Source organism: Mesoplodon mirus (assembly GCF_964341445.2).
Source record: "Mesoplodon mirus genome assembly, chromosome: 8".
In the NCBI taxonomy this organism is placed as follows: domain Eukaryota; kingdom Metazoa; phylum Chordata; class Mammalia; order Artiodactyla; family Ziphiidae; genus Mesoplodon; species Mesoplodon mirus.
In genome coordinates, this window is record NC_138984.1 from 85,503,406 (window position 1) to 85,575,494 (window position 72,089).

Here is a 72,089-nt window from a genome sequence, read left to right on the forward strand (position 1 = left end):
TACCTGGGGAGGCTCCGAGCTGGATGAGGACACTGAAGTGAATAGGAGATGGAGTCCTCTGGGGTCTGAGTGTTCCCCCCTCGTCTCTGCCTCCTTTGCTTTCACGACAATCCTGGCTCAGTAGAGAGCCAGCAAGGGCACGACCCAGAACGCGGTTTCGCTCAAGGAGGCATCGTGGGGTCGTAGAGCTGGAGGAACCGCGGGGAGAGCAATTGAGGCAAAGACACTGCTCTTGTCTTCTCGAAGATATGGTAGTGGAGGAGAAGAAAGGGAGGGAGAAGCGCTCAGCGAGGCAGAATTCTTCATAGAAATTCTCTCTTGCCTCGCCTTACCCGACACTCTGCCTATTTCAAAAAAATAGAGCGTGTTGAGAACGGTCTGGGTTACTCATAGGGCTCTTTCTTTCTTTTTCTTTCTTTCTCTTGCTTTCTTTCTCTTCCTTCCTTCCTTTCTTTCTTTTTTTTTTTTTTTCTGGGCGCAAACCCGTGATCTGGATTTATAATCGCCCTATAAAGCTCCAGAGGCGGTCAGGCACCTACAAGGAGCCCCACCGCTCTGCCGAGCTGCCCCCGCAAGCAGCGGCCTCGTGATTCCCCTGCTGAGCCGGTCCCCGCCTCCCCACACTGCCTCCGCCTCCCCCGAAGCCAAGAAGCCGCCTCTTCGGATTGCTCTCTTCTCTTCCTGGAGCTCCCGTGCGGGACGGTGCTAGCGAAACAGAGGCGGCAGCTGGAGGTGACGCCGGGCAGATTACGCCTGTGGCAGAGCCGGGCCGAGCCGGGAGGATTGCTGGGCGCTACGCAGAAGAGCGACCGGAGCGCCCGGCTTGCTGGCTCCCAACCTAGGTGGGTAAGCGCGCGGCCGCCTGTACCTTCCCAGTGCCCAGCCGCGACTGTTAGCTGGGTCCTCTTCACCCGCGGTTTCTTGACCAATCCCCACCCCAGTGTCTGCCATCTACCCTCCCGAGCCGAGTGCGTCCCACCCGCCCCAATCCTGGCTCTCCGTTCCTGCGCGGCGCAGAGACCTCAGCCTTCGCAATCATCCTATCCATCAGCGAGATTCATGCCCCGGGGACGCACAGAGTCTGAGGCTCGCGCAGAAGTGGAGCGAGAGCGATTTCCCCCTCCGCTACCCGGCTGCGAGCGCCGGTCTCACCAACGGGCTCCTGGCCAGCAGCAGCTGAAGGCGCGATTCAGAGCGGTAACCTGTTACTTCCCCAGAAGCCCCGGCCTCCCCGCTGCCTGCTCTGCTGTGCGAGTGCGCGCGCGGAGCTAGATGCGGAGTCCTATGCAGGGTGTGGAGGCCGTGGCCGGCGGGCGCTACTCTGCAGGCTCTTAGATGTACCCAGATTCGCCCGCACTCTCTGTCCCCTGGCCTTCGGAAGCCATCGCACCAGCGCCGAGCGCGGAGCAGGGGCGCCGCGCACCTATCTTTGTCTGCCGCCTCTCGCGCGCTGGGCGCAAGTTCGTTTCCCCGGTGACGTTCCCCTTTCTTGCCTCTCTCACCCTCTCCGGGTCTGTACAGCGAGAAATCCGGGGACCTCAGAGAGTTGGGTGGAGAGGAAATACAGAAACAAGGATGGTGCCCCGTTCTTGGCTTCGAGATGACTCAAAGCGGGTGGGGCGAGAGGGAGACAAGCGAGGTTCCGACTCGCTGCTTTCTCGCTGTCTGGACTACAAGGTGACTGTATTTCTACCCCAGCCAAGTCCGAGGGAGAACGTAAAGACATGGACCCTTCTTTCCCTCTCACCTTGTCTCACCAAAGTCCCCGGTCCCCGGAGCAGTTAGCCTCCTTCTTTCCAGGGAATCAGCCAGACACAACAAGGGGAACCAGACACCGAACCAGACGTGCCCGCCCCGTGCGCCCTCCTCCCCCCAACACCCGCCTGCCCGCCCGCCCGCCGGCTGCTGAGAGCCCAATAGTGCTTATCGCGGCTAGGCTGGAAAACCGCGCACTGAGCCTCCCTAGCCCTCCTAGCCCAGTCCCCCGCACCCGCAAGACCTGCACTGGCCTTGGGCTCCTCTAGTCTCAACGCTGCGCTCCAGGTCGCCCCGCCGCGCCGCCAGACTGGAGAGCCGCCCCGGGCTACGTTGCGGGCGCCCGAGTCCCCAGCTCGCGCGCACGTCTCTTCCTCCCCGCGTCCCCAGCCCGGCGCACCCCGACCCAGCCCGCTGGCTGCCGTTCCTCTAGCCTCTCTCTCCCGAGCCTGGACTTCAGCGGGAGCGTCCACGCCCCCGACCGCTCAATCGTCTCCCGCGCGCCGGACCCCTGAATCCCTCCCCGTACAGCTCTCGCTTCTCTTTGCAGCCTGTTCCTAAGCCCGGCCGGCCGAGGACCCCGGACAGCAGAGGACAGGGGACAACCGAGCAGATGGCGTCTTCGACCCCTTCTTCGTCCGCAACCTCCTCGAACGCGGGAGCGGACCCCAATACTACCAACCTGCGCCCCACAAGTAGGTCCTGCTCCAGTTTCCTATCAAATGGACTGCGGGGAAGATGGGGGCGCTGGGACGTGAGGAGGCTGCGCTGGCTGAAAGGGAAGGGGGAGCGCGGAGATGATGGAGGCTAGAAAGAAATGGGGCCCTGACCCAGGTCCCGACCAAAGGTCGTTCGACTGCCAGGGATGCTAGGCGATTCCAGGGCGCTAAGGCAGTGGGAACCACGCAGGGCCGGAGCGGCGACGAGAGGCTTCGCTGTGGGGGAAGGACGCGCGGCGAGAGTGTTGTTTTTGTTGTGTTGTGTGTGGTTTCTTTGCTAGGTGGGACGACGGGGGTCAGCGCAAGGGGCGGTGTGAGGAGCTGGGAGTCTCAACGGGAATAGAGAGTCTTCTGTCTTCGGCTTTCGTTGAGCCGAGATCTGACCCCTCCCCCCCTCCTTTACCCCTGCGTTGTGCTCGAAGTCTGTAATCAGCGGAAATTTCGACGTTAATTGCAGCTTTTAGAAAACTCGGGGTCCCTAATTGCTCCAAATTTGCGTCGAGCTATTGACGAGTGAGGAAGAAGCCAGGGGCGAGAAAAGAGCATAAAATGGTTTGAGATTAAGCCTCGACATTTTAGACAATTAATTACATTTCAGAGACAAAAAAAAAAAAAAAAGCGGGCAGCATCCTGAGTGACAAGAAGTGGGGAACCAGGAAGAGTCCAGAAGGTTTGCCAGGGCGGGAGGAGAGAGCAGCCCTCTCTTTTCTCCAGGGCAGGAGACCTGTCAGCAATGAACACCTCTCGAAGAGAGAGGAAGAAAAGGGGAACCAGATAGAAGCGGCTGGGGAGGTGTATGCTTCCCCAACCCTAGCTCCGTGCGACTCCTCAACCCATTTCCAGAATCTGTCTTTAATTCGGATTGATTTCCAGCACCTTTGTAGAGGTGTGGAGATGAGGGAATTGTTTTCCTTTTTCCACTTTGGATGGAAATGCGCTCCCTCCAAATCCATGAGCTCCAGATAGTAACGGCCCCAGAATTTCTATATAAAAGGGCTTAGGGATGGCATTGTGGTTAGAAGGAGGCTCATTGCTTCGCTTTTATAGCACTTTCTATAAGCTTGAGAAAACATCAGTTGTTCCCATCAACGAAGGTTGGCGCGGGGGGTGGGGGGTATCGGGTAAGCCCTCTATCCAACCCCTAGGTGCTGCCCTTGGCTTCCCGGCTGGAGGCCTTCTCTTAAATTCTTAGGCGGCGTTCCAGTTCCCTTTGCAGCTCCCTCTCCCCGCCCCCGAGGCAAGCTACAATTACCCACACAACAAAGAGGAGCTCAGGAGAGCCGCCAGCCTTGGTGGCGCGAGAGCCGGGCACTGGCTACCAGAGCTGGTCGGAACAGGCCAAGAGAAACGGGAGGCCTGCGCGCCTTTGTCTGTTGCTCTGGCCCCGATGGATTTCTTTTCCAGTTCTCTCCACATTTCCTGCCCCTTTCTTTGCTGTCTGGCAGGGGTGGGCGGCCGTTGTGTTCACCCACCCTCGAGTCCTGCACCCCTACTGCGCCCCTACTTCCCAGAGGCAGCCAGCAGCGGAGTTCATGTGCCCAACCGCGGGTCCCAGACCCAGCAGAGGAGCTGACCCGAGTTCGCTCATGGCCGGGCGCGCCCGGAATTTGCCAGGGCGGAGGGAAGATAGCCGAGAACTGGGCCCAGGAAGAGCATGCAGCACCTGTCCTGAGAACGCCGCCGCCGGCCCCGACAGCCCAGCCGCCGTCAGCATTCTAGGCTGTGTGCGCACGCCTGGCTCTCTACCCATCCTTGCCCTCCTTTGCAGACACATCCTCGCCCGCCCAGCTGGCTCTGCTTCTCTGCCCCGCCAGGGTCTCCTGGGAGGTGGCGTTGCTCAATTCGCACAACCTTACTCGACCTCTTGCTCCGGCGATGCCTCCTCCTTGTTCTCAGCCACTCGGTTTTCCCTACTCTGGCTACGTCAAAGGATCTCTCTCACTTCCTCTTCCCATCTCTCTTTCCCTTTCTTTCACTGCAATCCCCAACTCTAAAAGGCAGTGCCATGGGTCTGAACTCCAACGCCACAGCTGAGTGACCTTGGAAAACTCTCCTAGCCTCTCTGAGCTTCAGTGTTTTTATTTGTAAAGTGAGTCTTAGATTAACACTCCTCTTGCTTCATAGGGTTATGAGAATTAGGTGAGATGGCGTTTAAAATGAAAGCACTCTATCGGATGAAAATAGCTCTTTACCTGCCAGGCATTTTTATTCGGGTTTAGCTTTCGCACCGATTTACTACTGTCTGTTGCAGGAACTCCATCTGTGACACGCTCTCTCTTTGACGTCGGGCTAGTTCTTCTCCCCTCTGGGGCTCTGTTGTGCCTCGGGTTTAATGGATGTCACTCTCCTTATCGCAGCAAACACTCGCGCCCGGCTGAAGGCACCGGCCCGGATGGGGTGGGGGATGGGAGTGATTGGAGGCGCCTTGCTATGAGGAATCCGAGGGGAATTTCAGGCTAGGCCCACTACACCGGCTCGCATGCAGGCTCTGCAGGCACCCCCGTGCTTCCGGCTGGAAGTTGAACCCCGAGGGCAGGATAGACACTGAGGAGTTTGAGAACACGGCAGCGCCTGAATCCGCGATTCAGACCTGGAGAAAAAGTGTGATTCCCTTCGCCTTCGCCTGCTCCAGATCCGAGACGTCCGAGGGAAGGGTTAATGAGGGGCAGGTTGGGAAGAGGGGGCAGGGGATGAGACCCGAGGCACACTATTGTCTTGCCGACTCCCCGGTCCCACTGAAGAGCGGCCATGCCAGCCCGACCATCTAGTCAAATACTATTTTTCACTCAATTAATTCCTGAACTCTTCCGCGACCCCATTTCATGCCAGTTTATTTTAAGCTGCCACTCGGCTGGAGACCCGCCAAGAAATTATGAGACGTGTTGGTCCCAGATGTCTCTGTGTTCCCTTTCCCAACCGCTGTGGTCGCCCTTCGAGTCTGCGGGGCGGAGACCAAGGGACAGGGCCTGCGAGTGGGTGTTGGGCTACTCGAGGAGCCGGGCCTGGCCCTTTGCACCTGCGGTCAGCCCTGTCCCACTCCGACCCCGCCTCGGCGGCTACCTCATCGTGGTCGCTGGGAGGCCGGGCGGGGCGCTGGGTGCGTGGCCTCTCAGAGACACTGTTTTGTACCTGAGGTCGGAGCAGGAAGGGACTGTGGTGGGGTCTCGGGGGGCACGAGTCTCCCTGTCGGCCCAAAGATCTGGCTCTTAGCTCCTTTCGGGAAAGAGCTTTTTAATGAGGCACACTGGCGAAGACCTGCCCCTACCCTCCCCAGAAAACCTTTGCCCTCGACCGGGTGCTGGACTGTCCGAGCCTCACTGATCGCACGTCTCTTGGTTTCTAGCGTATGACACCTGGTGCGGCGTGGCCCATGGATGCACCAGAAAACTGGGGCTGAAGATCTGTGGTAAGTGAAAGGGCCGGCTGGGGCCCCAAAGGGGCTGCGAGGCGAGCGGGCTTTACGGGTTTGGGAGAGTGGGACGTACGCGGAAGGGAATCCTGGCTCTTGGGTCTGTTTTCTAGTGTCTAGAGCCCCTACGCCCGGCAGAGACGCTCCTCTACTGGCCTTGACCTTCCTCTGCCCTCTCCTGACGTGCCCCCGAGGGACCTTTTCCGATGGGGGGCCCTGGGCTACTTGAGACCTCGGGGCTCCCCTAGCTGGGCGCGAGCACAGCGCCTCCGCGCGACAGCCCCGCTCATCTTGCCCGGCGCTTTGGCTGTTCTGACCCATGCGCTCGGCCTACGCGACGCGAAGGCGGCATAAAAATGTCCGGGTTTACTGGAGAGCAGGCCCAAGGCAAGACATCCGCCTTAGACGGTAGCTGACGCATCGTATTCCTTCCCTCTCCACCATCGCGCGTTCAAAGTGGCTTCCTTGGCTGGATATTTTTGCCCGAGATGTCAAAACGGATTCAGATTTCGTTCTTTAAGGCCTTGGAGGCCAAGAGAAAGGATTGCCTGCAGCCCTCGGTGGCCTGCCTGGAGGAGGTGCGGGCGGTGCAAGCTAGAGGGTTTGCGGAGCTTGCCCTTGAAGGAGAGGAGGGAAGGGAAAGGGGGCAGAGGGGGCGTGGGGCTGCAAGACGGAAAGGGGGTATCGGGCACGATTTGCTAGAGAGGAAGGAAAATAGATCTGGGAGCTGGACGGAAGAACTGCTCTCCGGAGACGTAAGGATCTAAAATGAAAACGCCCAAGGGGTGTAATTTTTTTTTTTTTAAGGAAAAAGGGAGATTTGTTCGAAGGGACACAGCTGAGTGGCTCCGGCTGAACAATGAGAACTTGCTTTCCTTGCTACATTTCACCGTCTAAAATTTCTAGCCTTATCGGGCCAGAAAATACGGACGTCCTCGGTCAGGGGGTGGAGAGGCGGGGTAAGATTAACGAGGGGCTTATTAAAAGGCCATCCGTCAGCTGCTGCGCGCTGGAGATAGTGGCGGCGCAGGCGTAGGCACGCACGCTCAGCCCCGGGAGCGCCCGAGAGTGGGCCGGCGAGCCGGTGGTCTCCGGGCCTGATCTTCCCAGCTGCCCTGCATTCCGGGGCCCCAGGGAGGCGAGAGTTTGTGGCCGGAGCGAGAGGAGTTACTTAGCAGCTTTTGGGAGACACCCTCCCTTCCCCGCCTTGCGGCGCGGCGTCCTCCCTGCGTTTCTGGGGCTCTGTCCCCTGATACCAGAAGCAGCTTTACGGTGAGGAAGGGTTGCTCGACTCCAGGACCTAGCCGTTTTACAGGGAAAGCCCAGCCCTGCGGCGGGGAGGCCCCGGCGTTTGGCCCTCTCCCCAGCACGCTAGGCCCGCGGGGCGAGGCCTGGGCCGCGTCCCCGCGCGGGGGCAGCTGGCGGCAGCCGAGCTTTGTTCTATAAATAGCCCCCTTCTCCCGCCGCCATTCTCGGCTTAATGGGCCGTTTCGCGCCAGGTCCCTTCGGCGGCCGCGGCGCTCGGCTTCAGCAGCCGTCATTGTCATGCAGCCGGGCAAGCAGAACTGAGCGAGCCCTGGGCGCCCTCCACGGTCTAGGACAGGGTTGGGGGAGGCTTGGGGTGAGGGCTGCTTTCCTCGCGGTCCTAGGCCTGCCTAGCCAGCGGCCTTCATCCATCCCCATCCCCGCTTCCCGGCCTCGGCCCTGGGCGGTGCCCCCTGCTGCCCCGACTGCAGACCCTCAGGGTCTGGGGAGAAGAGAAGGTCTAAACGCCGCTTCGGGGACACACCCGAAGTGACCCGAAAAGGTAAAGGGGCAGGAGCATCCCTGGGTCCGGGAATAGATGTTCAGGCACAGGGGTACGGGAATTGGGGAATAGAGGTTTGCATCAGCTTCCCCTGAGGGAGAGCTTTTGGGCATTTGGGGGCTACCATCCTCAGGGAGTTTCTTTTCTGTTTTTACCCACCTCCCCAACATTAATTTCAGGAAAGTTGAAACCCCTGTGACAGGAGAGGGCTGGTAGTGTGTTGAGGGGAAATTGCCTTCTGCTAATACACATGCTTTGGGGGCCACAGGTTAGGAGGATTTACAGTAGGTTTGATTCTGAAAGGAAACAAAACAACAGGAGGATTTGTTTTCCATACTTTGCGTCAGCTCTGGCTTTCCATTTTAGTCTAGTTACCGGAGGCAAAGTGCAGTCTTTGGTTTTGACTTTAATCCACAGACCCCTCCCCTCCTCCACACACAGATTCCCCCACTCCCTTCATCCCAGACCTTCACGGGCTTGAAAGGTGCCCTCTTGACCTGACACTCCAGGTTGGTTTGGCCTTTCACCTTAAGAGAGTTGAGGGACTAATGGTCATCTTCTCACTTCAAGATCCATTGCCCTGGGGGACCCATCCATTGCCCTTGCCAAGATTCCACCCCACCTCCTCTCCTACCCCCTCTCCTGGATCCCCCCGCCTCCCCCCACCCCGCAGGAAGACAAAGCTGCAAGGAAGGCCCCTGGTCTCGCCAGTGGAACCCTTAGCTCCGGAGGCAGAATCCCGTGGGAAAGCAGTCAGCCAGAAGAAACCCAGGGTCTTGCCAAGAGGTAGAGAGCCGGGTGGCCACAGGCATGATAGCATGACCTAAATCGAAGGAGATGCAGGGAGCCCTAAGTTCTGGGCTCTGCTAACTTCCCAGTGTGTCCTTGGGCCTCAGTCACTTCTCTATTCAGAGGTCCCAGACTGGCTGCCAGTTACAGACCCTGAGCTGTTTTATTTAACCCATGCAGTGTGTGTGTTTGTGTGTGTGTTTAATTTTGTGTCAGTCACCAACTTTTAAATATACATTTCAAATATTCTGTATATATTATGGCTCTCTTGAAATTAAAAAAAAAAGTTTGAGGTGGGGGAGAGATCTGGCAGGGTACTTATAGCCCAGAAAAATCAGGAAAAGAGCCCCTTCCTCTAGGGAGATGCAACTCCATGCTACAGCTTAGTGAGAGACAGCAAGGGGGTTGGGCTTCAAGCCTCACTTGCGCCCTTGGCCAGGTGCCCTTATGCCAGGCTCAGTTTGAAACCCCACTTGGAAACAACCAGCTTGAACCAGGTGCTCTAATTCCTCACACCTCCCCCGCCTCACGGGGCTGATTAGGCCTTTGAGTTTGGGGGCAGCTGTGAGGACCAGCAGCAGGATCGCCCCTCGGCTCATAGGTGGAAGCTAGCCAGGGTGCTACGACCGGGCCAAAGCTTACCGCAGCTTCGGCTCCCCCCCGCTTGCCTCTTTGCCTCTTAAGAATGTTCAGCTAACTTACCTTAAACTAGGTCCTTATAGCTGAGGTATAGAGCAAAAGGGAGTACAGTCTGCTTTAGTCTCAGGGACATCTACTTCCAGGACCCCTTGCTAGCCAGGGAGGTCATCAAAGCACTGACCTCAGTGTCATCCACCACCTCATTATCCTTGGAGAAGCATACGAACCTCCAGAGCCTCTCAGAGCCCAGAGAGGCCCGGCTCCTTGACCTTATTTTTGAGGCTCCCAATATTTTAGAAAACAAATACCTTCCAAAAAAGTGATATTCCAAAAATAATATCCATTAAGTGTTTATATTAGCAAATTAATGGTTTTTAACACAAATTATAATGCAATATAAGTGTGCTTTGCATAGGATAATTATAAGATGTATAGAAAACACTAATTCCTTGTGCACTCCAGGAAGTGTGGTCCAGGAATGGGATGCAGGTTTAAAGTGGCGTAATTGGCATCTTTCATTCCTATCAGGACACCTCTGGGAGTGCCTGTGAGAAGAACTCCTTTGGAGATAATATCCAAAGCCCACATGCGGGTCCTAGGTCCTTTCCCACCTAGGAAAGGAGTTGCTAAGGGGTTTCAAGGCAGAGACTTTCCCAGGGAGTGAGTCAAAACCAACCAGAGGTCAGAGACCTAAAGAGCAGGAGTTCAGCTAGGCGAGAGCTCACCTCCATTAGGGCACGTGGACTTGGTCTTTTCAGCCTGCCTGAAACAAATTCCACTGCTGCCTGTTTGGGTGGAGGCGGGCAGCCTCACTCAGGAGCCAGGTGATACTGCGTCCCTCTGGCAAATGAGCGCTAGCTTCTCCTGTTGGACTCTGGGGATTTGGAGGAGGAATTCAGAAAGTAGGGGCAGAGGTGACGGGGAGGATGCACCCCCCCATCTTTATACCCAAGTGTGGAGCTCTGTTATAGTGTATTTCCCCCCTTCTGATGTCCTTTAGAGCTTTAGTGATAAGTTTTAAAGGTGCTGGGAACAATGAAAGGCCTGGTGCCTCTGCCTTCCTATTCTTCCCTCCAAAAATAGACCCTGCTTCTGTGTGTGGGAGGATTCTAATCACTGCAACTTTCCCCCTGCATCCCTCCTTCCTCCACCCCTCACCGCTGAATTGCAGTCCTGGGGAAGTAAAGCTGAATTCCCCAGATTAACTTGCCTCTCATCCAACCTCCCGGGACTTTCCTCCAAGCCTGCCTTGTGACGTATGTGACTCCCCAAGGATCTTGGTATCTACAAATACAGCTTTGGGGTCACCAAGAAGCTTAGAACTTTCTTCCTCTTTTCAGGGTGTTGCATTTCAGACTAAGATTGAGGCTGAATTGGAGGAGATGCTAAGGGAAGGAGCAGGTCTGCAGGTCCCGAGCCCCAGAAGGGACAGGTGGAGGTACTGAGAGAGGAAGTGTGCTCCTGGTAGGCAGAGCCTCAGCCCTTTCAGCTCAGCCTGCTTCTGGGTTTGCCACTGGTAGTGTTTGCACTGCTCACCTCAGGCAGGAGAGATTTCCACTCCTTCTGAGGGGCAGCGGGGAGGTGCTTTGACTCCCACCCTGGGCTCAGAGTTCACCTCTGGGGAGTTCTTGGATGGCTGTCTAGCTTTATTACATTGTTGGTCACCATCTGCCAGTCTGCAAGCTCCTGGAGAAGAGGGGATCTGTCTCATTTATCTTTATCTGTCCCTGGTCCTAAAGGCTTAGTAAAGTCCTTTTCCACAGTAGGTGCTCCCTAAGTATTTATGGAATTAAATGTCACCACACATAACATTTTAGGCTTTCTTGTCTCTTTCTCCAATACCTTTATTTAAGGAGAGGGGGTGGTACAGGGAGAGCTGCCCTTCCGTTTTGGGTCAGAAAAATTAAACTTATATTCAACCCTGGTAGCATTTACCTGGTGTCCAAGGAAAGCATCTTCCCCAATCCTCAGTGCTGGTCCTCACCCCCTCCTCCCTCTGGTTGCACAGCCCATAAACCCAGAGCTGGCAGCATCCTCTCCGTTTGTGTCCCTTCCCTTAAAACCCCATCCTGGGGCTGGTTACTGGAGTGGAAGCTGTCCAATTGACTTAATTCTGCGTTCACTGTCATGTTCAGAGAGGAGAATGGGCTTCACTTACTGTTTTTCTCTCTTGCATGACTGGGTCTGTGCCACTGACGACGCTTAGCACTGCCCCCTCCCCGCCTGGAGGAGAGCAGTGCCGGAGCGCTTACGTATAAAACAGACACTCAGCTTCTATTCAGGAAAAGTGAGAACCCTGCTTGGAGAGTCGACCTGGGTCAGCAGCTGACCCTCCGAGGCTGGGAGTTTTTGGTGCCCTTCCTCTGACCCAGCTTCTTGTGTGACAGGCTTCTTGCAAAGGACCAACAGCCTGGAAGAGAAGAGCAGGCTTGTGAGCGCCTTCAAGGAGAGGCAGTCCTCCAAGAATCTGCTTTCCTGTGAAAACAGCGACAGGGATGGCCGCTTCCAGCGCACAGAGACCGACTTCTCCAACCTGTTTGCTCGAGGTAGTCCCCACCCCCAGCCCTAGTGCTGTCCAGTAGGTTGCTTATTGGAGTTTCTTTACTTTTTCCTGAAATCTTGCTTCTTTTACAAAAAAAAGTCATTATTCTCTCTGAACCATCATGAAACTGCTTTCCCAACATTTGAATATAATATACTCCCTCCTTCCCTATTGCCCAGGTATCCATCATTTGAAAGCTGGATGAGGGCAATCAGTTAAACAGCCAACTCTAAAGATACTTGCAGGGACAAATACACAGTCATAGAATCTCAGAATCCAAAGAAATCTTTCATATAAGAAAATCCAGCTATTCCCTCCATAGCATTTATCCTCCAAGGGTGGTGCCCACAACAACAAAATCACCCTATGGGAAGCTGTGTAGCTGGGCCTCATGACCAAGTGCTGTCCTGAAGGTCATTTTCCTTTTGAAGGTCTTTCACTCATTACCACTGCCCCTACAGCAGTGGTCTCAGGAGGTGCTTTCCTAGTCTTTCCCGACCAGCTCAAAGGTAAACCCACCTCCCTTCCCCTTCCGTGAACTCCCCACAAGCCATGGAGGCCAAACCAGAACAGTATACAAGATTCACTAAACCTTGGAGAGGTTATCCAAATCTTGGAGAGATAATCCAAAGAATAGACACAGAGCATCATATACAGCCAGTCTGTTCTTGAGCTATGGCTGACAAATTCAGTTGGGGCCCCCTACAGCTTTCCCCCCCGGCTACCCCCCAGCCTGACTCTACCTAACAGAGGCCGGAACCCAGAGTCACCTTCTGGCATCCCAGAGGCCAAGCCCTAAAAGGTAAGGTCAAGAGAGGAGCAGGAGTTCCCTCTCCCACCTTCCTGAGCCCCACTTTCCAGTTCTAGTTTTCTGTCCAAGGACAACATAAAGAACCATCCTCTTCGGTGTGACCTCAGCCTCTACCCACAGAAGCCTCACCCGCCACCAGCAACAGATCAAGCACATCATAACACCAAACCGAAAGCCCAGTATCTGAGCCAGATGTACAGAAGCGCACCTGGTACTAGGGGAGCAAGACAGATGCCCTATCCATCACACTCCTGACGGGTGCCCAAATGGATAGCTGCAGGGGCAGGCTGCTCGTGGCTTCTCAAAGCATTTCATTTGTGAGCAGCCTAACTATCAGAAACTCTGTGAACCCCCAGAGAATATATGCAGCACTTCTGTGTATACGCCAATGTACATTGTTCTGGGGAGATGGTACATCAGATTCTCAATGCATGCATATCCTGGAAGAAAATCAGTCCTATAAAGATAACGGATATTAGGGATTTCTAAGCTGACTGAGGAAATCTGGATACGAGTCAGGTGATAACCACTCATGGGCTTCCCACCCCCCAGATCTGCTTCCGGCCAAGAATGGGGAGGAGCAAACTGTCCAGTTCCTGCTGGAGGTGGTAGACATACTCCTCAACTACGTCCGCAAGACGTTCGATCGCTCCACCAAGGTGCTGGACTTCCACCACCCGCACCAGCTGCTGGAAGGCATGGAGGGCTTCAACCTGGAACTCTCTGACCACCCTGAGTCCCTGGAGCAGATCCTGGTTGACTGCAGAGACACCCTGAAATATGGCGTCCGTACAGGTAAGGGTGAGAGCCAGGTGGACACACAGTGGCAACCTTGGCCTGTGTCAGACCTTTGCCAGTTGGCAGGATGTCAAAGTCATGTTGAAGGAGAAACACAAACCCAGGTGAAGGAAGGCAGCAAAGCGCTCCATGACCTCAGAACCACCAGACACAGTGACAAAATCCCATCATTATTTATTGTAAAAATATATTTAAAAGATACAGATACATGGTGCTGTGTCAAGTTCTGTATCAAGAGTTTTAATTCTTGGTTTGAGGCTATTCACAACCTAAAGAGAGCAGAATGATCCATTCTCTACTTCTTTTCTTGCTTCCATTTTCACGCCTACTTCATTCTGATAAATCCAACCCTTGCCTGTCCCTGAAACTGGGGAGAATTGGGCCCATTTCCTTTTCTTTCTGTACTAGTTTCCTAGGGCTGCCACAGCAGATTACCACAAACTGGGTGACTTAAGACAACAGAAATTTATCATCTCACAGTTCAAAAGGCTAAAAGTTCAAAATCAAGGTGTCTGCAGGGCCATGCTGTTTCTGAAGACTCTTGGGAAGGAGCCATCCTTGCCTCTTCTAGCTTCTGATGGTTGTGGGAATTCCTTGGCATTCCTTGGCTTGTAGATGCATCCCTCCAATCTTTGCCTTCATCTTCACATGCCATTTTCCAAGAGTCTGTGTCCAGGTTTCTCTCTTCTTTGGATTAGTGCCTACCCTAATCCAGTATGGCCTCATCTTAACTTGTTTACATCCACAAAGACCCTATTTCCAAATAAAGTCACAGGAATCAGGGGTTAACACTTGAACATATCTCTTACAGGACACAATTCAACCCACCACACCCTCTATTTGCTGGCCCAAAAGCCACACACTTACACACCCTTTGCATTCTACTCCATTCTCTGGAGTTCAGGTATCCTGTGGCACCAAATCCTATCTCCAACAGGGAGCCCTGGAGGACGCCCTCTTGCCTCCTTTCCATGTTATAGGAACTCTCTCTACTCAGCAATCCTGGCCAAGTGGTTACTCTCCAGTTGCCTCAAGTTGAAGGACTTTTGGGACCTCTGTCTGGCTCTTTCTAAGCCTAGGAATCAAGCAGTGGTTTCTTCTCCCTACTGTCTTCCCCCACTGCAGCCTGGCTCTCCTGAGCTCTTGGGCAGACTGATGTACAGGAATTGGCAGTTCATAGCATGGTTGTCCCCACAGAGGAGCCCCTGAGGCCATGACTGGTAGCCTCTTGTTCTTTTTTCTTTCTCTCTCTCTCCTTTATTATCCTGCTCACTCTTCCTAGTCATTTGAAGATATGACTGGGGATGGTGTCATAATAGGGCTGAGTAAGGCTATTGGATGTCAAAAACAAGGGTTATAATGAAATAATGAGGCTGGCCAAAGAGGCATTTTTAAATAATGAATCCCAAACAGCTTTTGAAGTCTGCCAACACCACTGGTATAGGTGTAGCTTCCTTGAATAACTGCAAGATGGACAAGACTCAATTATATTACAAAGTCTGTGTTTGATTTTTAAAGAAAAGCATGCTCATCAATTTAGTTACATCTCACCTTGGTCTGATGGCTAATCTGTTCCTGGTGGAGATCAAGTTGTTATTTGGCTAGGAAAAAAAACAGTCAGAATTCTCCGTGTATGTTTTAGCTTGACTAGGTTTGGTCCACTATTTTTATTTTGTCAGTTCACGCCACAAACACTTTATCAGAGAGATGAGACCACGTACATTTATCATGAAAACTCAGAATAGTGTTGCCCCTCAAAGAAAAATACATGGATTTGTCATAATAGCAACTCATATCGCCTACAAAACTGAAGTATCACGTGGTCAGAGAAGCATGGACTCTTACTAGAGTGTGTGAATCCAATTAGATACTTAGCCTGGAGCCATTCATCCCTGTTCTTCAGAGCAGCTTCTAGAAGCAGATATTTGCATTTGTAGAGTTCAGTCTTCAGGCAATGTGAATCCTGCATCACAGGGTGTTGATCCTGGCAAACTATACTGTTGCTTTCATGGGGAAAACACATTTCCTAGTTGCTGGTCTGTAGTTTAGATGGAGTTACTGGAGCAATAGAGTAAACCCACAGGTATTCTGCAGTGGAAGTGGAAGATATTTTTTAAGAGTATTAATGCACAGCCAGAATAATGAATAGGGTTTTAGAATGAAAACATACTGATCTGGGAAGCGTCTGTGGAGGGATGATGATGGCCTTTGGAAATTTCCCTACAAATTAACAAAGACTTCTGAAAAAGGAACCAATGTATATACACTCTCCAAGAACTGAGAGAAACACTAGTCAGCCCTCAGTCACAGTAGACATTCCTTAGTTTTCCTTTTTTGAACTTTTTATCATGGAAATTTTAAACTTATACAAAAATAAAACAGTGTAATGAACCCTGTATACCCAACACCCAGCTTCAGCTATTAGCAGCTCTTGCTAGTGTGTTTCACCTGACCCCACCCACTCCCTTCTCTTCTATACTATATGGAAGCAAATCTCCAGCATAATATTATTTCATTCATAAATATTTTTTATCCTCAAGGACTGAAAAAAAACACCTTATCATTGGTACATCCAAAAAAAATTTATAATTTTTTAATATCACATATTCAGTCAGTGTTCAAATTTCCAATTGTCTCATGAATGTCATAAATGTTTTATTTTGTTACAGTTTGAGTCAAGATCCACAAAAGTCCCCCACATTGCAATTGCTTAATATGTCTCTTAATCAATAGATTTCTTCCTGCATCTTTTTTTTTTGAAGCTTATTTGTTCAAAAATTTTACTTTAAAAAATTACTCTTTCTTTCTCTCCAACCTGACTCTAAGCCGTGTGCTGCTCACCACCACGTCTATCATGTGTTAGTATTTTTGTTGACTATAGACAGTTGAAATTGAAATTGAAATTTAGGTCATTTTGTTGCTTGATAGAAATTCTGGTATGAGATTTTGGGGACATTAAGCTATAGCCATAAGAGGAAAGTAAGGTTTGGGGGGACTTTGTGTCCTTTTATATTTTAATAGACCATGAGATACTGTTTCGCTTTTGTTTGAGGGTATTTGTGTCAGTCTGTCTGTCCATGTCCATCTTTTGTCTCTGCTATGCGATGTGATTTTGATACATTGTCACATGGTGTGATTGCATTTATTTATCATTCAATCTTGTCTTAAAATGAAATGTTTGTTGTTAGGAGTTTTCAAATGGGTATTGTGTGTGTGTGTGCATAAATATATATACACACACACGTGTATGTGTATATATATGTACATACATATTTATATTTAAATGGACTTCAACAAAATTAGTTATGTTGTAGGAGATCGCATAGATTTTGTTGGCACTGAGCCGAGTAGAGCAAAATGGACCAGCTTAAGCTATTTAGAGTAATCTACATGAATGTCTGGAATCTGGCCTTGAATTTACACTAAGCTTACTGTTTATGCTTCTTTTATTCTTTCTAAAGATCAGTATTATTTTTCGAGGACTCTTGAGGTGCAGGGATCTGTATATTCTGCTATAAAAAGTCCTAGTCTAGATGTTCTGAATGAGTCCTCATCACAAGGAGGGAAGGATAGACTTCCTCAGAGAGGGGACTTAGACCAGGAACATTCCAACATTAGCTCTCTGACAGTTATTTCAGAGGCAAAAGCAATTTCCTCTGGAAACACAGCAGTCAGCACATCTTTCTAACACGAGTTCTCTGTCACACACCCCTAGATAATCTATTGCGTTGATGCCTTCGTGACAGCCAAGCCAAGCCTGCTGTATGGGGTTGAGTTTTTCTGTGAATGCCAAGTTGGCCAAAATTTGGCAGTAATCCTGAATTTGCTGAGAACAAAGCCTGATAAAGCGTAGAGTAGGTTGAAAAGGACTTTTGAGTTACATAATAATAAAAATTATTCTATCAACAACTCAATGGGTGAATGAGGCTGTGTCTGCCCCTGTTTCACAGAGCAGATGCCAGGTCATCTCAGCAATACACCTAGTTTAACAGTCACCTGACTATATGTGGGCAAAACACACCAGTGCTTGACATCGTGTTTGACTGACACAGAGGCCCAGAGGGTGATGGCACGCCTCGGCATCCGCCTCAGAGCTGGCACTTACCCTGGGCTTGGGTCGGTTCACAGAGCCACTGACCCCTTCTGAGGCCTGCAGTCTCTCCTCCTCCCTCAGTGTACCTTGATTTGGGGAATAAAAGCTGGAGGTGTTAAATTAAAAATTGAAATATTTATGGAGAAAAACAGGACCACCACATCTGGATTTGTATTTTAAAAACTACAACAGAGGAGCTCATCTGGAAATCAACAATACTGGACAGATTATTTGTTTTATGACACTGGATTTTTTTAAATTTAAAAGCATTATGCTTTAGAAACATGTACGTTTGGGAGACATCTTCAATGGTAAAGGTTGGTATAGGGTGGGTCAACATGCCCTTCCTTCAGTATTCTTGGGCAGCCCTATTAGACCATTGGGATAGAGGTCCCATCACTGTGACCTAGTGGAGTGGACCTTTTGATTTGAAGACAGCTTGAAAAATGCGGATTTGCCTTGATGCTTGTCTGTTACTTACCTCTTTAGGTCATCCTCGATTTTTCAACCAGCTCTCCACTGGACTGGATATCATTGGTTTAGCTGGCGAATGGCTGACATCAACTGCCAATACCAATATGTAAGTCCCACATATTATTTCCATGTAAGCAAACATGATGTCTCAGTATGGCTTGTTGTATTAAAAGTCCAATTCCAATGGTTCTATAATAATTTTATTAAAGTGTGCCCTAGTCATCTTTTCTCTTAAAATCTTTTAGGTTTATCACAGTTCTGAGTTAAAGGTAGATACTTGATAAACTATTTTTTAATTGAATAATGCAGTTTAATAAGAGCATGGTCATAAGAAGTAATAACTCTAGCTTTCAAAGTTTAGTGTGAAACTTCATGTTAAAAGACTCCATATTTATTAATGATATATTTAAAGAGATCATGTTCTGGGGTATAATCTTGGTCCATTTTCCCACCCAAGCATATTGCTCCTTATCATTTAGGTCATTTTTTCTTCATAATTAAAGAGGCCATAAAGCCACAAACCAATTTGATCAGCCTATTGTTCAACTAAAAATTCTAAAACAATTCATGTAGCGATATCCCTTTGAAAGGAATTATATATCCCTTTCAAAATAACTTTTTCTGAATGTGAAATTTTTTCCATACTTGAGTAGGCAAAGCCTTTGTTTGTTTCTAAGTTCTTGTAAATTTATTTGAAACTGTCTCTAAGGTCCTGGCGGTAGGAGGGTTGTGTGTGCAAGTAATACCTGGGTAGTCTTCTGGTAATCACCCCACAGTTTCTTCTACACACACGTGCCATCTTTGGAGACAAGGACAGGTTACAAGTTGATGGACGGGCATCATAGCCTACTAAGTACTGTCTTTTCTTTCAACGCTCAGATAATGTTTTACCACTCTCTATGTATCCAGACAGTGGTACCACATTCTATGAAAGTATCCAGAGGGAAATAATAAAACAAGGTTATCGCAATAAGTTAAAAATAACTACATAAGAATTATATGGGTTTTAGTCACTGTGGAAATATTTGGAAAATAACCGTACACTTTATAGTTCATGGTAAAGTAGATTTGAAAAATGAATTTAGGTGAAAGGGTGGTGTTATTTAAAATGAGAAATTCCATTTGACATCAAGATAGAATGTAAGTTATTAAAGTTCAAGGTATTCTATTTTTCTTAAAGTACTACCAGCCACAGAACCTGAAAGGGCATTTTAAACTTATATATTGATTTGTGTGTGTTCCAAAGCTGTTTAATGCTGTGACTCAAAATACTTAACTACATTCAGAAAAGTTTCTATTAATTAAGGCCTCCTGCTTTGTTTGCTAATTTGAAACAACAACAACATTTAAAAAGCAAATGTGACAAATGAAACCATTAGTGCTAAAAGGCATAAAAGATTAAATTGATTGAAAAGTCAAATGGTTTTCCTGCTCCCTACTTGCAAGTCAAGGTTAACTTCACAGAATGTTCATGTTGGATCACTGAGGCTCTGAAGGGCTGGGAGGAATTCAGGTCAAAGATACAATCACCTGTATGATCTCCTCAACAAAAAAACTCCCCTTTGCAGTCTTTATGTTTATGGTTTGTGAGATAAAAATATATCAGCAAGCACAGACATCATAATATATTAATTATAATTTGAAAAAAGACAGTAATGTTTAACTGAAACATCTCACACTAAGGAATGATTTTAATTAGAAAGTACAGCTTTAAAAAAAAACAACTATTTAGAAAATAAATGAGAAAAATAGAGTAAAAGGTACATACCCATTAAGGCCCAAGTACCCTTATTAATATAGGCACCCAGTTCACCCAGTGTCTTTAAGTGTGTATTCTGTAGGCCACTCAGCTGTGATTTCCTAATATGTATAGCTCAGTCTCAAGGTAAATAAAAGGAATTCACCCCGTTGAACCATTTATGACCACATATTCTCCTAAAAGACTTTTCTTTAACCAGGGAAATCTCACAAATTCTCCTTTTTTTTTTTTTGTATGTGTTCATAAAATGAAAATCCCTTACTCTTCCCTTACCTCAGCTCAGCCATGAAACACTAAAATATTGTCCAACCATCTGAGGTCAAGGCCAGTCCAACTAAATGGCACATAGTAATTGCAGCTGTACTGAACAGTGGATATTTATAAAATATGATCCGATTCCAACAGATCGATAACAAAGGTTATTTAAAATACTGAAATAGTTTCTGTCAGTTCTAGAGACAAGGCATTGTCTGAAGAAGTAATAACTATTATCTAGAAATTGTTCTAAGCCAGTTCCCCTGGAAGATCAGGAAATGTGGCGGCGCTGTCAGGAGCTTATGCAGAAATTTGCTCCCTTGTGACAAGTCCTTCTCCAGCTGGGAACAGTGTTCAAAATAAGCCTGGGAAAGAATGGCAAAAGGATCTTTTTTGGCAGAGTAGGATTTAATTAGTGATACGCTCAGTATTTTGACCTGTACTTCATTGAGTTGGATGGCACTGGTAATAGAGAATAATAACTACATTCCTCAGTATACTCTCCCTAAAAGAACTATCCAATATCTTAATCCAAGTAGCAAAGTGTAAGGTATCTGATGGTTAGAATAGAAGGAACATTTATGCCCATGCTTTCACACCCGCCTGTGCATTCAGCTTTGAGATACATTCTTCCAAGCTAGGACTCAGTGAAGATCCAAAGAAAACGTCACCAATGTGTAGTTGGCCATGGCATGTACAGCTCTTTTCTTCCAAAACACAGGCACCGAGCAGGTGTAAACAACAGCCTGCCCTCAAGCACCTGATGATAATACATAATCCTAGTGGCAAGATCTATCACAGCCCTTTGTTATGAGGTTATGATTTCAAGTATCTAGCACTTTATTTTCATAGAAATTACACAGGAGAAATTTTCTGTGGGAATTATCAGTCATTTTATACTAGTAGGCAGGTTGTTACAGAGGAGCCTGCAGCAAGTAGTTCTCATTTGCCATAGAAAAGCAGCTGTGATGTAAAGGACATGGAATTCCAGCTTGGAAACATCCTACATGTGAGATCTTGAAACAACTCACTGAATTTCTCTGAGCCCCAGTTTCTTCTTCAGAAAAATGAAGAATAATTGTATCCACCTTACATAGTGGTTCTGAAGACTAAAAAAGACACCAGTCTTAAGTGCCCAGTGTATACAACGTACAATGCACACACCCAGGAAAGTCAGCCAGCCCATAGGTCACTGTTGCCATTTGCAACCCCTCCCTTCAACTTCCCAGCTCTTTTGTTTCTGTCTCTCATCATCTCTGGACACTAAAGGGGCTCACTAAGTTCCCCCTCAGGTGTGTTATCTTTTAAGGTAAAGATGGGCCACCCACCACATCCATAAGGAGGATAAAATCTAAGAGGAGTGTCAAGTTAGAGAATCAACATAGAAAATTATTTCTTCCTCTCATTAAAGAAGTTCCTGGTTTGGCAGTCACCAGGGATGCAGGATCCTTGTGCCTTCCTGGTTCATACTGAGGCATGTGGCTCTCATCTTCAATGTTACTTCATGGTGCAAGCTAGCTGCTGGAGTTCCAGCCATCATTTATGTGTTCCAGATCTCAGGAAGGAGTGCAGGCAGAGGGAGGAAGGAGGAAGGAAGGAAAGAAAGAAAAGAGGGAAGGAGGAAGAGCAAAAGGGAAACACACTCTTTACTTCTAAGAAACCTTCTCAGAAGCTCCACAAGACATTTCTCATAGCATCTCTTTAGCTAGAACTTAATCCAATGGCCATACCTAGGGAGGCTAGAAAATACAGTCTTTGATCTGGATGAACTGCAACTCCAAATAAAATTGAATGAAGGAAGGGAAATTTTGATACTGGTTAGCAACCAGCAGATTCTGCCGTCAGAGAAAATCAGCTTAACAATCAGTTTGCCTCCATTAATCCCACTGGGAAGGTGAGTTGAACTACTAAAACAGGGCTGACTCACTACCCTACTCAGAATATAAAAACTCTCCTTTAGTGTCACTCCCTGAATGTCACAGTCATACTGTTTTTAAACCCTTACTTTCAATCCCATGTTCTTATGCTTCAACCTAGAGCTTTTAGCTGGTTTAGTTTCTTATCCTCCGATTCTGAAATGTCATCTTGTGCTATGACTTCAGCATCAAACTAGCTGCTTCTGAATCCATATTTGACCTTTCATCTCTTGCCTTTATCCACTTTCATCTGTCATTTACGGAAGGGGTACCAAACCTGGAGTCCCAGTTGCAAGAGGAGACTCTCCTACAAGTGTATACAAAATGATGTCCATATCCTCATTGTCTTCCTGGAGAGAGGGACCATAGCTTTCCTAGGAGTCCCAAAAGTGTCCGTTATCTCAATTAAGTTAACAACCACTGCTCTAGGGTGAACTTCAAGGTCTTCTCTAAGACTTTGGATGCAGGCAGACTCCCAGTTGTAAGCACGGCCCAGGATGAGAAGGCAAGTTCAGAGGAAGTGTCAGGAATGGGGGCACCACGTTAGCCCACGTGACAGTCCTGGCTGAGGATCAACAGCCGTGGGGCAATCTACCAGCTTCCAGGAGAGGATGTCAGGACTAAGGTCACGAATCGGAATAAGCTTGGTGTTAGCTGTGGGGTAACTGGTCCTTCAGACCCAGGCAGGGACTGTCAAATAGGATGCAGCTAAGGCCAAGATGCTGGATTCATCCTAGTAAGCTTCCTCCTCAAGGTTGGGAATTGTCTTATGACATCTTTGTCTCCTCAGTATGTAAAAAGCCACTTGGAAGAAAATAGTCATTCATTAAATATTTGTTGAACAGAACTGAAAGAAAGGTTTCAGAATCGGGAACCTGGCATAAGTAAGGAAGCTGAGATAGATGAGATCAGATAATCTCATGATCAAACTCTCTAGACTCTTCCTCCTGATCCTGAGAGTAATAGCCATGTTCCCGGTAAGAAGACTAATTCATGCAAACCTGGGCCCTAAGTTGATTCAAATCCTGAAGTGGACCAACCCTCTGGCCTTCAACCCCATCCTTTCTCCCTTCCCCATGTGGTTCCTGCACCAACTTGACTCTGGTCCAGCTTTCATCCAATCCTTGATACGGTTCTGATATTATGGTGTATGATTCCATTGGTTCCTTGCCTTACCCTAGAGAGCCTTCTCATTTGGTACTGTGAGACTTAAACACACACACTGCCACCAGTACCTCTTCACCATGCAAACATTTTTGCCATTCCAACATTTCCAACAATCAGTGGCACCGTTGATAACGCATTTGTTCAAGAATGGTTAGAACCACATCATGAGTTTGCCCCTTGGTACACTCAGCAGCACAGGCTAAACCAGGAATCCTTCTCTTCTTCTTCCTTTATCAGGCCATCAGACATGAGGGAGTGTTGGTTGCTACGGTGATGGGGCTCAGAGCAGAACCAAAGCATGATTGTGACCTCCAGAGGTGATGGTAACTGAACACATGATTTCCAAGGGTCTTCCTCCCAAATTCAAGGTGTCTCCCAAGGAAAATGGACATATTCTTTTTGCAAACAAAATTCTTCTACCAGAAGATATACCCTGAGGATCCTTCAGGATCTTTTTGTCCTCTTTTACCACCATGTGATTAATTTGATTACTTAATTTTTCTCCATGATTAAAATTTAGTACCTTCACCTGGGTCTTTGTACAACAATTGTTGTTTCATCCTTGCAAATAGCTTTTCTAAATCATGAAGCCAGAAAAAATTCCCATTAATTCTCAGCATTGGCATTCAGCCTAAACACCCTAACCAGGGATGAAGTCTCCCCATATCACTTGGCTGAGTCAATCTAGGAATCTCCCTTCGGCGAGCATTGTCTGAGCCGAGCCCACAAACTCTAATGCTTAAGAAGGCCAAGCAAAAAGAAGAAAGATAAAGAGTCTCACAGTCAGTAAATACCTTTTTGTTTTCTGGTTTAATTTTCTGTAGATGGACCTTCTTTGATTTCTCTTAAGCCCTTTGCCTTGGTACCATGATTTTGTTTCAATGATTAGTCACCAGACTGTGTTTTGAATGGCTTTGAGAAGAGCATGGCTTGCTACTTTTAAGTCAGTTACTTAGAAGACAAGCTAACCTACCAGAATATCTTGATGCCCACAGTTAGCTGTATATGCCAGTTGACATTCTTCTTGTTTTTTTGTGACTGGTAATTAGAAAATCATCACTTATAATTATTCTTGACAGATACCGACTTCAGAGAATTATAGAAGCATTGCTGTCCTTAGGGATTATCAGTAGAAAAACCATGTAGATAATTATATTGAGATCTTTAAAACCTAGGTCAATACTTCCAATTATCTTCATGGTTAGCTTTCAGGTATTTACATTGTTTTTAAAAGATAGACTTTTTGGGAATTCCCTGATGGTCCAGTGGTTAGGACTCCGTGCTTTCACTGCTGAGGGCGCGGGTTCAATCCCTGGTCGGGGAACTAAGATCCTGCAAGCCACCTACCTTGGCCAAAAAAATTTTTTAAATAGACTTTGGCTCTTGGTTTTATAAATTCTACAAGTGTGAAGTTGGCAATCAGTTTTTTGTAAAATGTTGCAAACCATTTACATAGAATTTAGAATACATTTTTTCAATTAGCATTTGCATCATCCTATAATCTTAGAGGTGAAAGGGACCCAGAAAAGTCATTTTCTTTCTTTCTATTTCTCTGGGTGGACCACACCTAAGACATTCCGTTGAGATGAAAGTCTGTTTTGTTGGTGAAGAATCACAGAGCAGGTACTTCCACCACCTCTCTTGGTAACCCAGGATGGTTTCTAACATTTTATGATTGATGACAGTGCATTTCCAGGAAATTAATTGTTTTAGTGGTTTTAAACATCTTTTATTCGAACCCAAGTACAAATACTAAACCAGTTATCTGTGTTCCCCAAATAAGTGGTTTGACTTCTTTATTTTCATTCTTTTTCTCGCCACCTTTCCAGGTTTACATATGAAATTGCACCAGTGTTTGTCCTCATGGAGCAAATAACACTTAAGAAGATGAGAGAGATAGTTGGATGGTCAAGTAAAGATGGTGATGGGATATTTTCTCCTGGTAGGTTTCTGTTCTCTTTCCCCGGCTCTCCTCAAGGTTTGCAGTATGGATCCTTGGGATCCATGAGAACACTAAACACAAAGTGAGTTTTTAGAAGAATAACAATTTTTTCAATAGTCCTGCCTCTTACCTTTGTCAGAGTGAAGGCTAGCAAGAGTGCTACATTCTATGTGTACTAACCAACAAAGGCTGTGCCTAAACCTGTACTCAGTGACAAAGGCTGTGTCTAAATCATGCTAAACAACTCTGGTCTGTCAATAGCAGTTTGATTAAGCTGGGGAGCAGAGAATCAAGATTATCAGTGGACAGATCAATTTTGGCCAAAATAGTGTATCTACTTTAAATCTCTAGTTCAATATAGATACAATAAGAATCTTTAAAACAAGGACAGATAATCTTGTAGAAAGGAGGGAGTTTGGAGTGGTGTCAGAGACAGTGTGATTGTGTACAAAGGGAAGAGAAAAAAAATTGCAATTGTTCAGGCAATTGAATCAGTCCATGAATTTGCCTGTTTGTCAGGTAACTGATGCAAACATGACTTGTTTGTGTTGGCCAGACATACCTGGTTACCTCAGTTCTCCTTGCATCTTGATTTAAGTAAACACGAGTTTGGTTTTATTTTAATACACTTGGAGTTCTTCTAAATGACTCAATAGCTCAGTTGGGCTGTTCTTTGAGGAGAGTATCCAGGCAATGTCACTGTTTCCTTCCATAGGCTCTATTGCTCTCTCTTTCTCTGTCTTTCTGACTCAGAGAAAAGATACATCTTTGTTCAGTAAATAGATTGAGCAGAAAATGGAAGCAGGAGGGTTGTAACTCACCGACCTCTTTGCAGCCGCTGCTTCTGCCACTCCTTATATTCCTGTCTAGGCTTCGAGGTGGGACAGGCATCAGAGTACGTGAATCACCTCCAGCCAAATTGCCTAAATGGCTTTGGTAATAGGTGTGATTATTTGTATTTCCAGGGCAAAGGGGCCAGAGGGAAGCCCTGGCAATAGGGAAGCCAGCAAAACCTATCACGATATTGTCCTTCCCCTTTCTGACCTCCCCTGTCTCTTGAGACGCCACGTCAGCCTTTGTTGTTAGAAACAGTAATGAGGGAGTCCCAACAGCTCCCAATGTGTCTGCTTGCCGATAGGGGGAGCCATATCCAACATGTACAGCATCATGGCGGCTCGCTACAAGTACTTCCCGGAAGTTAAGACAAAGGGCATGGCGGCCGTACCCAAGCTGGTCCTCTTCACCTCAGAACACGTGAGTTGGGTGCTCTTGCTCATGGATTGTGGTGTTTTCCAAGGGCCTAACATCTAACCTCCAGCCTCTGTTGCAGAGTCACTATTCCATAAAGAAAGCTGGGGCTGCACTTGGCTTTGGAACTGACAATGTGATTTTGATAAAGTGCAATGAAAGGTAGGCAAGGGAGAGTGAATATTAGGTTCTTGATGTATTAAATGTGCTCATCTGTTAAATTTGTTTTATTGTGCTTAAGGACTGACTCAGTACAGTGTGCCAAGCTGCTAATGGTCTGTTGAAAATATCTGATTAAATTACTTTTTGCTGCTGTTGAAGTTTTTTTCCATGTGCAATCTCACTGATTGTTCCTTTTAATTTCTCTCCTTTTACAATAATTACAGGGGGAAGATAATTCCAGCTGATTTAGAGGCAAAAATTCTTGAAGCCAAGCAAAAGGTAGGTACGCTATGGTGCATCTAAACTCTGGTGAATATAGATTTTTTAAAATACCTTCTTTCTGCCCTAGACAATAAAAGTGTTTGATAATATAAGAGATAATTTTATTGTGTTTCTAAAATTCTTTTCTCAGATGTTTGCTTATTTTCAACTTGTGTGATGACATGGCTTTAAAGCTGTGTCTACACAATATCAATTTTTTTTGAAAAGTGGAAAATTCAGTCATTAAATCACTTGTTCTGTCTTCACTGTGCCAAATGACTAGTTCGATGTACTTCAATAAATCCACTATCTGCGTCTCATGAAGATGCAGCCTAATTGAGGTTTTTACTTGCTACTTGTTAGGTATAATCTCATTTTAACAAGTATCATTTAAGGTTAGGATTCTATTTAGCAAATTGCTTGCATGCCCTGGCAGTTGGCCCATGATACTTGGTGAATCCAGCCTCAGTAAATTCTCTTAAACAGAAAAATCGCATAGAACAGATATATGCACGAGGCACTGCCAAGTAGCTGTCAGGCCATTTACCAACTCGTTGTTTTGGTTACATTCTTGTACCTCCTTCTCTAACTATGGTTGTTTGCCGGGTCTCAGCAGAGGAGACAGATAGAAATGTCGCTAGGACTGAGCAAGGGGCAGAGGGGGTGCTCCTAGAACTCATAGACTTCCCCAACCCTGTCTGAGCTCTATTACTTCACTTTCTCATTTATTTCTTGTTCACACCAAAATTTTACTGTATCTACTCTTAGGGAAACGGTGTATAGACCTGTTTTCAATAACCAAACAATGCTTCAGTATTATTATTACCTCAATACACTTAGAACAGCACAGCTTCTAAAATGTAGAATGTCCAGATGACACTCAGATACCTGCCCATCACTCCACTTATTACTCTTTCCTGCTTTATTGTTTGCCATAGAACTTATCACTACTAAACATGCTATTTATTTTGCTTATTTAATTTTGTTGACTGTCAGTCACTCCCCAGGAGAATGCAAACTCCACAAGGACAGAAATATTCGTCTTTTGTGCTCACTGCTGTATTCCCAGCATCCACAACAGGGCCTGGCACATGAAAGTCATCAAAAATATTTGTTGAATAAATGAAGGAATGAGTGAATGAGCTAACAGAGAATAGTCCCAGATATAGTATCTGATAACACACCAGCTTAGCTGATCTCTGCTGGAAATAAATGCTACAGTAATTCTTCTCCTTCATGTGGAAAGGAGGAAGGTTAGAAAGACTAATCAGCTTGTCCCTCTTACCTTATAGGGATACATTCCTCTGTATGTCAATGCAACTGCCGGCACGACTGTTTATGGCGCTTTTGATCCCATACAGGAGATTGCAGATATATGTGAGAAATACAACCTCTGGCTGCATGTCGATGTAAGTGCTGTAACTCAGAGTGGCCTGGTCCCGTCGGGGGGTGGAAGCAGCTCTGCTTTATAATTTGTCTCCAGCTTCTCCCATTGCCTCTCTCCCCACTACATTTCTCTGGCCCCTAACAGGCCATTCATGACAGGTGCACACCACACACCTGTCCGTCCTCTGGGGCTCACCCAGTCCTTACTGGCCAATTGCTGTCATCTGTGATTCATCCTAGAATTTCATCTCTGTCACTTTCCCGGAAAGCTTTTGTCTGAACAAATGTCTAAGAGTGAAGGACAACTGATTTCAGAGGGAAAAGATGTAAGATACAACGTATAGAAAGTGGCCATGAGTCTGAATCTGGGCACTCAGCTATCTGCCTTCAGTCCAGCCATCTATGACACTTTTCTTCCAAAAAAAAAAGGAAGGAGAAAGGAAGAAAAGAAGAAAGAAAGAAGTGGATATCTGGTACATGTAGGAAAAATAAGGCAGTATATGGAAGGTGTTATCAATTAAGATATTTAGTTCCAAATTTTCCTAGGAACATAAGAGGTACATTTTCACACGTGTGACTGGGTGTGTTTTTCCTTTTCCTCTCTCCATTCTCATATGGGTTTAACTTCTCACAACTAGACAGTGGGGTGATCTGCCCTGCTATTGGACAAATGATAACAAAGGCTGTTCTTGTGTCACATGGTGTCCCAAGATACTCGATCACGATGCATCAGGGGATGCATAAAAATGTCTTGCTATTGCAGGAGTGGTTGTGGGACCTCCAAGCCTACCAGGGCTGCTGCCTTGTGAGTTTTTTTCAGGAGCCCTTAGAATTCTGCTCTGGGCAGAATCAGACGGCAGTCCCTAGTCCTTTGTGTTGCTCCCGGAGCTCCGCCCCTCGTCTCCTCAAGTGTCCCTGGCTTTCCAGAGCACTTTGGGCCTTGGGTCTCAGCACCACATGCTCAGCCCCTATTTACCTGTATCACTTGCACTGCGACTCTGACGTTAACCAGGAGGAACTTTTGAGGAAGTGATAAACGATGAATAAGCACAACTACCCCTGGTGGAACGATCAGAGTGGGTTCCATTTGTCAGAGAAGCTTACGCTTTTCGCTGTTTACATTCTCGCTCATGTTTCGCTAGAGATGTGAAGTGACCGGGCATGGACTCCTCAGCGCCACCTCCCTCTCCCTCTCTTTTTCTCTGTCCTCACAGGCTGCCTGGGGTGGCGGGCTGCTCATGTCTCAGAAGCACCGCCATAAACTCAGCGGCATAGAAAGGTAAGGGCTGAGCACGGGGCCTCCCTCCATTCAGGCCACGCAAGACGCTGTGCCGCTGAGTCCCTAATGTCCCTGCCCTGACTCCCAACGTCTTATTCACTCTAAGCTCACTTTTGTTCAGTAGGCACTTATTGAGCACTTATTGTATGTCAGGCACTGGGAAATCAAAGGTGATGGATTTCCCAGTCAAATGAGTTCTCGCCTCAATTCACGATTTGGAAAGAGAAAAAGACAAGTATGCAGATAGTTACCACACCATGTGATATGCTCAACAATAGATGTGATCGCAAGGTGCCGGGGTAGGAGAGAAGAGAGACTTAACCAGTGTGGGGATTTGGAGGCTAAATGGGAGTTTGTCAACGGCACAGAAAGGGGCGCTGATTTATTTCATTCTTTTTTCTCACTAAGCTGATGTTTCCCATTAAGCTGGGAAAAGGGTAAGACACTCAGCTTACCTAACTTGTCTCATAAACAGAGATATTTCATCTGCCAAGCCATGCTATTTTAGACAGGGTAGTTGGAGGCCTTTCTGAGGAGGAGGCGTTTCTGCAGATACTGGGATAAAGGGAGAGAGGAAGCATGAATACAAGGAAGAGTGTTCCAGGCGGTGGGAAGGGCAAATGCAAAGACCCTGAGGTAGGACTGTTCTTGGCAAGTTGGAGGAAGGACTGTCACCGAGACCATTGTGGCTGGAGCAAAGTGAGAGCAGTAAGAGCAGACCAAGGGTGGAGAAGTGGACGGGGAGCAGGCGTCAGGGAAAGCGCTCAGTGGCTTCAGTGTTTGTTACCTCTCCTGTGCCTCTTCCCTTGCATTTCAGGGGTTTTTTTGTTTGTTTGTTTTTTGTTTTTTTTTTGCGGTACGCGGGCCTCTCACTGTTGTGGCCTCTCCCATTGCGGAGCACAGGCTCCGGATGCGCAGGCTCAGCGGCCATGGCTCATGGGCCCAGCCGCTCCGCAGCATGTGGGATCTTCCCAGACCAGGGCACGAACCCGTGTCCTCTGCATCAGCAGGTGGACTCTCAACCACTGCGCCGCCAGGGAAGCCCGCATTTCAGTTTTTTTTTTTTTTTTTTTTTTTTTTTTCCTTTTTGCGGTATGCGGGCCTCTCACTGTTGTGGCCTCCCCCGTTGCGGAGCACAGGCTCCGGACGCGCAGGCCCAGCGGCCATGGCTCACGGGCCCAGCCGCTCCGCGGCATATGGGATCCTCCCAGACCGGGGCACGAACCCGTATCCCCTGCATCGGCAGGCGGACTCTCAACCACTTGCGCCACCAGGGAGGCCCCCGCATTTCAGTTTTGAAAGGCCAGTATCGAAGCGAGTGAGACTGACTCATTTAATCATAGTTATATGACCCTTAACTTGGAGGACAAGATCTTAAATGTAGATAAGCCAGTCCAGCTGTACTTTAGATTTCTCAGGCAATTTCCATTTTCCATCTTTGAGTCAAGGAAAACTTGAAACATTTTGCACTAGACTTTTTCTTTTCTAACATTTTAAAGTACATATGTCTTCTGAAGGAAATTGAATCCACGTCATGTCTTATTACTTTCCACCTGTAGCACCAAAGAATCATTTACTTCAGACCTTTAGGACATTCAAAAAACATTTAAGACATTTTGTGAGATCTATGTATAACTGATTTTTTTAAACTTATTTATTTATTTATTTATTTTGGTCTGCGTTGGATCTTCGTTGCGGTGTGCAGGCTTCTCACTGCAGTGGCTTCTCTTGTTGCAGAGCACGGGCTCTAAGCACGTGGGCTTCAGTAGCTGTGGCACGCAGGCTCAGTAGTTGTGGCTCACAGGCTCTAGACCACAGACTCAGTATTTGTGGTGCATGGGCTTAGTTGCTCTGCGGCATGTGGGATCTTCCCAGACCAGGGCTCGAACCCGTGTCCCCCGCATCGGCAGGCAGATTCTTAACCACTGCTCCACCAGGGAAGTCCCTATGTGTAATTGTTTAATGATTTGGTGAATGATAGCAATGAGAAAATGGATTAAATTCACTACCTTCTAAATAAGGCTTGACACTGTTTTTTTTTAAATAAATTTATTTATTTTTGGCTGTGCTGGGTCTTGGTTGCCATGCACGGGCTTCTCATCGCAGTGGCTTCTCTTGCTGTGGAGCACAGGCTCTAGGCGCGCAGGCTTCAGTAGTTGTGGCTCACGGGCTCTAGAGCGCAACTCAGTAGTTGTGGCACACAGGCTTAGTTGCTCTGCAGCATGTGGGATCTTCCTGGACCAGGGATTGAACTCGTGTCCCCTGCATTGGCAGGCAGATTCTTTTTTTTTTATTATTTTTTTTATTTTTGCTTTATAACAAATTTAATCAGTTATACATATACATATGTTCCCATATCCCCTCCCTTTGGCGTCTCCCTCCCACCCTCCCTATCTCACCCCTCCAGGCGGTCACAAAGCACCGAGCTGATCTCCCTGTGCTACGCGGCTCCTTCCCACTAGCTATCTACCTTACATTTGGTAGTGTATATATGTCCATGCCGCTCTTTCACTTTGTCCCAGCTTACCCTTCCCCCTCCCCATATCCTCAAGTCCATTCTCTAGTAGGTCTGTGTCTTTATTCCTGTCTTACCCCTATGTTCTTCATGACATTTTTTTTTCTTAAATTCCATATATATGTGTTAGCATACAGTATTTGTCTTTCTCTTTCTGACTTACTTCACTCTGTATGACAGACTCTAGGTCTATCCACCTCATTACAAATAGCTCAATTTCATTTCTTTTTATGGCTGAGTAATATTCCATTGTATATATGTGCCACATCTTCTTTACCCATTCATTCGATGATGGACACTTAGGTTGTTTCCATCTCCGGGCTATTGTAAATAGGGCTGCTATGAACATTTTGGTACATGTCTCTTTTTGAATTATGGTTTTCTCAGGGTATATGCCCAGTAGTGGGATTGCTGGGTCATATGGTAGTTCTATTTGTAGTTTTTTAAGGAACCTCCATACCGTTCTCCATAGCGGCTGTACCAATTCACATTCCCACCAGCAGTGCAAGAGGGTTCCCTTTTCTCCACACCCTCTCCAGCATTTATTGTTTCTAGATTTTTTGATGATGGCCATTCTGACTGGTGTGAGATGATATCTCATTGTAGTTTTGATTTGCATTTCTCTAATGAGTAAAGATGTTGAGCATCCTTTCATGTGTTTGTTGGCAGTCTGTATATCTTCTGTGGAGAAATGTCTATTTAGGTCTTCTGCCCATTTTTGGATTGGGTTGTTTGTTTTTTTGTTATTGAGCTGCATGAGCTGCTTATAAATTTTGGAGATTAATCCTTTGTCAGTTGCTTCATTTGCAAATATTTTCTCCCATTCTGAGGGTTGTCTTTTGGTCTTGTTTATGGTTTCCTTTGCTGTGCAAAAGCTTTTAAGTTTCATTAGGTCCCATGTGTTTATTTTTGTCTTTATTTCCATTTCTCTAGGAGGTGGGTCAAAAAGGATCTTGCTGTGATTTATGTCATAGAGTGTTCTGGGCAGGCAGATTCTTAATCACTGCACCACCAGGGAAGTCCGACACTGATGTTTTTTAATGAGATAAACATTTAGTCAACTTTTCTTAGAACTTTTCAGTCTCTTTCATAAAGGTTTTCTTTATTATGCACATGGGGGAAAGTACATCAAGCCGTTCTTTCTTCTCCTTGATGTATCTGTAGGGAGGAAAGTGATCTCCGCGTCTTACTCTTCCACCATCTTCCCCTCTCTCCTATTCTCCTTGAGATACAGTGTACGCCTGTGGTCATGTATACACTAAATTATTTTCCCTCTTATGCATCTAAGCAAGATGAAGAGGTTAAAAATTCGCAACAGGAATTTAGCTCCAGGGAGAGCAGAGGCAGTATAATTCCGAGCCAGTTGCTATGTCTGGGGAAAACATCCTTCACAGGTATTAAAGCATAGAGCCCAGCTGTGGGCTAGGCCATTGGAAAGGAGCTACCCAAGCTTTAATCATCATACATTACACGTAGTTGTTTCCGTAATGTCCTAGCTAGTGTGCTCCTTAACCATTTAATTGTGTCTGACGGAGTGTTGTGGTTGCTAGGAGACCATGCTTGTTAAACTATCATTGCAGCCTAAACAGGCAAGGTTATGTTTATTTAGCATTTAAACAATGCTGCTAAGTAGCCAAAGTCTAGAATTGTCCAACTGATCCTTGCTTTTATGTGTCAGTCTTCATACTACCTTATAAGCAGGTAGGTCAGCGTCACCAGTCCAACTTATTAGTAAGAATGGGAAGGCAGAAAGAAGCTGAGTCTGTAGCCTAGAGGGAGGCAGTCTAGTGGAGAGGATATGAACACTGGCTCGACAGTTAGACTCCCTGAACTTGAATCTTGGCTCCAGCGCTTCCCAGCTGTGTGACTTTGGGTGATGTATTGAACCCTTTTGTGCCTCAGTCTCTCCATCTAAAATAGGGGTGATAATAGTCCCTATATGATAGGATTGTTGTAAGATTAAGTATTCAAGCGTGGTTATTAGCATTATATATTTACTAACTCATTTTATCCTTTATTCAATTCATTGAGGCAGATACTGTTCACCCCACTTTATGGACAGGAAAACTGAGGCTCAAAGGAGTTATGTAACTTGCCCAAACTAGCAAATGTCAGAGCCAGGTTTCAGACTTGGGTACTCTGGCTCCAAAGCTTGAGCTCTTAACCATGACACCGCACTGATAAAATGCCTGTAACACTCTTAGAACAATAGGATACATAATAAATGCTGTGCGTAAATGTTAGGTAGTATTAATAGCAGTTATTTAGAAGAGGCAGTCTGCCACTTAGTACTCTGAGACTGCCTGCAAAATATTTGTTTACCACTTGATGAGTCAGTTTAGGGGACGAGGTGTCGAAAACTTGTCTTGACTTGAGTTGCAGTGGGTGATGTTTTCCTCAAGAGGACGGTTGCCTCTTGCTGACTCCTGCACCTCCTCCTCAGAGCATCATGTGTTTCTTTCAGGGCCAACTCAGTCACCTGGAATCCTCACAAGATGATGGGCGCGCTGTTGCAGTGCTCCGCCATCCTGGTCAAGGAAAAGGTCTGCCCTTCGAGCTGGTGGCCTGCACGCCCTTTAGAAGGCACAAAAAGAGAAAAGCATGGGTTTTTGTTTTTGTGTTTTTGCGGTACGCGGGCCTCTCACTGCTGTGGCCTCTCCCGTTGCGGAGCACAGGCTCCGGACGCGCAGGCTCAGCGGCCGTGGCTCAGGGGCTCAGCCGCTCCACGGCATGTGGGATCTTCCCGGACCGGGGCACGAACCCGTGTCCACTGCATCGGCAGGCGGACTCTCAACCACTGCACCACCAGGGAAGCCCTGCATGGGGTTTTTTTTTACAGTACTGGCTGAGGAACTCACAAGATTGACAGCCCCACTGGGCCTGCCATGGCTGTTCTTTCCCACCTGCATATGTGAGCCTTCGGCTAACCCAGCATATCCTGTTGGCTCTTGCTCTGAACTGTCCTTCTTCCTTGTTCAGCCCCCAGGGCCCTGCCAGTGATAGATACTACAAGGGCATTATTTGAGTTTGTGGTCCCAAGAGCTGAAACAAGTTATTTGGAACCACAACTACAAATGTCAACTTAGGGCAACAAGGAATGTTGACCAAAAAGCTTCTGTAAATGGAGATAGTTGTGTAACTTGCCCAAGTTAGCAAACGTCAGCCAGATTTCAGACTTGGATACCCTGGCTCCAAAGCTTGAGCTCTTAACCATGTCACTGCACTGATAAAATGCCAGTAAGGCACTTAGAACAATAGGTAGTATATTCTCTTCCTAAGAATCTAATAGGACCCTGGCCCGGAGGGCCTTTTTCCTCCAGTAAAACTGTTGCACAATGAGGCGTCCTCAAAAACCTGTCACCAACCTGTGGGGGCCAGTACCTGTACAAGCTTTTTACTCCACTCCTAAGTAGAGCGCCTGTTAACTTCATAGGAGCTCCCGGAAAGGATTGGAACACTTTTTTAGGGGGTGCTTTGGCGGAGGAAAATTCTTCCATGCGTGAAACTGTCCCACCCTCTACAGGAAGTTTATATCCCCAACCCCTGCTGACTGAATGCCATAGCACTTCCAGTCTGTGAAATAACCTAAAACACCCATGCACATTTCCAGATGCTCCTTAGAGGGACAGTAGGGTGGGCCCTTGTTGTTGGCATCTGAGGCAAAAGATCGTTTTCCAATCAGAGTGATAGAGGAGAAGGGGCAAAGGTTTTTCCAAGGGTAGTTTTGGAGAAGGACATCAGAACAAGTGCACGGCCTCATGAGACGTTAGAAGAAAGATTGTATGTGACCCTAAGTCCGGCCTGCCCTGTTTCAAAACCATCCACACCTCTGCCCTGTGAATACAGATGCACGACTGTCTTGGTTTCCATTACAGGGTATCCTCCAAGGATGCAACCAGATGTGTGCGGGGTACCTCTTCCAGCCAGACAAGCAGTATGACGTCTCCTACGACACTGGGGATAAAGCCATTCAGTGTGGCCGCCATGTGGACATCTTCAAGTTCTGGCTGATGTGGAAAGCAAAGGTACGAAGGAGGGCATTCAGGAAATAGAGCAGAAATGTAATTTGCACAGGCTAGCTGGCAAAAGAGAGGCAAAGGTATATCCCAGATAATTCATTATGTGCGAAGTCAATATCTAGATAATTGAGTTAACTGTATTTTCTTTGCAAATGAAATCACTTTATCCCTTATGTCAAATTCTCTCTCCTTCCATTCAGTCTCCTCAGTTTGAATTAGCATGACTTTTCTTATAACTTTCTCTTATAAGCACTAAAAATTTTGCCAAGATAAGGACTTCCACAGCAGTCCTTAGGGATGCTGAAATTATTTAGTGCAGATGTAGAGAAAGAGATAAAGATAAAATTACTACATTCTGTGCAGAACCCTGAGTTCCTTTATATGGCCTCAAATCATGGGATATATATGACAGTTTTAAGTTCTATTTAAATAATGGCTTTCCCATTATTTGTACTTCTATACTCTCTTCTAGAAAATGCATACTTTATTCTAAGAAATCCTAGACTGAGGCATGCTATGTCTGCATTCATCAGTCTTTCAGGATGCATTTCTATGTCTAGAAAAAAAAGCAAACTACTGGAATTTCCCCCAGTGGGGGTGAGGGAGAGGAATACCATGGGACTATTTATTTCAAAAGTATTTGTATGCAATCAAGTAAGGGCAATTTTTATTTCACAGCTTTATACTGCAACCATCGTTTTATTTTTCTACTGTTAAAGTAATTTTAATAAATTTCCATATATAAGATCGGGTCACCTAATACCAAAACAAAAAAGGGTTTCCAGCCAAATGTCTAGTCCAATGCTTTTTCTGTAAGAAGAATTTGATGGGTTATTAGTTTTTTTCCTCATTAAGTTATCCTGTCTTAATATAGAAATAGTCTGAATTTGATTTCTACCACAAAGTAATCATAGGTATTTTAAGCATATAAATAGCCATAAATTGCAACAAGAGAAAGAGCCCTATCATTCAGAACTATAACCACATGGCCTGTCTCAGTAATTTGTGCCTTGGTTTTGCCTGACAATAACCGCTTGAACAGTCTGCTGGAAGTTCAGCTCAAAGAGTATTGGTTACCGAGGTGGGACCTGGTGCAGGCTTCCTTCCCAAGAAGAAAGTGGACTGGCCCGAGCACTGCTCAGCGGCAGCTGCTGCTTTGCCAGTGTTGGACTTGGCCCAGACACATTAGCAACCCACAAGCCTCATGCATCTGCTCTCCTTGTTAACACCGACCCACTCAACACCCCCCATGCTGCCGTTACTAATCAGCCATGCTGGCTTTGGAAACTCATGCTCAATCAGTTTGTCAATAGATGGAGTTACTGCCATCTCAGGGCACATCCTGAGACCAGTGCTTCCCCATCTGCCTGCCTGCCTCTCACTAGAAAGGGGTAATACCATGCTACGTGGAAGGTAGCCTGCCTGGGAGTAAGGGGGACGTGTTTGGCCAGGACTTCCTGCTGCGGAAGGTGGGTTCTAAAGTAGTATTTCTCCAACTATCTGTGGTGAAGAACCAGCTGGGGTGTTTTTAACCTCTCATAGACCAGTACAATAAATTGGTCTTCATTAAATTTCATTTATTGTACACTACAATAAATGAATTGCTAGAAAGGTGAAATAAAAAGCCATACAAAGTATGAACAACGGTTTTAAAAATGCAATTCAGTAGGCGTAAAATTACTCTGTCAATTGACCATAAAAGTTTCTTATTACTTAATCTCAATTTTTGGACTCATCATGGACTGGTTACATTTTGTGGACTGGCCTCAGTCCATAGACAACAGTTTGGGTGGCATTATCCTAAAGCAAACCAGAAATGGGCTTCAGGCTGTGAATTACTAGCAAGAAGCTAAAAGCCCTGTTGAGAATAACTGCCCAGAGACTAGAGTGCCTTCAAAAGAGATGAGGCACACTTTATCGCATGCAGAGCTATGAGAAAGCCATACATAGTTAATGAGATGGCTCTTGCTAACCATCTCCAAGAATACTCTTATATATATTTCCGATAGACAAAGACAGCATAGCCCTCTCAATGCCATCACAGGGAAATTCAGCCTGTCACCAACAAACATGACTTTTCCTTTTTTTAAAACAGGGCACAGTGGGCTTTGAAAATCAGATCAACAAATGCTTGGAGCTGGCAGAATACCTCTATGCCAAGATTAAAAACAGAGAGGAATTTGAGATGGTTTTTGATGGTGAGGTAAGTTGTCATCCTGGACTAGATGTATAGCATTTCTGGAAAATCTCTTGAAGGAAGCTCCTGAAGCTGTAGTGTCCCACATTGCCAGGAGCTGCTTCTGAATTTTCATTCTAGCACTCTTCATTTACTTCCCTCTGTGTCCATGAATGTTTCTTCCGGTAGCATTGGGATGACTTTTCCCCTTCACCTCTTCTAAAAAATATATAGTTCTCAGCCAGCCCTTCGTAGGCAAGAGGTCTTTCCTTGGCAGGTCTGAATCCTGTATAATTCTGGGGTCTTATTATGGTGTTGTACCTCCATGATAAAGTGTTCCTCAGTTCCAAGAAGCTCATAGGATGGGTCTATCCTTGTCTTCCAAGACTGGTTCTAAAATGAAGTTCTACTTTACAATAGATTCATTATGAAGAGAGCAAGATACAATTGTCTCTGCCCTGAGTTCAGATCCTCATTGCACACAGTAAGGTACTTGTCATACCAGTGTTGGCTAAGTGCCTGCGGTGTGCCTTGCCCCAGGCCAGGAGCTGGATTATAGAGTAGTGACCAAAACAGGTACTGTCTCTGCCCTATTGGAGCTCGCAGTTGAATAAAGAAAGTTGGAATAGGAGCCAGTGCTGAACAAAAGGACATCCACTCATAATTCAGTGTAATAAAACACCACCTGCATTCAATTCAGTCTATTTATCAGGCACCTAAACTACTAGGAACACACTGGAGAGTCACCAAATGAGCAAAAGAGAGCCCTGAGCAGTTCAAATCAATCATACAGGGCTCATGCGTTTCACCTCTGGGACCTCACTCTCATTAAATTTACACTAATTTAAACATTCTGCTAGCAGGTTAAAACAAATGTAATGTCTCTAGACCATGAGAGGCAGGCACAGTGATGGCAGACAGCAACTAGGAAGGAAACTGAAAAACTATAGCAAGAACACAGAAGGACTTAAAAAGCATGAGAGTCTTTAGGGCAGGAACACTAAACAGTTCTAAGCATCTCAATAAGCCCTGTCTTATAGTCTAATCGAACCAGTTTTGTTTTGTTTTGTTGTGGTACGCGGGCCTCTCACTGTTGTGGCGTCTCCCGTTGCGGAGCACAGGCTCCGGACGTGCAGGCTCAGTGGCCATTGCTCACGGGCCCGGCCGCTCCACGGCATGTGGGATCTTCCCAGACCGGGGCACGAACCCATGTCCCCTGCATTGGCAGGCGGACTCTCAACCACTGTGCCACCAGGGAAGCTCTAGATTAGAACCAGTTTTAATGCTCATTATGATAATCCTGAGTCTTCAGAGAAAGTTCAGTATTGATAGAGTAAACTCAGAATATTCAATACCGGTAAAATTAACTACGTTTTGAGCATCTTCTATACATGAGGTACTACAAAATGGCAAGATGGATAATACCCTTTTTTAAAATGACCCAAATGTAATTTTTTTTTAACATTTCAGTGTTGAAAGGTAGGTAACTTTAGTCATCTAGAAAATGGGTTATGGGAAACAGTTCTCTTGTCAGATATGATGGGATTAACCAGGCTTTGTTCTCCCAAGTATAGAAGTAACATGAAGCCTTTTTTTAATTCTTTTTTTTTGTCTGAGAGACTTCCGCCAAGGGTCCATAGGGGTTTGGGGACAGCTTTCTCTCAGGTTCTCACAATTTTTCTGTTTTGTTTGTATGCATGCTTGTCTGTGAAAATCTCCACAGCCTGAGCACACGAATGTCTGTTTCTGGTATATTCCACAAAGCCTCAGGGGCGTTCTGGATAGCCCTGAGAGACGGGAAAAACTACACAAGGTATGAAATCACTCCTTGTCTCATCTAACCCTCTGCAATTTCTCTGGCTAGTCAGAAGATCCTCACTCTGATGTGTCTTTCTAACGGAGGAGAAATAAAAGCTAAAGGCTTGGGGTGGTAGGGAGACATCTTGTTATAGTCTTCTTGGGTCTGAATTGTCCCCTCACTGTGGTTCAGATCAATGGGAACCTCTGGGGGACGCATCCCTGCCTTAGGTTGGTGTTCGTCATTAGAGGGGTCATATGCAGGGCAGTTGAATGATATACATATTCCTAGGAACCTTCGTATTAAACTATGTTAAAATATCTTTTACTAAGTTCAAGGCTGCTCTAATGCTGATTCATTCTAGTTGTCGGTTTCTATATCTAGTTTATATATTACTTATAGTTGTTTGTATTGTACTTAATTTATATAATATTTCATTCATCTAACCATTCAGCAAATATTTGTTGAGCAGAGTCCATGTGCCAGACAGTATCCTAGGCCTGGATTATACAGAAGCCCTAAATTGTGTTGTTGCCCATGTGAATTTTTCATTTGTTTTTGATTTTGAATTTATTATCATTGTCCTATGTCCGACTTTCAAAATTCAGTTGCACAGTACTTTCTGTACGAATGTGTGATTGGGTAGACTTAAATAGTCATTAGAGGCCATCATGAAAAAGCCTACAAATAATAAATGCTGGAAGGGTGTGGAGAAAAGGGAACCTTCCTACACTGTTTGTGGGAATGTAAATTGGTGCAGCTACTGTGGAGAACAGTATGGAGGTTGCTTAAAAAAACTAAAAATAGGGTTACTATATGATCCAGCAATCCCACTCCTGAGCATATATCCAGAGAAAATTCTAATTTGAAAAGATATGTGCACCCCAATGTTCATAGCAGCAGTATTTACAATAGCCGAGACATGGAGACAACCTAAATGTCCATAGACAGAGGAATGGATAAAGAAGATGTGGTACATATATACAATGGAATATTACTCAGCCATAAAAAAGAATGAAATAACGCCATTTGCAGCAACATGGATGGACCTAGAGATTATCGTACTAAGTCAAACAGAAAAAGATAAATATCACATGGAATGTGAATGTGGAATCTAAAAAAATGATATAAATGAACTTACAAAACAGAAACAGACTTCACAGACATAGAAAATAAATTTATGGTTACCAAAGGGGAAAGGGGATGGGGGAGGGATAAATTAGGAGTTTGGGATTAGCAGATACAAACTACTTTATATAAAATAGATAAACAACAAGGTCTCACCATATAGCACAGGGAACTACATTCAATATCCTGTAATAACCTATAATGGAAAAGAATCTGAAAAAATACATATGTGTGTATAACAGAATCACTTTGCTGTCCATCTGAAACTATCACAATGTTGTAAATCAACTACATGTCAATTTAAAAAATTAGTCATTAGATACTAGCCAAGGGAGAAACTTGTACAAGTAATACAAAGAAAATTGCTCTTTTTTACAACTAAGAAATGGATTGCATTTTGAAAAAGAGCATGGTATATCACTCTTGAGTTTTGTTTTGTGTTTTCCCTCACAAGGTGGCCCCGAAAATCAAAGCCCTGATGATGGAGTCTGGCACGACCATGGTTGGCTACCAGCCTCAGGGGGACAAGGCCAACTTCTTCCGGATGGTCATCTCCAACCCAGCCGCTACCCAGTCTGATATCGACTTCCTCATTGAGGAAATAGAGAGGCTGGGCCAGGATCTGTAATTGCCGTCCATAGAACAGGAGTTTCTGGGACTTCCCTTTCCCCTCTGGTATTCTAGAACAAACTCTATATGTTGCTGAAACACATAGGCCATTTCATTGAGGGAAAACATAATATCTTGAAGAATACTGTTAAAACCTTACTTAAGCTTGTTAGAGTTAGCAGGAAATGACGTTCTTTTTCAAAAGTTGCACATTAGGAGCACAGTATATATGTACAGCTATATATACCTCTCTCTATAAATATATGTCTGTATAGTGAGTGTGGCTTAGTAATAGATCACAGCATGTCTCCCACTCCAAGAGAATTCACTTTACCTTCAGCAGTTACTGAAGGCCAAACATGCTGCAAACCAGCTTGCGCAACAACCCCAGGAAAGATGTTTTTCAAAATGCCAGGTGTCGGGGACCAAGGGAAATGCTGTTGGCAGGAGTTGACTTCATTGTCATTGTCAGTATTTCTGCCGCCTGAAGTGATGATGGATGAGAAAAAGCATCACTGGCTGACAAGAGTCCCGTCCTTCCCATTAGTATCCTGTGAGGGGAAAACAGTAGCAGAGTCATTGTTTCAGGTGTACTATTGCTGTATTTTTAGAGATTAATTTGTATAGATTGTGGATGTTTCTGTTGTCTGACCTTGGGGCGGAGTGGAAGAACACATGCAATGATTTCAATGACTGTTTAACAGTAGGTATATGAAATATTTGCTTATTTATATTCAGAGATTTACCATGTTAAAGAGGTGTCTTGTATTTTCTTCCCATTTGTAATGTATCTTATTTATATATTAATGCAGTAAGTTCTGAAAACTGATTATGGTATTTTCGTGCACTTGTGAGCCAAAGAGAAAAGATTAAAATTAGTGAGGCTTGTATTTATATTAGAGTGCCCTTAAATAATGATTTAAGCATAAGTGTACTGTCTGTAAGAGAACTCGGATACTGTACATAACGTCGTATATATGGAAATCCTGTTACTTACATAGCATCTGCTCTTCTATTACCCTCTCTGTCTGGCTATATGTCTGGTGTTCTCTACGCTTTTCTAGTAACTGTTGCGTAATACCTAGATCCCCTGTAATTTTGTAGTAGCTTATGACCAATCTCTGTGACTTGCTTAGCACAAACATAAGGCAATGTTTCCGAAGACCTTCTGAAGTCAGATAAACTGACCAGGCTCACAACTGTTTTGGAAGAAAGGAAATTCACACTGTGCGTTTTAGAGTATGCAAGAAGAATATAAACAAATAAAAACATTCTCCATGGAGAATTTGAACACAATTTTCTTTTAGTATCTGTTTCATGCAGAAAGAGAGGTTTCCAGTTATAGTTACTGGGATCACCACAGCCCATTCACTCTCCACTAGCTGACTTTAGGTGATGCTCAGTACCTTTATTAAGTTGCGACTCAACCGACAGTCTTAGGTTCCCAAGCCCCTTGTCTAAAAATCATTGGGATTCTAATTAAATAAAAATTGCAATTCACACCTGGGAAAAGAAAAGCCATTCCTGTTTTTTATTTTCCTATCTGCATCTTGGAGTTCCATTCATTCAGTTACTCAACAAGTGTTTTCTTCCTCTGTAGCAGGCAGTATTCTAGCACTAGGTAGGGTTGCAGAGGTGTGCATGGCAGACAAATTTTCCTTCTCGTGGGGATCTTCCATCACTTGGTGTCTATGGTATCTGAATACATCTGAGAGCACAGAATTGTGCCTTCCTGCTGTTTATGCTTGTACAGTGGGCCCAGTTCACTTCCTCAGGAAACATATTTTGGTGCTGGATCATTATGAAATAGGGTCCATTTTCTACAATACTCTATTAAGCTATGATAATACTATCTCACTCATTTGGAATACAAGTACTTCCCTATTTGGCACTTGTAGGGATTAAATGAGTCATTTGTAATTAACATACTGATTGTACAAGTAACCATTGTATTAAACAAACTGGGTTCCATAAGGAGGTGATGATAAAGTCACTTTACTCTTTCTCTTACTGTTCCTTCAAATCCCCTCTGTGGGCTGATTGTTTCCATGCCTCCATTTGAATTCAGGCCGATCCCATAGCTTTCCTGGCCTCTCAGTCACAAGAACAGTCTCATTTTAGCAACTAAATGTCCAGGTCAGGGTAATAAGCAAGACCTCAAATTTGTATGCAGTATAGAGTTCCTCCCCTTCCTCCCTCTGGTACCTTTCAGGCTGCAATCCCTGGCACGAGGGTGGGGGGGGGTGCGGGTGTGAGGCTGGTTGGGGGGTAAAGCCAGCTGCTTTTTTTACTCTTTCAGCCTCACTTCTACTCCCTAGCTACTGTATTTTCCCATCTAGGGTCAGGTCTAGGGGGAGAAGTGGTCAAAGTAGCAAAGACACAATTTTAGGTAACTGTTAAGTTGGCATCTGGCATCCACGCCCCTGGTCTGTGATTTTCTTCTCATGGGACAATATTTTGAGGGGAATGGTTTATTTTTTTTATTAAGATATAATTAAGGTACAGTAAGAGTCACTCTTTATAGTGTACTGTGTATAGTGTTCTGTGAGTCTTGACCAACCCATTCAGTCATGTAACCACCACAATACTTGGAAGAGTTCCATCACACCAATAAATCGCCCGTATCCTTTGTGTGTAGCACCTTCCCCAAGCCCCCGTTCTTGGCAACCTCTGATTTGTCTGTTTCTAGAGTTTTGCTTTTCCCATTTTGGTAATAGAATCATATAATATGTAACCTTTCGAGTCTATCTTCTTTCACTTAACACAAGGCACTTGGAATTCATCCATGTTGTTGTCTGTTTGTTTGTTCCTTTTATTACTGTGTAGTATTCCATTTGTATGAATGTACCAGTTTGTTTATCCATTCCCTCATAGAAGGAAATTTGGGTTGTTTGCAGTCTGGGGCAATTAAAATAAAGCCACTATGAACATTAGTGAACAGATTTTTGTGTGAATATAGGTTGTCATTTAACTTGGGTAATTAACTAGGTATAAGATTGCTTGATCATATTGTTAAGAGTATGTTTAACTTTATAAGAAACTAGTTCTGAAGTGGCTGTACCATTTTGCATTCTCACTAGCAATGTACAAATCTTCCAGTTGCTCTGTATTTTTGCTGACATTTGGTATTGTCCATTTTAAAAAAAATTTTAGCCATTCTTTTTGTTGTTACAGCTTTATTGAAATTTAATTCACTTGCCATGTAATTCATCCATTTAAAGTGTACAATTCCCTGGCTTGTAGACTATTCATACAGCTCTACAGCCATCACCACAATCAGTTTTAGAACATTTTAATCATCCCACAAAGAAACCTCATACCCATCAGCAAACACTTCTCATTCCCACACACACATCCTCTCCAGCCCTTGGAAGCCACTACTCTGCTTTCTGTCTATAGATTTGCCTATTCTAGACATGTCATATAAATGAAATCACACAATATGTGGTCTTTTGTGACCACATGTGACTTAGGATGTTTTCCAGGTTCATCCATGATATAGCATTTATCAGTACTTCATTCCTTTTATTGCTGAATAATATTCTATCGTATGGATATACATTTTATTTATCCATTCATCAGTTAATGGACATTGGGGTTGTTTACACTTTTTGACTATTATAAATAACAGTACCTACTATGAATATTTGTGTACAAGTTTTTGTATTGACACTTTGTTTTGTATTGTTTTTACTCTAATAGTGGTATCTTGCTGTGGTTTTAATTTGCTTTTTCATGGAGCATTTTTGAAGGATCCCATTGGAGTCCTCCCACCTCATCGCACATGAGACATCAAAGTCTCTCCTCCTGTGACCACTTAGGACTCAGACTCTCAGCTCTGGGCCCCCAGCAATATACCCTGTCCAGCCCTTATGTTGATACCCCTTCTCCAGTCAGTACTCCTGGGTGGAATCTATAAATCAGTGATGTGGATTACATAAGGAGGGTTTTTCAAATATACGTGTACAGGATAAAGAATGACGATAACAGAATACTTCTACCCACTGCTCAGCCAAAGAAATAGAGCATCATCAGTCCCTTAAGAGCTCTGCAACCCCATCAGGAACTCTTCCATAATTGGTTGCTCTCCTTGCCCCAAGAAATGATCACTATTCTGAATTCTGTGTTAAACACTCTCTTGTTTTTCTATATAGTTTTAACGCACGTATATGAATCACTATGGTTTAGTTTTATTTGGTTTTGCAGTCTGTATACGTGGAATATTACAGAATATATACACTTCTGACTTGTCTTTCAACATTATGATTTTGTAGAGCCAGAGCTAACCCATAAAGAGCCTTTGGACAGTTAAAAAAAGTTTTAAAGGCACCGCTTCCTTCAGGGATAGGCATCCCTGTGCCAGTGTGTTCAGCTTGGCACGTGGAGCATGTAGTAGATTCCAGCACCTACTGAGCCCACTCCCATAACTTGCAGGCACAGCCTTATGTGACAGCCTCATGTTTTTGAGATTCATCTTTGATTATGCTGTAATCCATTCATTTTTATGGCTTTGATGCTATTCATTGGTATGAATATACTTAAGTTGGTTTATTCCTTCTATGAAGGTGGATATACGATTTTTTCCCCCAGTTTTTGCCTATAGGGACAATGTTGCTATGAGCATTCTTCTTTCTTTTTTTTTTTTTGATTTTTTAGGTTTTTTTAATTTATTGAAGTATAGTTGATTTACAATGTGTTAATTTCTACTGTATAGCAAAGTGATTCAGTTATATATACATCATTTCTCATATTCTTTTTCATTATGGTTTATCACAAGATATTGAATATAGTTCCCTGTGCTATACAGAAGGACCTTGTTATTTACCCATTCTATATATAATAGTTTGCACCTGCTAACCCCAAACTCCCACTCCATCCCTCCCTCAACCCCCTCCCCCTTGGCAACCACAAGTCTGTTCTCTACGTCTGTGAGTCTGTTTCTGTTTCAGAGATAAGTTCATTTGTGTCATTCATATTTGAAGTTCATATTTGAAGTTCATTCATATTTTAGATTCCACATGTAAGTGATATCATATGGTGTTTGTCTTTGTCTGACTTTCTTTGCTTACTGTGATAATCTCTAGGTCCATCCATGTTGCTGCAAATGGCATTATTTCATTCCTTTTTGTGGCTGAGTAGCATTCCGTTGTATATATATATACCACATCTTTATCCATTCATCTATCAATGGACATTTAGGTTGTTTCCATGTGGCATGTGGGCTCAGTAGTTGTGGCGCACGGGCTTAGTTGCTCCGCACTCCTTATACCTTTTTTCCCCCTTTTCCTTGATATACTGCACTGGCCAGGATAACCAGTATGATGAAGAAATGAAGTGTTGGTAGCAGGCATCTTGCCTTATTTCTGATGTTAGAAGGAATGTTTTCACCAGACACCATGAAGTTTTATGTTTCCTTTAGGGTTTTTTTTTTGTAGATACACTTTATTGAGTTAAAGAAGTTTCCTTTTATTCCTAGTTTGCTAAGAGTTTCTCTAATATATGAATGTTTAATTAATGTTGTATTATACATAAACAATTTAAGTTTTCCATGTCTTCTTGAGTCTGTTTCTGCAAGTTGCATTTTTCCAGGAATGTATACATATTTTGAAGTTTTCAGGTTATTATGAAGTTGTCCACAATATCTTCTTTTTTTTAATCTGTTGCATCTGTACTTATATTCTCCATTTTTCCCCTAATAGAGGTAATTTGTGTCTTCTTTCTTTTTTTATTGATTAACCTTAGCAGAAGTTTGTCAGTTTCATTAAGCTGTTCAGAAAATATTTGTCTTGGTCAATAGTCTCAATCATATGATTGCTTTTTACCTCATTAATTTCTGCTTCTATGTTTATTATTTCCTTTCTTCTACTTTTTTGAGGCTTATCTGCTGTTCCTTTTTCTAACTTCTCAAGTTTTGTGCTTAGGTCATTAATTTTGAACGTATCTTCTTTTCTAAATGGAAGCATCTAAGGATATATATTTTCCTACAAGCATTCCTTTAGCTGTATATTACAAGTTTTGACACACAATAATTTATTATCATTCAATTCTAAATATGTTTGTCTATTTTTCCTTGTAGTTTAATTTTTGCTCTTTATTGGGTATAAACAAGCTGATAATTGTCATATTTTTCTGGTGATCTAAAATTTTTATCATTATGTGGTGACCTACTGTTTTTTGCCTTCTTGTCTATTTTGTCTGACAGGCAAATATAATTTGCCTAATATATATTTTCTCTTCCTTGAACTATAATGTTTCTGTATCCTTAGGCTTTAGGTGTGTCTCATATAAATAACTGGATTTTATCATCTTTTCCATCTGACCATCTTTGTCTTTTAACTGAAGAATTTCGTTTATTGTGATTACTGATATATTTGGATTTAATTCTACCATCTTATTTTGTGCTATCCATTTGTTCCACCTTTTCTGTTCTTTTTTTCTTCTTTCTTGTAAAAGATTTGGATTAATTGAGGTTTGTTTTTTGTTTCTCTTGCTTTTCAGTTTTAACTTATGAGGGTATAATTGCTGATGAATTATACTCTATGTCTACCCTAAAGATATCAGCATAAATACTTTACCATTTCAAAAGTTAATTTTACTCTCCTCATGAATCACAAAAGAACCTTAGAATTCTTTTGCTTTGATCATCCTCCTCCCAATATATACGCCGTTGTTATCCAGTATTTTAGGTATCTCTTTTTTAACCCTATAATTTATACATTATTAATAGTTTTATTCAATTGATTATTGCTTAGATATACCCACATATTTACCACTCCCTTGTGCATGATTCCTTTTTACATCTCAGACCTTCCATTTGGGTCATTTTCTTTTTCCTTGATCTGCATGTGTTTGAACTTTTCTTTATTGAAGCTTATTAATAACCCCTCTCTGAGAATGGGCTCTCTAACATTGCTTCCTGGGCGTCATTTGTGAGGCTGGTTTGAAAGCATAGTGATTCAGGCGATTTGCTGCCTTGAAGCTGGAAAAGGTAACTTAGATAAGGCAGACTTTGTTAAACAGAAAATGTTCCAGTCACATCAAGGGGCCCTGCTTCTAAGCTTTAAGAGGATTCTGTTATATCTTACAGACAAAAGAAACTAGATACATGCATCAAATTTACCTGCCAGAATCTTAAAATCCTTTAATCTGACCAAATGATGTAAAGCAGTTTAATAAAGGGAATCTCACTTTATTTTGGGTTGAAGAATGGAATTTTTCATAATACAAGGTTGCTTTAATATTCCAGTAAAACCACTTCAAAACTCCGTCTCCTGATTCCCTCAGTCTCCATAGTGGACATCTGTGTTTTATGCCTGCCTGACATCTATTCTCTTTTTTTCTGATCATAACACTCTAATTTTCCTTTGAGAGGATATCCTTTCTTCATTCTTGCTCCATGTAATTGGAGGAATGAGCCCACCCTCCAATTCCAGAGCTGGCCATCTGACTCACGTGTGGCCAATCAGGGTATTCCATCCCCTGGGCTACAGGGATGGACTCTTGACCCTGGACAGGCTGACAGGTGAAGTGATGAAGCCCTAGTCAATAAGGACTTAATGAGCAAAGCAACATGTGAGAAGCCTTAGCAATCTTGGCCTTGACACAACAGATGGAACAGAGGCCCCATCTTGAAAGCCTAGACTAGGTTTATCCAAGATTCTTTAATAATGGCTGAACTTGTCTGGAGGGCTGTATTAGTTTCCTATTGGTACTGTAACTAACACAAATTTAGTGACTTAAAAAACACCATAAATTAATTTTTTTACAGTTCTGAAGGTAGAGCTGCATTCTTTCTGGGGGCTCTAGGGGAAAATCTGTTTCCTTGCCTTTTCTAGTTTCTAGAGGCTGTCTGAGTTCCTCGGCTCATGGCTTTACTTCACATCTCCATCTTTGACTCACCTGCCTCCCTCCTTCCACGATAAGGACCCTTGTGAATATATTGGGACCACTTAAAAAATCCAAGGTAATCTCCCCATTGCAAGATCATAACTTAATCACACCTGTAAACTCCCTTTTACCATGTAACGTTCATAGATTCCAGGGATAAGGATGTGAAGATTTTGGGGGGCCTATGGGTAATATCCACCATGAGTTAAATGTGCACTGGGGCCAAGGTTCCTCCTGACAAAATCCTCATCTGAGGAAAAGGGACAGCTAATGGTCCAAGGACAATGAGTTGGTGTGACGAGGAATCTGTTAAGTTCATCAGGGAATGTCTTACTGAGATTAGTTTTTCGGAGAGAGAGACCTTGCATTATTCCTAAGAACTAATACCAGAAACCTGTGAAGAGGAGGTGGTAAGAAAAGAATTCATTTCACTACAAACTGAGAAATTTAGAACACAAGCTGGCATAGCTTTGGAGCCACATAGCACAGTGGAACCCCCATGGGGGTGTTTGGGGACTGGCTCTGTGGGAAGGGCTATGCCTTCTGCCTGGACCTCAAGTTACCAGGTGAAGTTTGGCTAGAGCAGACTCCTATAACATGGCTTCAGAGTGGTTAACTTTTTTTTTTTTTTTTTTTTTTTTTTGCGGTACGCGGGCCTCTCACTGTTGTGGCTTCTCCCGTTGCGGAGCACAGGCTCCGGACGCGCAGGCTCAGCGGCCATGGCTCACGGGCCCAGCCGCTCTGCGGCATGTGGGATCTTCCCAGACCGGGGCATGAACCTGTGTCCCCTGCATCAGCAGGCTGACTCTCAACCACTGTGCAACCAGGGAAGCTGGAGTGGTTAACTTTTGAGGGTACTTTCCCCACTCATAGTGCATTTCAAGGCCTCCGAGAAAAGGGTGAAAAAGGACAAAGGTATCCTGCCAGGGTTCTGGATGCTTCTGCTCCGACACCCGGACAACCTGGCCATCATTGCACTACTCAGGCCACTCCAGCAGGCGTGAACAAATGGCAGGAGGATGTGGCTTGGTGAGCTGTTTCAGAGTGCGCCTGTGCTGCTGGTTCTCGTAGCATGTGGAAGGGGGAGGGAAGAGGGTGTGAAGGATGGTTCTGTACTTTGTGGCAGGTTAACAGGTGGGATGTTTTTCTTTGCCCCAAAATTGGTACTTAGGATCCAACTGGAGAGATAAAAAGCCGTAAGTACTTCACATGCTAAACCACCGCCACGTCGCTCATGTTACCCAGAGCTTACTGGGAGGTGGTAGAACCGGCCCTTCTAACAGCAGCCATAGCCTCAGACCAGCCCTCCAAGCCCACCACCTTTCCAGAGAGGAGAGAAGGGATTTGTCAGGGTTGTGAGCTGAGACCCAACACCCCGGAGCAGCTGGAGCCTGGAGGTTGAAGGGCGGGCGGCCTCCCAGAGGAGATACAAGCCCTTCCCTGATGAGGTGAGGGCAGAGGGAAGGAGGACCAGCAGTTCGCGGCCCTGCCCCTCCCACTCAGGTCTGTGAGCCGCCAGCCTGTACGGATGGGGGAGTGGACAGCTTTGAAAAGCTGGACTGCCTTTTAATAATCAAGAGTGAAAAGTAAGTTACGGAATCTAAGCTATTGCCAAGGGACCCCCTACACAGTGAGAAAGAAAGTTTCAACATCTGGGGCTACAGCTTGGAAGACAAATAGAACAGGTTCATGTTTTACCCCCCCAGAGTTAGGGTCATTAAAAATCTGTACAACGAATTTACAGTAATGGCAGAATAAGCACCAAAAATCTTATTTTCTCCTGATAGTAGGCAAGCTGCCCTACCCTTTCCTAGAAGGAAAAAAACAAAATACAAAGCAACACCTGGAGAGAAGGGACGAGAAGAAAGAGGAGTGGAAGGGGAGGTGGGGAGGGGAGAGGAGGAGAGAGAAGAGAGAAAAGAAAAATAACACCTGTGGCTAAACTTAGTTGTGGGCCTTGGAGAAAATCAGGTGAAAGCAAGGAATGGAATGGGGTGAGGGTTACAGGTTCTCAGCTGGCTCCAATTACAATCTAACAGCACACGAAACTCACTGGGCCGTCGTTTCGGACTTGATGAAAAGAACAGCCTTCTTGCCTTAACTTTAGGCCGGGCAGTCAGAGAAGCTGGAATCCTCCCGGGAGGGAGAAGTAGAAAGGTGCCTTGTTTTAATGTTATTTTTAGGGTTGGAGGTGGTGGCGGTGGCGATGGTGGTGGGTGGAAAAAAATAGAAAAGTAAAAGAAAAGCAGCAGAACACTTCCTTTGTGCTGTTTTAACAGAAAAGCTCTCCTTCTCTCCTCAGGCTCAATAGACGCCACCTAGTGGGCAAACGGCGGACTCACACTCAGCCGGCAGCCGTGGCCAGCCCAGGTTTGATTTCCTATTTAGCTTGCTTCACCTACCAGACGCGGGGGTGTAAACGGTGTTTCAGCCTCTCAAAAGCTGCCCCTCACATTGGGGTAGAGGCAGCACATGATTCGGGCTGGCAGAGAGTGGCCCAGGCGAGCCAGAGAGCCCCCGAGAGGTGGGGTAAACAAAGGGGACTCCGCGGCTGCCAGACTCAGGGCAGGAGCTGGGAACCAGAGAAGCTGCGGGCTGGCGGGGGCTTACAGCTAGCCGTGGTCAGCAACAAATCGAGGGTCTGGAGCCTGGGGTGCCTGATGAGGCAGGTTGGAACTCATTGGTCCTCAAGGCAGAGATCTGACATTTAGAAGGTGATTATTATTCAAGGCAGTAGCAGCAGCCAGCAGAAATACAGTATATTCATTCTAGCCAGGGACCATCAGTCCTCTGACCCGTTCTGTATTTTATACCACTGCATGCACATTCTGGGCCTGGCCAAAGCTTCTGGGGCCCATAGGAGTGTGGGTATAAGGAATGTTTCAGCCGGTGTGAATTGAGGTGTTTTTTTCCTGAGGTATAGTTGACATATTATATTAGTTTCAGGTGTACAATGTAATGATGTCGTATTTGGATATATTGTGAAATGATCACCGCAATAAGTTTAGTTAACATGCATCACCATATATAGTTACAAAAAAATGTTTTTTCTTGTGATGAGGACTTTTAAGATCTACTCTCTTAGCAACTTGCCAATAGGCAATACAGTAGTATTAACTATAGTTGCCATGTTGTACATTACATCCACATGACTTATTTATTTTAGAACTAGAAGTTTGTACATTTGACCCCCTTTACCCATTTTTCCCACTCCCCAACCCCCAGCTCTGGCAACCACCGATCTGTCCTCTGCATCTATGAGCTTAGGGATTTTTTTGTTTTTGTTTTTTAGACTCCACATATAAGTGAGATAATGTGGCATTTGTCTTTCTCTGACTTATCTCTGGCTGATTTCACTTAGCATAATGCCCTCATGTTGCATAATGTCCATCCTTGTTGCAAATGGCAAGATTTCCTTCCTTTTTATTGATAAATAATAGTCATATATATATCACATTTTCTTTATCCATTCATCCATCAATGAACGTATAAGTTGCTTCCATGTCTTGACTATTATAATGCTGCAGTGAACATGCGGGAGCATTTATCTTTTTGAGTTAGTTTTCTTTTCTTCAGGTAAGTACCCAGAAGTGGAATTGCTGGATCATATGGTAGTTGTATTTTTACATTTTTGAGGAACCTCCATACTGCTCTCCACAGTGGCTGTACATATTTACATTTTTGAGGAACCTCCATACTGCTCTCCACAGTGGCTGTACCTATTTACATTCCCACCAACAATGCACAAAGGTTCCCTTTTTGCCATATCCTCACCAACACTTGTTACTTCTTATCTTTTTGATGAAGGCTGTTCTCACAGGTATGAGGTGATATCTCATTGTGGTTTTGATTTGCATTTCCCCGACGAAGAGTGTTGTTGAGCATCTTTTCATGTGTCTGTTGGTCATCTGTGTATCTTCTCTGGAAAAATGTCTACTCAGATCTTCTGTCCATTTTTTAATCAAATTGCTTGCTTTTCTGCTGTTGAGTTGTACACCTTCTTTATACTTCTTTGGATATTAATTCCCTATCAGATACACGATTTGCAAATATTTTCTCCCACTCAGTAGGGTGCTTTTTTATTTTGTTGATGGTTTCCTTTGCTGTGCAGAAGCTTTTTAGTTTGATATAGTCCCATTTGTTTATTTTTGCTTTTGTTGCCTTTGCTTTTGGTGTCAGATACGAAAAATCCTCATCAAAATGGTTATGGTTAATTTTTGTGTATGGTGTAAGATAGTGGTCCAGTTTCATTTGAATTGAATTTATGACACTCACAATCAAAAAAATCCTGACTAATACATCTGCTCAGTCCTATTGCAGAAGACTTTGGAGAGTGCCAGTGGTCAGAAATAAAGTGGCAGTAAGGCAGTGAACATGACCTATACTTACCTGCCCACATCCCCTTCTCTGGGACTGTCCTGCCTAGACAATCCTGATGAAGGTATGGGCCTAAGCATGTTATTCCAACCCAGCACTTGGCCAGGGGCAGGTGCTTGACACCAGGACAGTCTAGATAGTTTAGGTTATGCTACCTTAAGAAACAACGCCCACATTATTAGTGGCTTAAAAGAACATGGGATGGGGGAAGAATATAGGCTTATTTCCTGATCATACTCCCTGTCCATAACATGTCAGGTGGGGGTTCCTCTCCAGATTGTCCTCAATCCAGGAGAGGTTGAAGGGACAACCACCTACTGGAGCATTGCTGGTCACTACAAAACAAAAACAAAAAAAACAAAAACAAGAAAATGGCTGAGATAATACAAGGGGTTGATTGTCAGACCAAACACGCAGGGGTCATAGATCCTACCTGATACTAAAATGTATTAATAATTCAAAAGATATAGGCAATTCCAAGATGGGTTCAAGATGGCGGAGTAGAAGGATGTGTGCTCACTCCCTCTTGTGAGAGCACCGGAATCACAACTAACTGCTGAACAATCATCAACAGGAAGACACTGGAATTCAACAAAAAATACCCCACGTCCAAAGACAAACGAGAAGCCACAATGAGACGGTAGGAGAGGCGCAATCACAATAAAATCAAATCCCGTAACTGCTGGGTGGGTGATTCACAATCTGGAGAACACTTATACCACAGAAGTCCACCCACTGGAGTGAAGGTTCTGAGCCCTACGTCAGGCTTCCCAACCTGGGGGTCAGGCAACGGGAGGAGGAATTCCTAGAGAATCAGACATTGAAGGCTAGCGGGATTTGACTGTAGGACTTCGACAGGACAGGGGGAAACAGAGACTCCACTCTTGGAGGGCACACACAAAGTAGTGTGTGCATTGGGACCCAGGGGAAGGAGCAGTGACCCCATAGGAGACTGAACCAGGCCTACCTGCTAGTGTTGGAGGGTCTCCTGCAGAGGCGTTGGGTGGCTGTGGCTCACCATGGGGACAAGGACACTGGCAGCAGAAGTTCTGGGAAGTACTCCCTGGCGTGAGCCTTCACAGAGTCCACCTTTAGCCCCACCAAAGAGCTGGGTAGGCTCCAGTGCTGCGTCGCCTCAGGTGAAACAACCAACAGGGAGGGAACCCAGCCCCACCCATCAGCAGACAAGCGGATTAAAGTCTCACTGAGCTCTGCCCATCAGAGCAACACCCAGCTCTACCCACCACCAGTCCCTCCCATCAGGAAGCTTACACAAGCCTCTTAGATAGCCTCATCCACCAGAGGGCAGACAGCAGAAGCAAGAAGAACTACAATCCTGCAGCCTGTGAAACAAAAACCACATTCACAGAAAGACAAGATGAAAAGGCAGAGGGCAATGTACCAGATGAAGGAACAAGATAAAACCCCAGAAAAACAACTAAATGAAGTGGAGATAGGCAACCTTCCAGAAAAAGAATTCAGAATAATGATAGTGAAGGTGATCCAGGACCTCGGAAAAGGAATGGAGGCAACGATCGAGAAGATGCAAGAAAAGTTTAACAAAGACCTAGAAGAATTAAAGAATGAACAACTAGAAGAATTAAAGAACAAACAAACAGATGAACAATACAATAACTGAAATGAAAAATACAGTAGAAGGAATCAATAGCAGAATAACTGAGGCAGAGGAACGGATAAGTGACCAGGAAGACAGAATGGTGGAATTCACCATCACGAAACAGAATAAAGAAAAAAGAATGAAAAGAAATGAAGACAGCCTAAGAGACCTCTGGGGCAACATTAAATGCAACAACATTTGTATTATAGGGCTCCCAGAAGGAGAAGAGAGAGAGAAAGGACCCAAGAAAGTATTTGAAGAGATTATAGTTGAAAACTTCCCTAACATGGGAAAGGAAATAGCCACCGAAGTCCAGGAAGCGCAGAGAGTCCCAGGCAGGATAAACCCAAGGAGAAACATGCTGAGACGCATAGTAATCAAACAGACAAAAATTAGAGACAAAGAAAAATTACTGAAAGCAACAAGGGAAAAATAACAAATAACATACAAGGGAACTCCCATAACGTTAACAGCTGATTTCTCAGCAGAAACTCTACAAACCAGAAGGGACTGGCATGATATATTTAAAGTGATGAAAGGGAAGAACCTACAACCAATATTACTCTACCCAGCAAGGATCTCATTCAGATTCAACAGAGAAATCAAAAGCTTTACACACAAACAAAAGCTAAGATAATTCAGCACCACCAAACCACCTCTACAACAAATGCTAAAGGAACTTATCTAAGTGGGAAACACAAGAGAAGGAAGGGCCCTACAAAAAAAAAACCATAACAATTAAGAAAATGGTAATAGGAACACACATATCAATAATTACCTTAAACGTGAATGGATTAAATGCTCCAACCAAAAGACACAGGCTCGCTGAATGGATACAAAAACAAGACATATATATGCTGTCTACAAGAGACCCACTTCAGACCTAGGTACACACAGAGACTGAAAGTGAGGGGATGGAAAAAGAAATTCCATGCAAATGGAAATCAAAAGAAAGCTGGAGTAGCAATACTCATATCAGATAAAATAGACTTTACAATAAAGAATGTTAGAAGAGACAAGGGAGGACACTACATAATGATCAAGGGATCAATCCAAGAAGAAGGTATAACAATTATAAATATATATGCACCCAACATAGGAGCACCTCAATACATAAGGCAACTGCTAACAGCTCTAAAAGAGGAAATCGACAGTAACACAATAATAGTGGGGGACTTCAGCATCTCACTTACACCAATGGACAGATCATCCAGACAGAAAATTAATAGGGAAACACAAGCTGTAAGTGACACAATAGACCAGATAGGTTTAGTTGATACTTATAGGACATTCCATCTGAAAACAGCAGATTATACTTTCTTCTCAAGTGCACACAGAACATTCTGCAGGATAGATCACATCTTGGGTCACAAATCAAGCTTCAGTAAATTTAAGAAAATTGAAATCATATCAAGCATCTTTTCCGACCACAGTGCTATGAGATTAGAAATCAATTACAGGGGAAAAAACATAAAAAACACAAACACATGGAGGCTAAATAATACGTTACTAAATAACCAAGAGACCACTGAAGAAATCAAAGAGGAAATCAAAAAATACCTAGAGACAAATTACAACGAAAACACGATGATCTAAAACCTATGGGACGCAGCAAAAGCAGTTCTAAGAGGGAAGTTTATAGCTTTACAAGCGACCTCAAGAAACAAGAAAAATCTCAAATAAACAATCTAACCTTACACCTAAAGAAACTAGAGAAAGAAGAACAAACAAAACCCAAAGTTAGTAGAAGGAAAGAAATCATAAAGCTCAGAGCAGAAATAAATGAAATAGAAACAAAGAAAAGAATAGCAAAGGTCAATAAAACTAAAAGCTGGTTCTCTGAGAAGATAAACAAAATTGATAAACCTTTAGCCAGACTCATCAAGAAAAAGAGGAAGAGAACTCAATAAAATTAGAAATGAAAAAGGAGAAGTTACAAGGGACACCACAGAAATACAAAGCATTATAAGAGACTACTACAAGCAACTCTATGCCAATAAAATGGACAGCCTTGAAGAAATGGACAAATTCTTAGAAAGGTATAACCTTCCAAGACTGAACCAGGAAGAAATAGAAAATATGAACAGACCAATCACAAGTAATGAAATAGAAACTGTGATTTAAAATCTTCCAACAGGGCTTCCCTGGCAGCGCAGTGGTTGAGAGTCCACCTGCCGATGCAGGGGACACGGGTTCATGCCCCAGTCCGGGAAGATCCCACATGCCGCAGAGCAGCTAGGCCGGTGAGCCATGGCTGCTGAGCCTGTGCGTCCAGAGTCTGTGCTCCGCGATGGGAGAGGCCACAACAGTGAGAGGCCCACCTACTGCAAAAAAAAAAAAAAAAAAAAAAAAAAAATCTTCCAACAAACAAAAGTCCAGGACCAGATGGCTTCACAGGTGAATTCTATGAAACATTTAGAGAAGAGCTAACACCCATCCTTCTCATACTCTTCCAAAAAATTGCAGAGGAAGGGACACTCCCAAACTCATTCTATGAGGCCACCATCATATTGATACCAAAACCAGAAAAAGATGCTACAAAAAAAGAAAATTACAGACAAATGTCACTGATAAATACAGATGCAGAAATCCTCAACAAAATACTAGCAAACAGAATTCAACAACACATTAAAAGGATCATACACCATGATCAAGTGGGATTTATCCCAGGGATGCAAGGCTTCTTCAATATATGCAAATCAATCAATGTGATACAGCATGTTAACAAATTGAAGAATAAAAACCATATGATCATCTCAAATAGATGCAGAAAAAGCTTTTGACAAAATTCAACACCCATTTATGATAAAAACTCTCCAGAAAGTGGGCATGGAGGGAGCCTACCTCAACATAATAAAGGCCATATACAACAAACCCACAGCAAACATCATTCTCAATAGTGAAAAACTGAAAGCATTTCCTCTAAGATCAGGAAAAAGACAAGGATGTCCATTCTCACCACTATTATTCAACATAGTTTTGGAAGTCCCAGCCACAGCAATCAGAGAAGAAAAAGAAATAAAAGGAATACAAATTAGAAAAGAAGACGTAAAACTGTCACTGTTTGCAGGTGACATGATACTCTACATAGAAAATCCTAAAGATGCCACCAGAAAACTCCTAGAGCTAATCAATGAATTTGATAAAGTTTCAGGATACAAAATTAATGCACAGAAATCTCTTGTGTTCCTATACACTAACAACAAAAGATTGGAAAGAGAAATTAAGGAAACAATCCCATTTACCATTGCAACAAAAAGAATAAAATACCTAGGAATAAACCTACCTGAGGAGGTAAAAGACCCGTACTCAGAAAACTATAAGACACTGATGAAACAAATCAAAGATAACAGAAACAGATGGAGAGATATACCATGTTCTTGGATTGGAAGAATCAGCATTGTGAAAATGACTATACTACCCAAAGCAATCTACAGATTCAATGCAATCCCTATCAAATTACCAGTGGCAATTTTCACAGAACTAGAACAAAAAATCTTAAAATTTGTATGGAGACACAAAAGACCCCAAATAGCCAAAGCAGCCTTGAGGGAAAAAAAACGGAGCTGGAGGAATCAGACTCCCTGACTTCAGATGATACTACAAAGCTACAGTCATCAAGACAATATGGTACTGGCACAAAAACAGAAATATACATCAATGGAACAGGATAGAAAGCCCAGAGATAAACCCATGCACCTATGGTCAAGTAATCTATGACAAAGGAGGCAAGGATATACAATGGAGAAAAGAGAGTCTCTTCAATAAGTGGTGTTGGGAAAACTGGACAGCTCCATGTAAAAGAATGAAATTAGAACACTCCCTAACACCATACACAAAAATAAACTCAAAATGTATTTGAGACCTAAATGTAAGACTGGACACTATAAAACCCTTAGAGGAAAACATAGGAAGAACACTCTTTGACATAAATCACAGCAGGATCTTTTTTTATCCATCTCCTGGAGTAATGGAAATAAAAATAAAAATAAACAAATGGGACCTAATGAAACTTAAAAGCTTTTTTGCAAAGCAAAGGAAACTACAAACAAAATGAAAAGACAACCCTCACAATGGGAGAAAATATTTGCAAACGAATCAATGGACAAAGGATTAATCTCCAAAATATATAAACAGCTCATGCAGCTCAATACTAAAAAAACAAACAACCCAATCCAAAAATGGGCAGAAGACCTAAATAGATATTTTTCCAAAGAAGAAATACAGATAGGCAAGAAGCACATGAAAAGCTGCTCAACATCACTAGTTATTAGAGAAATGCAAATCAAAACTACAATGAGGTATCACCTCACACCAGTTAGAATGGGCATCATCAGAATATCTACAAACAGCAAATGGTGGAGAGGGTGTGGAGAAAAGGGAACCCTCTTGCACTGTTGGTGGGAATGTAAATTGATACAGCCACTATGGAGAATAGTATGGAGGTTCCTTAAAAAACTAAAAATAGAATTACCATATGACCCAGCAATCCCACTACTGGGCATATACCCAGAGAAAACCATAATTCAAAAAGACACATGCACCCCAATGTTCATTGCAGCACTATTTACAATAGCCAGGTCATGGAAGCAATCTAAATGCCCATTGACAGATGAATGGATAAAGAAGATGTGGTATATATATATATATACAATGGAATATTACTCAGCCATAAATAAGAATGAAATTGGGTCATTTGTAGAAATGTGGATGGATCTAGAGACTGTCATACAGAGTGAAGTAAGTCAGAAAGAGAAAAACAAATATCGTATATTAACACATATGTGTGGAACCTAGAAAAAAGGTACAGATGAACCAGTTTGCAGGGCAGAAATTGAGACACACATGTAGAGAACAAACATATGGACACCAAGGGTGGAAAGTGGTGGTGGGGGGGTGGTGGTGTGATGAACTGGGAGATTGAGATTGACATATATACACTAATATGTATAAAATAGGTGACTAATAAGCTGGTGTATAAAAAATAAATAAAATTCTAAAATTCAAAAAAAAAAAGATATAGACAATTCCAGGATCCAAGTGAACATGGAGAAATTTGGGACTGTCACTGCATTTCTCCCTTTCTTTCTGGATTAGAAAATATTCTTGTTTAGATTTAAAATCTAAATCTAGGTTTTAAGAAGGGCATCACTTGGAAAAAGGGAGGCTTTCAGCTATGAAATATCTCCAGTTTATACTCTAGTCATGACATAGCTGACTCAGAGTTTCCCAGTGGGCCATGCCCTGTGAATGCATAAATTCCAGATTTGTTGACCATAAGCAACCAAACAGACCAAGTCCCTCCTGCTAATAACATTCTGTGGGTGAAGACTCTCCATTATCTGCCATCAGGAGGTGTGCTTAGCATATTTACAAGGAATAGTTTCTGTCTTTGAATCCCCCCACTACCTGTTGGTATCCCCAAGAGAAAGAGAATGGGTTGCAGGCCAGCTGCTAATCTTTTCCTTTCTGGTGATGAATCATGCTATGACTCTTAAAAAGGTTTCCATCTGGATATTAAGCATATCAGTTCTATTCACATTTCATTGGCCAAAGCAGGTCACATGACCAAGCCTGGAATCAAGGGGGTGGGAAGTATAATCTTTCCTTAGGAAAGGAAACCAGATATTGCTGAACAGTGATATAGTCTACCACAGGCAGCCAATCCATAGTCAGGAAGGGGGACCCTGATGTACAGATTTGCGCTGTGGTAAGGTAACACTAACTCCTGGAACAGATAAACCTCTCAATTTCAGTTGCTTAACACAAAGAATGCTTATTTCTCTTCCTTTTTTAAAAAAATTTTATTGTTGATTACAATTTTGTGTTAATTATTTCTCTTTCATATTACAATTCTATGTGATATTTGGCAAGCAGCTTTCTACATGGTAACTCAGGATACCAGTCTCCTCCCATATAATTACCCTCTCCAGTGGCCTGAGTTCTCTTCTGTCGGTTCACAGGGAAAGAAAGGATGCAGAAGTGAGAACAGGTGCTTCCTAAGAGCTTTGGTCCTTAAGTGACACACACAGCTTCACTTACATGCAAGGTAGACTAGGAAATGTAGTCCAGACTGTACAGCTCCTTCCCAACCACAACTCTACACAGTGGAAAGGGAACAAAATCTCTGGTGGAAGCCAGTCACCTCTGCTGCAAGCATTAAAAGAGGGAGCTAGACAGATCTTTCTCTAAGAAATTCCAACTGGCGAACACTAAATAATTTTCTAATTTGTGATAGAGCTGTAGCTAAAGGAATGTATCAGTTGGGATTGGGTTGAGTTGTGAATGGCGGGGAGGGGGGTGGGTAAATAGCAACTTAAAAAAAAAAGTTTATTTCTCATATGCAAAATTCCCAAAATGAGCAGTCCAGATTCTGCTCCGTAAAGTCCTCGGGGATCCTTCGATCTTGTTTTAGAAGGCATGGCCTCCATTCCCAAGGAATGGTTTCCTCCTGGTCCTCAATGACAATTCCATGACCAGCCAAAGTCTATAATCTAACTAATGAGAAGGAAGACAAGACAAAGAAGAGGGTAGAGGGCTCATACCTCCTGTCATCTTCCTTGAAAAGTTCCTGGAAGCTACCAGAGGACACTTCTGTTTATATTCCACTGGGCAGAGCATAGTTATATGGCCAAATCTAGGTGCAAAGAGAAGTCTTTATTCTGGTAGGCCAGAAGTTGACTGGTAGGAAGGGAACTACTCTTTTGTTTTACAAAAACAGCCTAATGGATGGAATTGGTTATGAACAAGTAGGCTCCTTGCAGATTAACCTAGATGGGAAAGAGTCAGTTAAAGAGAATTCAGTTGCTTTTCACAGTAAAATCAGAGAAAATTAGAATCTTCCTCTGTTGTGCAAAAGAGCAAGATTGCAGGAATATAGGAGAGAAAGAGAACAGTCTTGGTAGAGGGTGGATCTGGGTACCATGGTGTATTGGTTTCCTAGGGCTGCCTTAACAAAGTATCATAAACTGAGTGGCTTAAACAACAGAAATTTATTGTCTCACAGCTCTAGAGGCTTGAAGCCCAAGATCAAGGCATTGGCAGGGTTGGTTCCTCCTGAGGGCTCTGAGGGAAGGATCCATTCCAGGCTTATCTCCTTAGCTTGTAGATGGTCATCTTCTGCCTGTGTCTCTTCTTATCATCTTCTCTCTATGTGCATCTGTCTCTGTGTCCAAATGTCCCCTTCTTATAAGGACCCAGACATATTGGATTAGGACCCACCCCAATGACCTCAACTTGATTTACTCTGTAAAGACATTATCTCCAAGTAAGGTTACATTCTGAGGTACTGGGGATTAGGACTCCAACATATCTTTTTTTTTGGGGGGGACACAATTCAACATATAACCAATGGTAAGGAAAAGGACGGCTGGTGAGAAATTCTCTGGGGACGGATGGCAAGGACCTTTAAGAGTAGCAGTGTTTAATATTCAGTGTAATGTTCTGTGTATTTAGAATAAATATGTTCATTTAGATATAAATCTCCTCTGTTACCCCAAAATGTTAGTAAAAAGTCTGCTGCATATGAAAAACATTCAGTTTAGGGGTGCTTTGGAGAATGGGATCCTCTGTCTGAGGAAGCAATCTCGCCAGCTTGTCCTCTTCTACACAAGACAAGCCTGGAGAGTTAATGCCCTGGAAGCATCCCTTAGACACTTCCAGATAAGGTGTTAGTGAATAAATACCCCAACTTCCTTGCCCCCTGTTTGGGACAACTTTGAGGTTCCTTCCTTGTCATATCCAGATGCCTCAGCAGCACCAATCCCCAATTGCCCACTTCCTTGCCCTCCTGACCTCATGCCCCTCAATGGTGTTTCCTGGAGTTACCTCACAAGAAAACTACTTGTGATCAAACCTCGGTCTTGAGTTTGCTCAGATGATTCTAAAGCTAAACAGTGACCGAAAATCTGAAAACTTAAACTGGAATTCAAGAGCTTTCTTAGCTTAGTAAGCTTAGGAAAAAGTCCTGATATTCTTTTTTTTCTAATTTTTTAAATTGAAGTATAGTTGATTTACAATATTGTGTTAATTTCTGCTGTACAGCAAAGTGATTCAGTTATACATATATATTCTTTTTTATATTATTGATATTTTCCATTATGATTTATCATTGGATAATGAATATACTTCTCTGTGCTATACAGTAGGACCTTGTTGTTTATCCATTCCATGTATAATCATTTGCATCTGCTAACCCCAACTTCTCACTCCACCCCTTCCCTGACCCCCTCCCCCTTGGCAACCACAAGTCTGTTCTCTATGTCCGTAAGTCTGTTTCTGTTTCAGAGATAAGTTCATTTGTGTCATATTTTAGATTCCACATATAAGTGATATCATATGGTATTTGTCTTTCTCCTTCTGACTTCATTTAGTATGATCATCTCTAGTTGCATCCATGTTGCTGCAAATGGCATTATTTTGTTCTTTTTTATGGCTGAGTAGTATTCCATTGCATATAGGTACCACATCTTCTTTATGCATTCATCTGTCAATGGACATTTAGGTTGTTTCCATGTCTTGGCTATTGTGAATAGTGCTGCTGTGAACAAAGGGGTGCATGTATCTTTTTGAATTACAGTTTTGTCTGGGTATATGCCCAGGGGTAGAATTGCTGGATCATATGGTAATTCTATTTATAGTTTTCTGAGGAACCTCCACACTGTTTTCCATAGTGGCTGCACCAGCTTACATTTCCACCAACGGTGTAGGAGGGTTGCCTTTTCTCCACACCCTCTCCAGCATTTGTTCTTTGTTGACTTTTTAATGATGGCCATTCTGACCGGTGTGAGGTGGTATCTCATCGTAGTTTTGATTTTCATTTCTCTACTAATTAGTGATGTTGAGCATCTTTTCATGTACCTATGGCCATCTATATGTCTTCTTTGGAGAAATGTCTATTAAGGTCTTCTGCCCATTTTTCAATTGGGTTGTTTGCTTTTTTGTTGTCCTAATATTCTTAATGAATGCCTGTTGATGTCTTTGATAATCCCCTGCCCTGGAAAGTGATGCTGGATCAACATCTCTTGTTTCATTCATGAGCTTTCAGCATTAGATTTGAGAAGGTGGGAAACAACAAATAATTGTATTTTTGAAGTTCATTTTTATTTTGCTCTGTGCTAGTACCTTGAAACAGATGGTATCCATTCAAATGAAAATGAAGTTTAAAAGTGATTTTTATTAAAATTAACATTCAATTTAAGCTTTGCTTTATTCATACCACAAATAACTATGTGAGTTCCCTGTAAATAGGTTGTATATATCACATAATTCATAATCATTTGTGCTCTACCAGTTACATTGAAATTATGACTGAAGTTACCACAGAACCTCAATAATCATTACTATGTAATTTGCAGTTTTCCAGATTTGGGAGCTTTTTGGAAGCTGCAAGTAGCTAGCCAGTTGTTTTTAGAGAGTACAGTAATGAGTGTTATTACTGAGGAGTTGAATGAAGCTCCTTTTTATGCCCTGAAGATTACTTGATAATTATACTTGATGCTATCATTTTTTAAAAAAAGTAACCAACACATAAATAGACAGCAAACTAACTATAATAATAGTCCAATAATGTGGGCCAATATTGTTGGCTGTGAAAATTAACACACTCTTCCATTGTTTTTTCTTTCTCTAATGGGAACGCCTGCCTGTACAAGTACACTTACCTTTAGATGGATTGCCTTGACTCGTGAATGGCATTAGATGAACAATCAGTGAAATTAAAGGGAAGAGTTCTGAGATTGTGTTTATCGTGTGAAAGCACAATAGGCCACAAAGATGACTCAAACTAAGTCAGCTCCCCTTACCTTACCCAAAACAAACCTGGCCCTGTCCTCCCTTCAAAGTTCCTTGACTATGGTGCCCACACCTACCACCACCATTTCGTTTCAGCTATCTGACCCCAGACTAGAATGTATTACTACGGCCCACATCTCAGAAAATATTTTCTATAGATGAGGCCCATTAAAAGAGTTCTAACTTTTAAGTACTCAAAAACAATATTTATTCTCTGCTTTTTTCCCTTTTAAACTAGGCTGTAGTAGACTCTCCCCAGATATTTTTTATTTGCATATGTTTTTATTATGTTTATATTTTTCCATTTTTTAATGAAGTATAGTTGATTTACAATGTTTCAGGTATACAGCAAAGTGATTCAGTTATACATATACACATATATATTCTTTTTCAGATTCTTTTCCATTATAGGTTATTACAAGATATTGAATATAGTTCCCTGTGCTATACAGTAGGTTCCTGTTGTTTACCTGTTTTATCCCCAGACATTTTTTTTTTTTTTTTGCGGTACGCGGGCCTCTCACTGCTGTGGCCTCTCCCGTTGCGGAGCACAGGCTCCGGACGCGCAGGCCCAGAGGCTGTGGCGTGCAGGCCCAGCCGCTCCGCGGCATGTGGGATCTTCCCGGACCGGGGCACGAACCCGCGTCCCCTGCATCGACAGGTGGACTCTCAACCACTGCGCCACCAGGGAAGCCCCACAGACGTTTTTTTATGCAAGGAAACAGACTTCTCATTCAAAACTGACCCCAGGCCAAAGTGTTAGGAATTTAAAGTTTGCTTTCAGTCCCATTAAACTCCTTTTCTGCCTTCTCTTCCTCTCAACTTTATACATTCAATGCACATTTGAGCAAAGCTTGCTTTTATGATAGTCTCTGGTGCCAGGCCCTGTGCTACCTTTATTCGTGGTAATTGCTCTGTACATTCACCTCTAGGGAGTGAATAAAAGATTCTTTCCCCATCTAAAATACTTCAACCAGGGGGAGGTCACATGAAATTTTGAAATCTGATGTCAAGTTACCTTCCTGAAACTATTAATATGTGTGTAGCCCGTGAAACTGCCCACCATCCTAACTTCCCTGCTGAAAGAATGGAAGTCCCTGCCTGAAAACAGCCCAGTGATGACATTGAGATTGTGTCTGTGGTGCCCTCATTTTCTGCAGCAGCTATTCCAAAATAAAAGCTCCTGCCTTTCACTGGTAGGTTGCCCTGGGGACCACTTTAATATGTCTATTAAGATCTTTGTTCATGTGCTGTCTGGCTGCTGGTATTGGCTCCCATTTCTAATTTTAATAAGACTTACACTAGCTAACTCACTGAAACAGCCCTCTTATATTTTTACTCAACTGATTAACTCCAACTGTTTTATGGCTAAACCATTTTATTTAACAGTCTCCAAAAGTACCCCATAAAATGCTCATGAGTCCTTTCTAGGGGCCTTTTAATGAACAGGAGCTACTACACTTTCAAAATTCTTGTGATCAAACTCATCTACTTCTAGAAGGCTCCAACTGATGGAAATACCACCTGTAGAAAACCTACTGGCTGTGTGGGATGAAATGACAGACTGACAAGACGGATAGAAAGGCTGCAGTTAGACACTGCTGGGATGCTGCCCAGCTCTCCCTCTCTCAGGAACCCCCTTCCACAGAGCTGGGCACTGGCAGCCATGTTTATACTACAAGTCGCCACTGCCTGGTCACAGCTGCTTGGACCTGAGGGAAACATCTAACCAAAGTCGGGCTAATCCAGTTCTCTGGCCCAGGAATTTGGAATTCAGACTGAGAACTTAATTGGTCTTGTATATTTTGCAATCTCAGGAGCAGGGGTTGGGGGTTGGAGGTGCATGTTACATGCCACCCTGTGGACAGGGGAAGCAAGAAAGCCAATCTGAAGAGAAAGGAGAATGAAGTGAACAGGAGAGGACTAGAGATAAAGATGCAGTGTTCTGAGAGCATTCCAGCCCCTGGGCTCAGCCCTGGCTGATGCTCAGCTTCATTTCTGACTTCCCTAGGGTTCCATGAGCTCCCCCTGCAGCCTTATAGCAAAGCCCTAAGTTCTGCTTCAACTGGTCTCTTATCATGGCCTAGGTGATGCTTTTAAAATACATCCACACATTCTTTGACATTCCTCCGTTCCCATGGTGAAGGATAAACTCCCTCCCCTGAAATGTGGGCTTCATTTAGTGACTCACTTCCAACAAAAAGAAGGGTAGAAGGGACAGTATGTGACCTTCAAAACCAGGTTGTAAAGGACATTGCCACCCACCTTACTCTCTTGTGTCTTGCCCACTCTGGAAGACTCCAGTAGCTGTGTCTTGAGGGCACTCAAGCAGCCTATGGAGAGGCTCAAGTTGAAAGGCACTGAGGCCCCCCAACCATCAACCAGCTCTTCTTGCCCTCCATGTAAGTGAGCCACTTTGGAAGCAGATCTTCCAGCCCCAGTCAAGCCTTGGCCAACACTTTGACTAAAAACTCATTAAATTCCTAGCCAGAACCATCCAGCTAAGCTTCTCCCAAATCCTTCACCCATAGAAACCATAAGGGTAACAAGTGTTTATTGTTTTAAGCCACTAAGTTTGGGTAACTTGTATGCGGCAGACTTCAAGGTCCCACACTGTCTGGGCTCCCTTTCAAACCTCATTTCTGACCCCTGCTCTCCTTGCTTTTTATGCTGTAACTACATATTTTCCTCCTTACAGCCTTCACCCTAGTATTTCCATTACCTGAAGTCCTCTTCCCACAAATAGCACTTTCTCATCTTTTAGGTCTTAGCTTAAATGACAGTGCTTCCCAGAGACCTTGCCAAGACTTTACCCTAACTATCCTTCTACACCATTCTCTCACAGTGTTCTGGTTTTTGTCTCCATAGATTTTACTGTAACTTATATATTTATTTGATTTGGGGTTTTCTTATTGATATTTGTCTTTCCACTGTAAGTCCAGGGCCAAGCACACAGTAGGCTGTCAGTATTTGCGGAATAAATATTGTAAATGAAGTGGGTCCCATTAGCTATGACTAAGGAGTCCTCACTAATGGCCCAACAGATGAACACTGGGCCAGGGGACCCAGATTCTACTTCCTTGTTTTCAATAAACCAAATGCCCCTTTCAGGGTGTTTTTAGCTCTTCCAAGGTATCTGTAGGACAGGTCGATACTCACCTAATGAAGAGGGCCCCCAAGCCCAGGGGGTTAGCTGTAAGAGGCCAAGCCGTTAAAAAGCCTTGGATGAGCTGGCTGGCCACTGACTGAGAATCACCAGCGCCAGCTCTGACAGCCCTCAGTCCTCCCACTGATTCAGTGTACCTGGCTTTCCAGCCATCTTCAGAGCAGCAGGTCTGACCGTACTCCCAGAGTGTTGGAAAGATTTCATTGTCACTTCACCTGGTGTGGGGTTTCTGATGTCCTTCCTCTCTCCTCCCCCAGCCCTCTCAGCACTAGAAGCTTTTCCCTCTCCTGCTGTCCTCCCTGGGTCCACAGGAGTGCGCTCTTCCCTCGTCCCTCTCATTCCAGCCTCCCCCTGCCAGGTCACACAGTGCCTCCCCAAGGGCCTCACTCTCCACCGTGTTCTCAGACTCAGTGGTGCCAGTAGAACTGCCCCAGTAACTCCCATCTCAAGTCTCTAATTTACCTCTTAGAATATTTATAGCTTCAGTGACCCCCATCCCGAGGATCACCCACAGGTAAGGTGATTTTTCCTCACAACTAGCCAGGACACAAAGCAGGGCCTAAACCTGAGGAGGACACAGATGACCTCCTGAAGAGTAGCCATTTCTTGGGCAAAACCCATGGCTTATGTGGATGAATAGGTAGCCGCAGCTATCCCTCATCCTCTCTCTCTCTCTACCCCTGCCCCCCTTTCCCAAGACCACTGGTTTCATCCTCCCTCTGCCACTCTTTCTCTCTGTGCATCTACTCTTCCTTTGTTTTTTAGTCTCAACCAACTTCCTCTGTTAATTTATACAAAGCCCACCCTGTACTTCATTCTTACTTCATCCCACAGGTTACTGGGATTTCCCTCTGTATCCTTCAGCTCTAATTTTCAAGACAGCTTGTGAGAATTCATATCATCTTTTCAGGCCAAGCTATGCCGATCCGAGGGCAGTGGCTAACCTCTGCACGGAGGCGTCAGAGGCCATCAGGGGCTGGCAGAAGTGTCCTTGGCAGACTGTGGGCAGGTACTCTCCGAGAAGGGTGCAGTGTGGGCAGGCCCCCTTAAATGCCACTGCTCCACCAAGACCTGCCCCTTAGGAGGGAAAGTGTGATTTGAGGGTCACCCAACAGCCTAAATACCTACTCCATCAACCTTTGGAATTCAAGGAATTTTCTCCAGAAAAAAACACTGATACTGGAGGATGTTACGCAAGCACAGCTTACGGTCTTACAAAATGGGACTTTAGAGACCAGGAATAGCAAACTTACCTCGTGCCAACTCGGCAGCATTGTATTACAAAGAATTGTGTCCTCATCATTCTGTGATGTTTAGGTGTGAGGATTTGCTGATATCTGCCTGAATGTATTGAGTCACTCAGCATCATTTCTTCGAGGAAACCACCCCTTTCCCAGTGTGCTGGGCTGGAATGTCCCTTATGGTGTCCTGTCCCTTCCATCCTCAGTGGTGGGCATGTGATCCAGGCTGAATCTATTCTAACCTGGCCTCAGGGATTGGTACAGAGGTGGATATGGGACCCCCAGAGGACCATTTAGTCTTTTCTCTGATAGATGTGTTTTGTTAAACTAACAAGCCCTGAGGCTGCCACGTGCCCTCTTCCCCATGACCTGAGAAAGCCTGCAGGCAGGCTGAAGACAAGGAAAGTCCTGTAGAACACAGAGATGGAGAGAGAAAGAGAGAGGAAGGGAGAACCTTAATAATACAATTTGACCTACTGGATCCAACTGTGCCCAAAGAAGCCAATTCATTCCATTTTTTTCCCCTTAAACTACAGTAGTCCCCCCTTATCCGCGGTTTTGCTTTCTGTGGTTTCAGTTACCCGTGGTCAACTTCGGTCTGAAAATATTAAATGGAAAATTCAGGAAATAATTCATAAGTTTTCAGTTGGGTGCCTTTCTGAGTAGCATGATGAAATATTACACTGCCCTGCTCCGTCCTGCCTGGGGTGTGAATCCTCCCTTTGTCCAGTGTATCCTGCCCTTTAGTCACTTAGCCATCTCCCTTACCACTATGCTTGTATTCAAGTCACCCTTATTTTACTTACTAATGGCCCCAAGCGCAGGAGTAGTGATGCTAGCATTTCGGATCTGCCAAAGAGATGCTACAAAGTGCTTCCTTTAAGTGAAAAGGTGCAAGTTCTCTACTTAATAAGACAGATTACATGCTAAGGTTACTAAGATCTTAGGTAAAAATGAACCTTTGTGAAATCATGAAGGAGAAAAAAAAATTGTGAAGTTTTGCTGTCACACCTCAGATTGCAAGAATTACGGCCACGGTGTGTGATAAGTGTTAAGATGAAAAAGGCATTAAATTTATACAATAAGCTATTTTGAGAGAGGCCACATTCACATAACCTTTATTACAGTATGTTATAATTGTTCTATTTTTTATATAGTTATTCATTTCTGTGCCTAATTTATAAATTAAGCTTTATCATAGGTATGTGTACATAGGGAAAAATATAGTATATATAGGATTCAGTACTATCTGTGGTTTCAGGCATCCAATGGGGTTCTTGGAATGTGTACCTCACAGATAAGGTGGGGGGGACTACTGTAGTTTGAGCTGGATTTTCTGTCACATGCAACTAACAGAATTTGAACTAATAATCCCTACTGTATTTCAGACTTGTGCTTCTAATATATATATATATGCTTAAGAAACGTTACTGATGATGATGAGAGCATATGCCCCTTTGCATTCCAGTTCTATAGCAGGGGTCACCCTCCCAACTCCCTTCCCACTCCCAAATGTCAGACAGAAAGTAATAGACTGGGTAATGCAGTTCCATGGAAGAAAAATGAAAAGTGGTGGCAACTGTTGTGAACTGGAAAACACATCCACCTAAAAGAGAAATTGTTAATTCAGCTCCAGCAAATTGTTAAGTAAGAATATAAGCTCCATGTTGACAGCTTCTCCACTTCTCAAAAGCTGAAAATCTGTGTGTTAAATGTACTTTTGAAATGTCAAGCCAACATTGTGTGTTTTTTTGTTTGGGAACATGTTGAGGTCAGACTCTTTATCTGTATAATCCCATTCATTTTACAGAGGAGACTGGGAGTCCAAGAGAGTAACTGATTTGCCTAAGACCACTCATCTAGTTAGTTATATGGCCAATCAGAAAGCAGGTTCTAAAAGACTGTGACATGAGCCATCTATCCTTCTGGATCAGAGAAAAAGACCCTGTTGAAAGCTACCTGGATGCTGATTCTGTCACTAGCTCTCTCCTCCATTCCATGTCATTGGAAAATTTGATAAGCATCCTATAAATGTCTAAGCTACTATTAATATTCTTAAACAGCACTAGATCCTAACCACAGAAACCTCCCCCCATTATGACAATGACCCACTGACCAATCTTTTTTTTTTTTTTTTCTTTTTCGGTGTTAGAGCTCTTTCTTGATTCTTCTAGCAAGCCTGACACCTACATAGTAATCCAGACACAAGATTTTCCACTGTACTTCTAACCTTTGGGTCTACAAACACTGAATTAAGTTTGTTTTGTTCTTTTCTGCTCCCTTAAAAAATGACATTTTTCCCATTTTTTGATGAAATTCTTTTATCCTATTTTTTTAACATGTTTATTGGAGTATAATTGCTTTACAATGGTGTGTTAGTTTCTGCTGTACAACAAAGTGAATCAGTTATACATATACATATATCCCCATATCTCCTCCCTCTTGCATCTCCCTCCCACCCTCCCTATCCCACCCCTCTAGGTGGTCACAAAGCACCGAGCTGATCTCCCTGTGCTATGCGGCTTCTTCCCACTAGCTATCTATTTTACATT

The 72,089-nt window shown here is 43.9% G+C and overlaps 1 protein-coding gene across 2 annotated transcripts; it reads left to right on the forward strand.

Moving 5' to 3' along the window:
* Positions 1 to 2,368: 2,368 nt before the first annotated feature.
* GAD1 (glutamate decarboxylase 1) lies at positions 2,369 to 41,475 on the forward strand (the record flags this gene model as incomplete). 2 transcript variants are annotated; one of them, XM_082630618.1, is made up of 16 exons in its annotated part: positions 2,369 to 2,450; positions 5,818 to 5,880; positions 11,506 to 11,664; positions 13,024 to 13,266; positions 17,852 to 17,942; positions 24,763 to 24,875; positions 26,014 to 26,129; positions 26,206 to 26,285; positions 26,510 to 26,564; positions 27,839 to 27,955; positions 29,147 to 29,211; positions 34,191 to 34,269; positions 35,602 to 35,751; positions 37,841 to 37,948; positions 39,645 to 39,734; positions 41,302 to 41,475. In XM_082630618.1, the coding sequence occupies 16 exons, from the start codon at positions 2,369 to 2,371 to the stop codon at positions 41,473 to 41,475; spliced, it is 1,785 nt and encodes a 594-aa protein (XP_082486744.1). The 2 variants fall into 2 exon arrangements, with proteins under 2 accessions (XP_082486744.1, XP_082486745.1); XM_082630619.1 differs by lacking the exons at positions 24,763 to 24,875; positions 26,014 to 26,129; positions 26,206 to 26,285; ... (6 more) ...; positions 39,645 to 39,734; positions 41,302 to 41,475 and adding an exon at positions 23,171 to 23,207.
* Positions 41,476 to 72,089: the final 30,614 nt, after the last annotated feature.